Source organism: Camellia sinensis, chromosome 1 (genome assembly GCF_055761805.1).
Source record: "Camellia sinensis isolate YWXY chromosome 1, ASM5576180v1, whole genome shotgun sequence".
Classification (NCBI taxonomy): Eukaryota; Viridiplantae; Streptophyta; class Magnoliopsida; order Ericales; family Theaceae; genus Camellia; species Camellia sinensis.
In genome coordinates, this window is record NC_138961.1 from 73,979,519 (window position 1) to 74,051,607 (window position 72,089).

General features: G+C 35.9%; 2 protein-coding genes across 3 annotated transcripts; both read right to left on the minus strand.

The window, feature by feature from the left end:
- Window positions 1-23,160: 23,160 nt before the first annotated feature.
- Window positions 23,161-42,176, minus strand: NOA1 (P-loop containing nucleoside triphosphate hydrolases superfamily protein). 2 transcript variants are annotated; one of them, XM_082879736.1, is made up of 14 exons: window positions 41,688-42,176; window positions 40,817-41,002; window positions 40,562-40,648; window positions 40,391-40,470; window positions 40,206-40,287; window positions 40,103-40,123; window positions 38,437-38,482; window positions 33,035-33,060; window positions 29,535-29,657; window positions 28,979-29,092; window positions 28,787-28,894; window positions 28,587-28,676; window positions 23,792-23,901; window positions 23,161-23,655 (listed from the first exon to the last, which is right to left on the minus strand). In XM_082879736.1, the coding sequence occupies exons 1-14, from the start codon at window positions 42,132-42,134 to the stop codon at window positions 23,406-23,408; spliced, it is 1,770 nt and encodes a 589-aa protein (XP_082735862.1). In that variant the 5' UTR covers window positions 42,135-42,176; the 3' UTR covers window positions 23,161-23,405. The 2 variants fall into 2 exon arrangements, with proteins under 2 accessions (XP_082735862.1, XP_028102898.2); XM_028247097.2 differs by lacking the exon at window positions 33,035-33,060 and having other exon boundaries at window positions 29,535-29,653; window positions 41,688-42,175.
- A 7,926-nt stretch (window positions 42,177-50,102) lies between these two features.
- Window positions 50,103-51,054, minus strand: PEX11B (peroxin 11B). The gene has a single exon (XM_028247089.2). It carries the CDS (start codon window positions 50,954-50,956, stop codon window positions 50,288-50,290), a length of 669 nt encoding a protein of 222 aa, XP_028102890.2. The 5' UTR covers window positions 50,957-51,054; the 3' UTR covers window positions 50,103-50,287.
- Between the last annotated feature and the right edge of the window lie 21,035 nt (window positions 51,055-72,089).

Sequence of the window (72,089 nt, forward strand, 5' to 3'; positions counted from 1 at the left end):
TTAATTAAGAATTAATTAATTTATATAATTATATTAAAATATTGGGTCAAAAGGTAATTATCTTAAATATCTATTAAAGATAAGAATGAATTAATGATAAGCGATTGGGGGTGTGACACGTGGCAGCCCGTGGCTTGGTGCCCACGGCTGCCTCTGTATATAAGAGGGAGAAGTTGACTCAGTAAGAGAAAAGAAAGAAGGAAAAAGAAAAGAGAAAGAAAGAAAGAGAGAGGGAAAGAAAGAAAAGAAAGAAAAAGAGAGGAAAAATTAGTGAAAGTTAAGAAGATCTTTGATAGTGGAAAGGAAGAGTGAGGTATTAAAGTTAAGGTGAGTTATATTATACCTTGAGTCACCAAAATGTATTTTACTTATATTTTGACTTACCAAAACCTATTTTATACAAGTTATGTTTTTAATAAAAGTTATGTTTTATAAAGATTTCAGTTACGTGGTTTTATTTCTGAACCCTATTTACTTAAAAGGAAACCCATGGATATATCTGTTTTACTTTTAAAGAATATTTGGCTATGACCTTATATGAAAATATGTTTTGTAAATACCACCACGGGAGTCCCATGCCTTGGGGGACTTAAATAACCATTGGCTTAGTGATTGACCACTTTGTGGTCCAGTGTTTGTCGTGGATCCATTGACCAGTGTAGTGCTTGGCACTTAGTGATGTACCGTGGTTATGGTTGTATAGTAATTTTCATATTATATGTTAAATGATCGAATTATATATCAAATGATTTTCGTATTATATGTATCAAGCTCTTTTTGGCCTAACTAATTATCCATGGTGAATTTTATGCCTTATACTCTTAGTATAATATTTCTCACTCTACCATGAGCTTATAGTTTTTTACCACTTTCAGGTGGCATGTCGGAACCAGCGTCTGGGGTAGGCACAAAGCACTTTTATTGATGTATTTTTTTTATGTAAAATCGGCCTTTTTGGTCAATACCTTTTGTAATAAAAATAGGCGCTCCAATGATTATTTTAGTACCCTTATTTAATATTTCTTCCGCTTGCGTTTATTAATTTGTTTAAAGATTTGGCCGAAGGTAACCTCAGTTACTGGCCATCACGATGTTTAACCCTTGGATACGGGGAGCGGGTCGTGACAAATGGTATCAGAGCAATGGTTTATAAAAAAAAAAAAAAACATTATTGGAGCATAGGACACATGCACATTTAAGAAGTGAGATAGCGGGTAATTAGTACCTAAAATATTATATTTAGTTCGTCGATTTAATTATATTATAATTTTCTATGATTTTATATATATATATTAAAAATTTTTTTTGTGCATAATTTGTGAAGGATATTAGATATAATTTACGAATGAAAAAGAAACAAAAGATATCAAACACCCACAAAAAAAAAATTATAATATAATTAAATATACATAAATTCTAATTTAGTATTCAAAAAAAAAAATTTCGACTTTTTAAACGTGGGTTTCAATTTTAAAAATACTAATTTTGAAATTATTTCCAATCAATGAAAAGTTCATCTCAATTTTTTTTTTCAACTCTCACATATGATTATGTCATTGTGGTCTCATTTTATTTCCATTTATTTATTTTTATCGTGAACAATACGAGTAAAAAGTTTTTAAAGTCACCCATTATTTCTCATTTTGGCCCAAACTAATTTTTGACAAGTAAACAGTGAGTGGTTTTTGGTACAGTTTTTTTTTTTGAGGTACTATTTTCTATCAGATTAATCATCTAATATATATTTATCAGAGTGCGCAGCGGATAGCTTACATATAACAAATTTCGAGGACGAAATTTTAAAAGGAGGAAAGATTGTAACAACTCAGATTTTTAATTATTCTGTAGAATTTATACTAATATTATTTAATCTCAGTTAGGAAAATATATAATATATTATTATGCGTGATTTTATAAAATAATATAATTATTAAAAGTTTAGGGGTCAAAATATAAATAATAATAATAATGGATGTAATAATAAAATAAATAATTAATTTTCTGTTAGTATGTGATAATGTGTAATTTAATTGAGAATTAATTAATTTATATAATTATATTAAAATATTGAGTCAAAAGGTAATTATCTTAAATATCTATTAAAGATAAGAATGAATTAATGATAAGCGATTGGAGGTGTGACACGTGGCAGCCCGTGGCTTGGTGCCCACGACTGCCTCTGTATATAAGAGGGAGAAGTTGACTCAGTAAGAGAAAAGAAAGAAGGAAAAAGGAAAGAGAAAGAAAGAAAGAGGGAAGGAAAGGAAAGAAAGAAAAGAGAGGAAAAATTAGTGAAAGTTAAGAAGATCTTTGATAGTGGAAAGGAAGAGTGAGGTATTAAAGTTAAGGTGAGTTATATTATACCTTGAGTCACCAAAATGTATTTTACTTATATTTTGACTTACCAAAACCTATTTTATACAAGTTATGTTTTTAATAAAAGTTATGTTTTATAAAGATTTCAGTTATGTGGTTTTATTTCTGAACCCTATTTACTTAAAAGGAAACCCATGGATATATCTGTTTTACTTTTAAAGAATATTTGGCTATGACCTTATATGAAAATATGTTTTGTAAGTACCACAGGAGTCCCATGCCTTGGGGGACTTAAATAACCATTGGCTTAGTGATTGACCACTTTGTGGTCCAGTGTTTATCGTGGATCCATTGACCAGTGTAGTGCTTGGCACTTAGTGATGTACCGTGGTTATGGTTGTATAGTGATTTTCATATTGTATGTTAAATGATCTGAATTGTATATCAAATGATTTTCGTATTATATGTATCAAGCTCTTTTTGGCCTAACTAATTACCCATGGTGAATTTTATGCCTTATACTCTTAGTATAATATTTCTCACTCTGCCATGAGCTTATAGTTTTTTACCACTTTCAGGTGGCATGTCAGAACCAGTGTCTGGGGTAGGCACAAAGCACTTTTATTGATGTATTTTTTTATGTAAAATCGGCCTTTTTGGTCAATACCTTTTGTAATAAAAATAGGCGCTCCAATGATTATTTTAGTACCCTTATTTAATATTTCTTCCGCTTGCGTTTATTAATTTGTTTAAAGATTTGGTCGGAGGTAACCTCGGTTACTGGCCATCACGATACTTAACCCTTGGGTACGGGGAGCGGGTCGTGACAGTTTCGTAATTACCGGACACCTAGAAAAAATCATCGTCGTGCATGTCTTTGTCCGGGGTGCCGGTCACTATCTTCTCCTTGCCCGGTCTGATCTTTAAATAATAGGCAAGGCCGTCGCCCGTATGCCCAAGGGTATACTGGCGAAGTATTTCGGCTAATCCTAGGTTGGTTCCTAGCCGGTTGTTCAATTCGTGGATCCCGTTAATTATCCTGTAAGTATTAGTCGAGACTTGGGTTGGTGCTTGCCCGGTGCGCCATAAGAACTCGCACAATAGGGGGTTAACCGGGAAGTGGAGGCCACCTTCTATTATGGAGAGCACGGTGAAAGGGCACTGGTCTAGTCTGCCCCAAGGGTTTGTTTCCTCGGCACCGACCTCGAGATGTACGTCGGCTGGGATATCGTATTCTTCCCGGAACGCGGCTAGAGCGACCGGCGTGTCGACCAGGAAGCGGTAGCGCCCTATGTGTAGCCAGCTAGTTTTAGCACGGCTGTGTTGGTTTGGCATAAACTCTTGTTTGGTGGCTGCTCAGTCTTTGAGAGCCTCAATGTTGGTGCATGGTCCCCTTGGACTCTGTAGGAAAATGAAGGTAAGTGTAGGTGGGAGCGCGGTCGCGCAAAACGAGCTTAACTTTAGCTCGGTCAGATGGAGTGCAGAAGCTCGGTGACGAAGGTAAATCCAAAAGCTCGGCTGTTTAAGCGGACCAGATGTTAGCCCGGTCGAGCGGTCAAGCCCTTTGCCTACCTCGGTTCCTACAAAAGTTTTTGCAAACTCGCAATTTGCTCGGTTTGAATTTTTTTGGGATCGAAAGAAGACCTGGAGCCTGGTCCGCTCCAGATCTTCATGTGTTCATCATTGAGGCTGAAGAACAGTAAAGGGAACAGGGGTAGAGGTGGGTTTTGGGGAGCAATACCCTAAAATCTATGGTTTTGGTGCCTTAAAACGTGAAATACCAAAGGGAAAAGCTATAAAGAGATTCGAAGAGCTTACCAGTATAGAGGCAAGAGCTGGTTCCTCGAACACGAATGCAGAAGAGGGCAAGAATGGAGCTTGATGAGGGCACTGCAGCTTCAGGTCGTCTGGAGCGGAAGAGAGTCAGTAAGGAGGAAATGAAATGGGGGAGAGACGTATATGTAAGAGAAAAAGGCCGCCAAAATTCAAATATGAAAGGACGTCTGGGTTGGCTGCTCGAGGCCAATAAATGCACAGCGTGTGTTCATAATGGCGGCGGCGTCAGTACTGAAGAGACAAGATAGCAAGTTGAGGCGTCAACCGGGCATGGAGATTATCGCGGTTACTGTCTTGCAAACTGAGGACCGAGGAAGAGTCTACCCCGGACGGATCATGTAATCCCAGTCACGCTTGAGCGGATGGAATTAAGGAGTAATTGAGAGGGAGATTTATAATCTGACTTTGGACCGTGGAAGAGGTCGAACAGGTCAGAGCCGAGCATGTTTGGGCCGAGATCACTTGGGCCTGATTTGGAGTGGGATCTGCTCAGTCGAGGCCCAGCCCCTGTCTAGGCCGAGCTAACTGGGGCTTCCTTGGAGGTGATCTTGCTCGGTCGAGGCCCAGGCTTGAGGTCCGCGGCCATGTGATTGACCGAGCTCTCCCAGATTTGGACTTGCTGGGCCGAGATGAGCATCTGCTACACAGGTTTGTGGGAGCATGGTTAGCTTGGTGGTAAAGTCTTCTGTTCATCGGCTCGGCTTATCTTAAACTCAGTTATGCCAGAATGCTACCAAGCTTGGCTGTTATGGAACTCGGCTGTTATGGAGCTCGGCGAGTGGAGCACTTGGGCACGTCACGCAGCACAGATGTGGAAGGCCGAGGTGATTCCGCCGATCTGCCGAGATCCCGTTAATGTTGTCTGGCGGTTTGGTTAGGTGGTGATTGCGGGATTTGTGCTGACAGATGGGAGAGCAGCTCCACGTGTGAAGAGACTAATAGGAGCAGATATAAGCGCAGAAAGTATATAAGCTTGACTGCGCCCCTTGTGCTGTGGATGGATCATCTTCTGGTGAGAACAACCTAAACACAAAACTCTCTCATCTCTCTCTCTAGATCCCTGAGTGAGTGCTAACTTGACTGTCGGAGGGGTTTTTCGGCCACACACCGCCGGATAGCTCACCGCCGTTGTGTTCGCAGGTCGATCGGATAGACAAGGAGCTTGGACGAAAGGAGTACGGGCTCCGTGGAATATTTGCTCCCCGTACAACTAATATTATATTTTTCATCATGCAAGATATTCATAGCACATGAAATGAGACTCAACAACTCTTGATGTATAAAAATATATTACATATTGATATTAATGCATTCTTATACTAATAGTATGCAAATAATATGTAATAATGGATTCATTAAATTTGTAGTACAAGATGAACTATTAAACAAAATTGTATAATTGTGCAATTAATTTCATACCTTCAATTGTATTACACATGGATTATAGAAAATTGAAGTGGAAAGTTAATATGATTTGTGAAATACTATATATTTAAAGGATCTACTTATTGTTTATTGTTTAAAATAAGATTGTGATCTCAATAATCTAGTTATAAATTAATGTTTATGCTTATAAAATTTATCATTTATCATTTAAATTTTTCAGCTAAGTATGTATTTATTTCTTACCTAGTTGTATTTTAGATACAGATCAATTTATTTATACAAATCTCCATACTTTGTATACATATCACATTCTAATTCAAAAGGCACGTATAATTATAATATTAACAATTGATGAAAAATCACTTGTCACATGTCCAACCACTAGTAAAAATAAATGATAAAGAAAATAATATCATAATATATATACTACTCCAGTAGTAAAATCTTTTTCACCAAACTCAAAGTTTTGATTTTGAGTTTTTACTATTTAAATTTTTTTTTTTTGTTTGTTTTTATTAATTGATCACTCAAAGTGTGCTAGTTCAAATATGGGATAAAATGATATTCACTTAAAGTTAAAGAGTCTTAAAATTAACCCATGACTTCTTTTCTTAAAATAAGGATAATTTTGAGGATTGACTTTTTCAATAACTTTTTAATGTTTTAGAAAAATGCACTCAACTTTTTTGGTTAAGCACTCAAATTCCTTAGAGTCATTTTGAAAAATAAGAAAAAAGTTAATTTATTAGCTTATTAACTTGTTTAGGTCACACCATCTATCTATTCATTTATATTTAAAAAACAAATAAACAAAAAAAAAAAAAAAAAAAAAAAAAAGTCAAGAAAAGCTTTTTTTTTTTTTTTTTTCCACTTCCCAAAACAAGCCAACATCCCAGCCAAAAATTTGTATTTTTTTAAATATTTTTGTTGAACATCCCAGATCACTCCAATTTTATCCCTATTCACCCATTAATCGTCGAAGTTATCTTCACTACCAGAGCCACCTCGCCAAAGCCATCTCACCAGTCAGTCCCCTTGTTTGATGCCGACCCTCCATCCCTTCCTTTAAAACCCTAACCCCACCACCTACCATCATCGGCAGAGAGAGAGAGAGAGAGAGAGAGTCACGAAGGAGAAGAAAAGGATGAAGAAAAAGAAGAAATGAGAGGGTTGCAGTCGGATGGAGGGTAGGGATGCCAGATCTAGGAGGGCAGGTTGGTGATCGCAAGTCACAAGTGGCGTACGGAGGGTGAGTTGTAGATAGTAATGGGTGGGTGAGGTTTTGCGATCGGGAGTTGCAGTTGGTCGGAGCAAGTTTCTTGCGAGTTGTAGAAGGGAGAGTGAATGGTTCACATGTAGTAGAGAAGAGTGGGGTCTGCCGGCGATGATGACATGGTGGGGTAGTGAAAGTGGATGGACTGGGGCTAACAAATGAAGGTCGCAGCGACAGGTAGGCCGATGAGAGGTTAGAGGGTGACGACAACGACGGCGAAAAAGGGACTGAAAAATGCTTACCAAAGCTAAGAGGGTTGCTAGAGGTCTAATCGGAGCTGAGTAGGGGAAGCTGGAGTTAGGGGTAGGATTTTTATATTTTAGTAGTATAGTAGGTGTTTGATATGCGCAAAAAAAAAAATATTTTTTTACATACATACAATTATTTAGGTTACATTAATCAACATTTTTTCTTTATTTTTTCTATTCATTTTCTTTATTTTTTTATACATTTAAATTTTTTTTATAAGAAATTAAAAAATATACTTATTTAAAACATTTCAAACCAATCTATAGTTGAGGGATCATAGGGTATTAAAAAAAAAAAAAAAAAAAATTGGGGGTGTCCAACCAAAAAAACAAGGTGTATTTAGGGGTGGTTTGGAATAATTTAAATAAGTGTATTTTTTGACTTTTTATGAAATATGAATTGGGTTTGAAGTAATGTATTAGAGATGTGATATGATTTAAATAAGATGATAGAATAGTAATTTTTTGACTTTTTTAAATCATGCCAAACAAAGCCTTAGAGTCACCATTTACAAAAAGCACAAGAAAATAGAAAGAAAAATTAACCCTTTTTTTATTATTATTTATTTTTAAACTAAAACTTTATGTTAGCAAAATAGACTTCTACAAATAAGTTAATTTGTGTAACATATTTTTAATTTTTTTTTTTTTTTTTGGGGGGGGGGGTGGTTTTATTTTTTAGTTTTTTTTAAACAATAAATGGGCATGGCAAATTACCTAAATTTGTTTTAGTAAAGAAAAAGCTTATGTAGTTAATTTGTGTACCATATTTTTAACTTCTTTTGTGTGTGTGTGTGTGTGTGTGTGTTGGCCCGGGGGGGGGGGTGTTTTGGTTGCCGGGGTTTTGATTTTTTGGTTTTTTTAAACAATAAATGAGCATGGCCAATTACCTAAATTTGTTTTAGTAAAGAAAAAGCTTATACGCCTATCAAAATGAATTATAAAAAAAAGCTAACTTAGGATTTGCTTGGGATAAAGTTAAAAAGTCAAAAAATCTATACTATCTAGAGGAAGCTTGTGAGGGAAATTTAGAGGGCAAAATTATTATTTTGTCTTTTAAATTCAACTACTCAAAAGTAAAAAAGTTAAAAGTCAAAGAGTCAACAAGAGTGAATGGTCATTTTGATTTTACCACAATATTTTATTACACATCGTTTCCTAAAAAGTTAAGAAATTATCCAAAACATACATTTTTTTTGCTCTATTTTTTTAGTTAAAAATTCAAAAAATATACTTATATAGCACATTCCAAACAAGTACGAACTTTCCAAATATAATTTTTTAAATAGGCTAAAATAACCAAATGGTCACTTAAAATAGCCAACTTTCTAAATAAGACCTTAATCAAAGATATAGAAAAATGACGATGCCATCAATCTCAAACCACATGAAAATATTTTTTTGGAAAGTTGGTTTTTTAATTTTTTTTAAACAATAAATGGGCATGGCAAATTACCTAAATTTGTTTTAGTAAAGAAAAAGCTTATACGCCCATCAAAATGAACCATAAAAAAAAGCTAACTTAGGGTTTGCTTGGGATAAAGTTAAAAAGTCAAAAAATCTATACTATCTGAAGGAAGCTTGTGAGGGAAATTTAGAAGGCAATATTATTATTTTGTCTTTTAAATTCAACTACTTAAAAGTAAAAAAGTTAAAAGTCAAAGAGTCAACAAGAGTTAATGGCCATTTTGATTTTACCACAATATTTTATTACACATCTTTTCCTAAAAAGTTAAGAAATTATCCAAAACATACATTTTTTTTGCTCTACTTTTTTAGTTAAAAATTCAAAAAATATACTTATATAGCACATCCCAAACAAGTACGAACTTTCCAAATATAATTTTTTAAACAGGCTAAAATAACCAATTGGTCACTTAAAATAGCCAACTTTCTAAATAAGACCTTAATCAAAGATATAGAAAAATGACGATACCATCAATCTCAAGCCACATGAAAATATTTTTTTGGAAAGTTGATTTTTTAATTTTTTTTAAACAATAAATGGGCATGGCAAATTACCTAAATTTGTTTTAGTAAAGAAAAAGCTTATACGCCCCTCAAAATGAACTATAAAAAAAAGCTAACTTAGGGTTTGCTTGGGATAAAGTTAAAAAGTCAAAAAGTTTATACTATCTGGAGGAAGCTTGTGAGGGAAACTTAGAGGGCAAAATTATTATTTTGTCTTTTAAATTCAACTACTCAAAAGTAAAAAAATTAAAAGTCAAAGAGTCAACAAGAGCGAATGGTCATTTTGATTTTACCACAATATTTTATTACACATCTTTTCTTAAAAAGTTAAGAAATTATCCAAAACATACATTTTTTTTGCTCTACTTTTTTAGTTAAAAAGTCAAAAAATATACGTATATAGCACATTCCAAACAAGTACGAACTTGTTGGAAATGGTAGAAAAATTCTGGGTAAAACCAGAATTTTTTCTCAAGTTTGGTCTATTTTTTAGGTGGGCCCTGAGTATCGATTTACTCGGGTCAAAGTGGCAACGCGTTCTATGCCGCGTTGTGATTCACGTGGTATGTTTGGTTGCTCAAAACCATTACCGAGTGAATGGGAAATTGAAGCCAAAGTGTGCTCCATGGAAATGGAGTTTTGGTGGAAATTCCTTAAGGTTGTAAATTGGCTTATCCCACATTGATTTGGTGGGAAGTTTTGAAAGGGTTTATAAGGCATGGGTTTGGTACTTGGGGTGTGCTCCAAGGGGTACCCAAGTGTTTTAGAGGGAGAGGTTATGGGCAAAATGGGCTAGACCCATTGGACCTAAAAATCACCCTGCGCGCGCCGCCGTCCGTCTGGTTGGGCCAAAAACATTTGAATTTAATTTTATTTTTGGTAAAATAAAATCCAGAATTCAAATTAAACTGATTTGAATTTTCTGTACATCCAAACAGAGTCATTCCCGTTTTCAAATAGAAATAAACTAGTTTGGAATTAATGCACACCCAAACAGGGCCCTTCCCGTTTTTTGCCATCTGTTTGAATTATTAACAGATTCAAATCTGTTTGAATTCAAAACCAACAGGTTTCATACCTGTTCAATTTAAAACCAAGAGCCACCTTTACATCTATAAATAGGATCACCCTCATTTGATGTTATTAATTCAGAAATTTCGTATTTCACCTCTGCTTATTCTATTCTTCATTTTGTTGCATTTTATTTCTGAAAGAAAGAGTGTAAACACTTAGTGTGTTCGTAAGGCAAACAATTTGTAGTGCTGCTATTTTTTGTGGTAGATCATTTCATCCTGGGAGATAGACGTCCAAATTCTGAAAGTACCGTGGAGAGGACGAATCTGTCTTAAGGACACAGTGTTAAACACTGGACTTGATCAGAAAATAATTCGAACAAATTAAATCAAGTAAGTTATTTAATTTATTTTCAGTGTTGTTTTTACTTATTTAAATCATATGTTAATTTTGTTTTTGTAACAAAATAAAATCTGTTTTTATTTATTTATTTATTATTTCGAGTTTGATTTTTGTAATCAAACAAATTCTCTCATTTTCTTTATTTCTTTAAATTTTAGTTGTTGTTTTGTACACAATAGAATTAAATCTTTTAAATACAGTGAAGATTGTCCAACAATCTTAAGACAGATTCATTTTTGGTATCTTCATTGTATTTAATTTTCTGTGTTTTCAAACTAATATTCTAGTTGGAAAAACAAATAGTGATTTATGCTATTTGACAGATAGTAGTAATATACTGTCTCTTTTCTTTGACAACTAGTAGTAATATACTGGTGTCATTAACAATTGCAGAATATTATTTGGTGTTACAGAAAATTATTTTGGTATTTTATTTTTCTAGTTTTAGTAACAAGGAAAATAAAATTATATTATTTTCTAGTTTTAGTAACAAAGAAAATAAAATTATTTTGTGTTTTAATTTATTTTCTGATTTTGGTAACTAGAAAATTATTTTGTGTTTGTTCTGATTTTTGTAATCAGATAGTTTTGTGGTATTTTATTTTCTAGTTTCAGTAACAAGGAAAATAAAATTACAGTATTTTCTAGTTTTAGTAACAGGAAAAATAAAATGATTTTGTGTTATAATTTATTTTCTGGTTTAAGTAACTAGAAAATTAATTTATGGTTTGGTTTTCTGATTTTTGTAATCAGATATTATTTCGGTATTTTATTTTACTAGTTTTAGTAACAAGGAAAATAAAATTATTTTGTATTGTAATTTATTTTCTGGTTTTAGTAACCAGAAAATTAATTTTGTTAATCAATCACGTAACTTTGTGACTCGGTCACAATCTGTTAATTTTATAAGTGACTTATGGTTTCGTTTGGTAGACCACTTATTTTTTGAACCCTTTGTGAAAAGGTGTTAATTCTTTTGACTTTATCATAGTTCATCGTGAGTATATATGGAAGAATTTGTTTCTAGAGCAAAATATTAGTTTTACAAACTAATTTTATTTTTTAGTACAATATGGATTCATAGTCTTGAATTGTTTCTGCACTTGAGTCGGAAAATATATATATATATATATATATTCAGAAGAACATTTTAATGCATATTTAATTTGTTTATTTATGTACAAATCAAACTTTTTAAATGATGGTATGTTTTGTCATTTTGAAATTTAAAGTTTAAATGCGTTGGATTTTATTTATGAGTTGAGAATCCTTTTATTTCATGATGCAAGTGATGGGATCATGCATGATTTATTTATTTTGTTAATTCATTATTTTTAGTTGATGCGTTTGATATGCATGTATGATATCAACTCAAGTTATTTCTTAACAACAATTTCAAGTGATTTGGAATGATAAATTGTTATGTCGACTTTGGACATAAGCAGGTTAATTTGAATATTTCTAATCAATTTTGAATGGGTGATTAAACACCAGAGAAATTTAAACACGAAGATGTATGTAATTATATCGTTCCGTTTAATTGGGAAGTAATTTAAGAAATCTTTTATGTTGATTATTGAATTATGTGACATGAGATGTCATTAATAATTATTTTACTTGCGTAGTAGAATTTGTTAAACCATGAACCATCTTATTAATATGAGGGTGTATCTCTTGCATTAGTTGAGATAATTTAATTTTCTTTTGTCACAAATATTTTTATGATAGCGACATTTATTTATTATTGAGTTGCAAGAATGTATACAGTCAAATGGGTTTTTGAATTGTTTGATTCTTAGGCAAATTTTTTTTTTATGAGGATATGATTTTGTCAAAACATTAATTCTGACTTGAGTAGTCATAATTATTTTGGTTTTTTCTTGAATTTGTTTTAAAATTCATTGATTTATATTAGAAGTTGATAGGGGTGGTGAATATGATGCACCATTAAATGTATTTTGTGCACAACTTGGCATTATTCACCAAACTACAACACCCATGTTACTAAGTTCAGGCTTACCACAGAACTTGTGGGGGGGTAGCAATTTTTGTCTGCTAATTATGTTCTTAATAGAATACCCCACAAGAAAACTAACAGCACTCCTTATGAATTGTGGAAAGGTCGACCACCTTCCTACAAATACTTAAAAGTGTGGGGGTGTTTAGCAAAAGTTGAAGTTCCTGTTCTTTAAAAAAAAAAAAAACTAAGATTGGACCAAAAATAGTAGACTGTGTGTTTATTGGTTATGCTCAGAATAGTAGTGCATATCGGTTTCTGACTTATAAATCAGAAATACCTGATATAAATGTGAACACTATTATAGAGTCAAGGAATGCTGTGGTTTTTGAACATGTCTTTCCTTACAAGAAAGGACAGGAATAAAGTTCACGGAAAAAAACTTATGATTGTACACAAAATCAAGAGACTAATGACAATCAAGCACAAGAGACTAGTAATGGTCTCAACTAACAGGATTTAACTGATGAACCAAGACGACGTAAGAGAGCGAGAACATCAAAATCCTTTGGTCCAGATTTTCTGACATACTTGTTAGAAAATGAACCTCAAAGCTTTAAGGCAGCAATGACAGGTCCTGAAGCACCTTTGTGCAAAGAGGCTGTTAATAATGAAATTGAATCCATTATGCAAAATCATACTTGGGAATTGGTGGATCTTCCACCAGGTTCTAAACCTCTTGGATATAAATGGATATTCAAGAGAAAAATGAAAGTAGATGGTTCAATTGACAAGTATAAAGCAAGACTTGTTGTTAAAGGTTACAGACAAAAGGAAGGTCTGGACTATTTTGACACATATTCCTCTGTGACAAGAATAACATCCATTCGCATGCTTATTTCTATAGCAGCGTTGTTTAATTTAGAAATACATCAAATGGATGTTAAGACAGCTTTCTTAAATGGTGATCTAAATGAAGAGATCTATATGGAGCAACCCGAAGGGTTTGTAGTATCAGGACAAGAAGAGAAAGTTTTTCAACTTGTAAAATCCCTTTATGGATTAAAACAAGCACCTAAGCAATGGCATGAAAAATTTGATCATGCAATGCTTACTAATGGGTTTAAGATAAACGAATGTGACAAATGCGTCTATGTTAAAAACACTGACCAAGGATATGTCATAGTTTGTCTTTATGTGGATGACATGCTTATCATTGGAAGCAATCAAAACATGATCAAATCAACTAAGCAGATGCTTAACAAAAGATTTGATATGAAAGATATGGGGGTCGCAGATGTTATATTAGGAATGAAAATTACTAAAACATCTGACGGATATGCATTATCTCAATCTCATTATATTGAAAAAATTCTTGATAAATTTATCAAGGATGATTTGAATTTAGCTAGAACACCTGTAGACATCAGTCTTTATTTATCGAAAAATAAAGGTGATGCAGTGTCTCAATTAAAATACTCCCAAATCATTGGAAGCCTAATGTACCTAATGAATTGAACTCGTCCTGATATAGCTTATGCTATCAGTAAATTGAGTAGGTACACTACTAACCCTGGAGAAGACCATTGGAAAGCGATCATTCGAGTTCTTAGATGTCTAAGATTTACTCGTGATCATGGTTTGAACTTTACTCGATATCCAGCAGTACTCGAAGGTTATTGTGATGCCAATTGGATATCGGATACTAAAGATTCAAAATCCACTAGTGGATATGTCTTTACTCTAGGAGGCGCTGCTGTTTCTTGGAAGTCCACGAAACAAACTTGCATCGCACAATCCACAATGGGATCCGAGTTCATTGCTTTAGACAAAGCAGGTGAAGAAGCAGAATGGCTTCGTCACTTCTTAGAAGACATTCCAATGTGGCCAAAACCTGTGCCAGCTATTTGCATTCATTGTGATAGTCAATCTGCAATAGGCAGGGCACAGAATCACATTTATAACGGTAAGTCACGACATATTCGTCGTCGACATAATACCGTAAGGCAATTGTTGTCAAACGGAATAATCTCAATAGATTATATAAAATCTAAAAAGAATATTGCGGATCCGTTAACAAAAGGTTTGACAAAAGAGCTAGTGTATAGTTCATCGAAGGGGATGGGATTAAAGGCTATTACATAAGAGTCGTCATAATGGTAACCCTACTTATATGACTGGAGATCCCAAGAACTAAGTTCAAAGGGACAACTAAGTTATGTATGGCTCACCAGAAATCACCAAGGGATTAAAAATTCCCTACCCATTCCTATGGCGAGAGTGATATCTGCAACATATGTTGTATGCAGGGGTATAATGATAAGCTTTGCTTTTAATGATTACTTATATCTTGATTAAAGGCGTAAAATTAAGACGAGTATAAGGAGATACTCACAATAAGAATCACCTATATGAGTGTTGAACTGGGGCCGGTTCTATGAGAATGAAAAAGGCTAAATTCTCTAGAAACACTTATGAAAACCAGGCGCGTTCAAGGCAAAAAAGAAAACAACAGTGGGAACCACGATGTGTCAGAAGATATTTTGTGTGAAATCTATTGTTTTGGCTTACACAAACGGCTGAACAATTCAAGGCATCACGTCCATTGGTTAGCCAGTAAGTCCGATAGGTTATCACTAGGGAAGGTTCAAGGCCAAAAACTACCTATCCTGATGCAAGATATTTTCGACTTATACTCTTTCGTTAAAGTCTGCATATTGTTGCATTTCCGTTGTCATCAAATTCCATTCATGTGGGGGATTGTTGGAAATGGTAGAAAAATTCTGGGTAAAACCAGAATTTTTTCTCAAGTTTGGTCTATTTTTTAGGTGGGCCCCGAGCATCGATTTACTCGGGTCAAAGTGGTAACGCGTTCTATGCCGCGTTGTGATTCACGTGGTATATTTGGTTGCTCAAAACCATTACCGAGTGAATGGAAAATTGAAGCCAAAGTGTGCTCCATGGAAATGGAGTTTTGGTGGAAATTCCTTAAGGTTGTAAATTGGCTTATCCCACATTGATTTGGTGGGAAGTTTTGAAAAGGTTTATAAGGCATGGGTTTGGTACTTGGGGTGTGCCCCAAGGGGTACCCAAGTGTTTTAGAGGGAGAGGTTATGGGCAAAATGGGCTAGACCCATTGGACCCAAAAATCACCACACGCGCGCGCCGCCGCCGTCCGTCCGGTCGGGCGGGCTGGGCCTAGGCGCGGGTGCGTGGTATGTGGTTGGGTTGGGCTTGTTCAGCCCAATACTAATATTTTTGGGCAAAAAACGTTTGAATTTAATTTTATTTTTGGTAAAATAAAATCCAGAATTCAAATTAAACTGATTTGGATTTTCTGTACATCCAAACAGAGCCATTCCCGTTTTCAAACAGAAATAAACTAGTTTGGAATTAATGCACACCCAAACAGGGCCCTTCCCGTTTTTTGCCATCTGTTTGAATTATTAACAGATTCAAATCTGTTTGAATTCAAAACCAACAGGTTTCATACCTGTTCAATTTAAAACCAAGGGCCACCTTTACATCTATAAATAGGATCACCCTCATTTGATGTTATTAATTCAGAAATTTCGTATTTCACCTCTGCTTATTCTATTCTTCATTTTGTTGCATTTTATTTCTGAAAGAAAGAGTGTAAACACTTAGTGTGTTCGTAAGGCAAACAATTTGTAGTGCTGCTATTTTTTGTGGTAGATCATTTCATCCTGGGAGATAGACGTCCAAATTCTGAAAGCACCGTGGAGAGGACGAATCTGTCTTAAGGACACAGTGTTAAACACTGGACTTGATCAAAAAATAATTCGAACAAATTAAATCAAGTAAGTTATTTAATTTATTTTCAGTGTTGTTTTTACTTATTTAAATCATATGTTAATTTTGTTTTTGTAACAAAATAAAATCTGTTTTTATTTATTTATTTATTATTTCGAGTTTGATTTTTGTAATCAAACAAATTCTCTCATTTTCTTTATTTCTTTAAATTCTAGTTGTTGTTTTGTACACAATAGAATTAAATCTTTTAAATACAGTGAAGATTGTCCAACAGAACTTTTCAAATATAATTTTTTAAACAGGCTAAAATAACCAAATGGTCACTTAAAATAGCCAACTTTCTAAATAAGACCTTAATCAAAGGTACAGAAAAATGACGATACCATCAATCTCAAACCACATGAAAATATTTTTTTTTCGCTTGATCTAGTTGCTTATGAGTCAGGTGGAACTACATAAGTATTAATTTTGGTTCCCTTTTTGCAATAAATCTATCTGTTGTTGGAAATGGTTAATTTTTCCTCAAGTTTGGTCTATTTTTTAGGTGGGCCCCGAGTGTCGTTTTACTCGGGTCAAAGTGGTAACGCGTTCTATGCCGCGTTGTGATTCACGTGGTATATTTGGTTGCTCAAAACCATTACCGAGTGAATGGGAAATTGAAGCCAAAGTGTGCTCCATGGAAATGGAGTTTTGGTGGAAATTCCTTAAGGTTGTAAATTGGCTTGTCCCACATTGATTTGGTGGGAAGTTTTGAAAGGGTTTATAAGGCTTAGGGTGAGATACTTGGGGTGTGCCCCAAGGGGTACCCAAGTGTTTTAGAGGGAGAGGTTATGGGCAAAATGGGCTAGACCCATTGGACCCAAAAATCACCACACGCGCGCGCCGCTGCCGTCGGTCGGGCAGGCTGGGCTGGGCGCGGGTGCGTGGTTGGGTTGGGCTTCTAATCTTTTTGGGCAAAAAACATTTGAATTTAATTTTATTTTTTATTAAAATAAAATCCAGAATTCAAATTAAATTAGTTTGGATTTTTTGTTCATCCAAACAGGGCCCTTTCCGGTTTCAAACAGAAATAAACTGTTTTGGAATTAATGCACACCCAAACAGGGCCCTTCCCGTTTTACTATCTGTTTGAATTCAAAACCCAACAGGTATGATACCTGTTCAATTCAAAACCAAGAGCTACATACCTGTTTATTTCAAATCCAAGAGCCACCTTCACATCTATAAATAGGACCACCCTCATTTGATTTTTTGCATTCAGAAATTTCGTATTTCACTTCTGTTTTCTATTCTTCATCTTGCTGCATTTTATTTTTGAAAGAAAGAGTGTAAACACTTAGTGTGTTCGTAAGGCAAACAGTTAGTAGTGCTGCTATTGTTTGTGGTAGATCATTTCATCTTGGGAGATAGACGTCCGAATTCTGAAAGCACCGTGGAGAGGACGAATCTGTCTTAAGGACACAGTGTTAAACACTGGACTTGATCAGAAAAATAATTCCAAGAAATTAAATCAAGTAAGTTATTTAATTACTTTCAGTGTTGTTTTTATTTGTTTTTTTTTATTCAGATTTTAATTTTGTTTTTGTAACAAAATAAAATCTGTTTTGTTTTTTATTTATTTATTTTTATTTCGAATTTGATTTTTGTAATCAAACATATTCTCTCCTTTACTCTATTTCTTTTATTCTTGTTGTTGTTTTGTACACAACAGAATTAAATCGGTTTAAATACAGTGAAGATTGTCCTACATCTGTTGCCAAGGTGAATGAGAAGAATAAATAGTGGGGAGGAGGAAGATGACAGAGAGGTGGTCACACTGCTTTGTTTGATCGATATGTTGTTTGGCAGTGAAGAAAAGTAAAATAAAGGTGAAAATGACGACAGAGAAGGATGGGTTTAGTTATAGAATACAATTTTTTTTCCTGCTAGACACATGGCAAAGGAAGAGTTATAGGATAACAAAGAGACAGAGGTCCGGGACAGCTTCAATGATGGATCTGACTTTGGCAACAACTAACCTCCTCAATCGCCATGAAGATTATGAGCTGGAACTACAGAGGGATGGGTCACCCTCTACAATTCGAATAGCGCGAAATTTGACCCAGTCTCATAAGCCTAATCTTCCATTTCTTATGGAGACTAAAATGGAGGCTAAGAAGTTGGAATGGCTGGGCTTGACAATGGGTTTTCGGTTCTGGACAGGGGTAGATAATTCTAGGTATGAGGGAGGTTTATGGGCAGCATGGGATGACTTATGGCAGATTAGGAGGTTGAGAGGCTTATTGGCAGCATGGGATGACTTATGAGTTATTATGGGTTGGTGGATATTTTTGCTACGGGGAATTTTTTCACTTGGTCGAATAATCAGGTTGGTGCCAAGGCAACTTACGAATGTTTAGATAGAGCAATGGTTTCAATCGATTGGTTAATTCTTTTTTGGCAGGCAGTAGTACTGGCATTGCCTATATAGCAATCGGATCATGGACCAATTGTATTGGATACAAGTCCCATTAGCTCAAAAACAAAAGAATGGGGTCGTTTTGAAGCTGGTTGGTTGTTAAAAAGCAGCACGGGAGAGATTGTTGAGAAGGTTTGGAAGGTTTCAATGGCGGGATCAGATGCGTTTCAACTTATGCAACATCAAAGAATTGTGCTTAGACACCTAAGAAATTGGCATAACCAACCCACTCAGAGATTGGACATCCAAATCTCTCAACCTCGTAGAAAATTAGTAGTGCAGAAGATTTCGGATTTGGGAGTGAAGTCTTATCAAGATTATGGGCCAAGACGCAAGTTGCATGATCTGTTGTAACGACAAGGGGTATATTGGGTGCATCATGCAAGGCTAAACTGGTTACATCTTGGTGATCAAAACATGAAATACTTTCATATGGCAGCTACAATTCGGGCTAATCAGAATCGGATAACTTGTATTCGAATGGAAAATGGTGGGATCGTTATGGATTAAGAGGGGATTCAAGCAGCGTTTTTGCAGCATTTCAAGAGATTTATCATGTTCATAATTCCATATCTTAGACATCAGGTACATTGCCACATTTTACTTACCCTTCTCACTTTCAATTTTTATCTGCAATTAATTGTCGAATTTCAGAGGAACACGAGGTGTAGTTAGATCAACCTGTGTTGAAATATGAAATAAAATGGGTTGAAAGCCCCAGGACCAGATGGTATGATTGCAGCTTTTTATCAGAAATAGTAGGGAGTTGTTGGTAAATTCGTGGTTGCTTCGGTCCTTTGTTTCTTTGAATTTGGCCATATGCTTGAAGAACTGAACAAAACGCTGTTGGTTCTTATAGCTAAGGTTAAAAATCCCCAAACGGCAAATGATTTTCACCCCATCAGTTTATGTAATGTGGTGTATAAAATTATATCTAAGGTTATGGCCAATAGGCGTCGTTGTGTTCTTTCTTTTTTAATCTCTGCTCAGCAAAATGCGTTTATTGCTGGACGATTAATTTCAGATAATATTTTGTTAGCCCATGAGGTGTTGGAATTTTTTTGGAAAAGGAAGTCAGGTAATCAGTCTTTTTATGGGCTTAAGTTGGACACGAATAAGGCCTATGCCCGGGTTAATTGGGGTTCCTTGAAAATATTTTGGATGCTATGGGTTTTAGTCATTGGTGGATTCATTTGATTCATCAGTGTATATCTAATGTATCTTTTTCTGTGTTGATTAATGCTAGAAGAACAGAGTGGTTTTAGCCAAGATGTAGGCTAAGGCAAGGGGATCCATTGTCTCAATATCTCTTTTTATTGGTGATTCAAGCGTTATCTTTCAGTTTTGAGATAGGTATCTCATTAAGTATAAATGCTCCAGTAATGAATCACTTGTTGTTTGTGGATGACTGTTTTATTTGTATGAAGTTCAGCATGGAGGAAGTATGGATTCTTAAATGGTTTTTAGAGGCCTTTTGTCATCAATCCGGGCTCATTATTAATTTAAAAAAGTCACACTTGTTTTGTTAGCTCAAATATGTCGGCTTCTTGTAAGGAATTCTTGAGTAATTGCCTAGGGGTGACTTTAGTTGCTAAACCGGGAATATATTTAGGCGCTCATCTAGATCTAAGTGGAAGGAAAGCAGTGTTGTTCAGTCGTATTGTGTCTAAATTTCATTCGAAACTTCAAGGTTGGAAAAGAGGTTTCTTATCTTTTGCAAGTAAATGTGTGTTGGCCAAACATTTCCCTGCGTGCTATTCCTGTGTATCTTTTATCAGTTTTTAAGGCTCCCCTATATTTTGTTCAGCAAATTCCAAGTATAGTTAGTCGTTTTCTTTGGAAAATAAGGATGGGGGTGGTGTTGTCTATAGGAAATGAAGCATTTTGTGTCTACCTAAAGCTTTGGGTGGGCTGGGTTTCAGAGATCTGGGATGGTTAAACCAGTCTTTATTAGCTAAAATTGCATATTCTTCAAAATCCACAATCCCATCTTAGTAGTCCTATTGGCAAAATATTTTCGTCGTAAGGGGTTTCTAGAGGTTCAGCCAAGCAGTGGATCTTCTTAGGGATGGAGAAGCATTCTGTGGGGACGAGATTTGTTGAAAAAAGGTCTTTTTTGGATTGTAGGGGATGGGTCTAGAATCAACCCATTCGAGGATCAATGGATATCTACTACAAACAATGAAATGGTAGGTAGAAATGTCGGAAGCATGTTCTCTTCCTTTTCAATATCTCATTTAATTGATCATGGTACTAGGAGAGGGAATCGTTGATTCACACTCTTTTTCCGAGTAATATGGTAGAGCACATTCAGAGTATTCATTTGTCTAGGGAGGAGGAAGCAGATCGGGTGGTGTGGAAATATTGCAAAGATGGTAGTTAAATCTAGTTATTTCATGGCAATGGGTAGGGGTCAGTTGTTGGTGTTGGAAGAAGTTATGGAACCTTCATATTCCGGCAAAATGGGCTTTATTTCTATGGAAATTAATTCATAGAATTTTACTTGCTAATGCTGCTTTAATGAGTAGAGGAGTAGGGATTGATATTCGATGCCCAAGATGTTTGAAGGAAGAAGAATTTGTGGAACATCTTTGCTTTCAATGCCTTTTTGCCAAGCACATTTGGAGGGCTTCACAGTTGGGGCTGGATTTTGAATCTGAGCAAAGTTTATTAGTTCAGGAATGGATTGAGTGGTGGTTTCCAAATGCACCCGATGAGCTGACTATAGTGGATGCAATCAAGGTTTTTTGGGAATATGGATCCACAGGAACAAGGCTGTATTTCAAAAGGATATTGAGCATCCGATTCAGACTATTGAGTGGATTAATCACCTGGATTTACCTTCAAATAGACAACTTCATGCTAAATTGATGGGGATTAATTCTGTCCAAAATAAGGGGGATGTTCCTTTTATTATTACTAACAATCTAATTGGTGTCCAGATTCTATTGTGCACAGATTTTTGATCGATGGAACACGGAGGCAACATTCATCTCAAGCTGGGGCTACGTGGGTTTCGATGAACTGCAACGGAAATCTAATCATAAAGCAACAATTTTCTTTTACAACATCTTCAGCACTAGTGGCAGAGGCAAAGGCATGTTTGGAGATGCTCAAATGGTGTTCACAACACCAAATTATATAAGCCAATATTCTTAGAGATTGTCTAATGTTGGTAATGCGAATTAAATCAAAGATGGCTATAGAATGGTAGTTGTATTCTGTCTTGAAGGATATTAATTATTTTTGTAGTGTTTTGGATCATGTTTGTATTACTAAGGTAAATACAAAGGATGTTCAATTTGCCCATGAGGCAGCGAAGTTAGCCCTAGGTAAGGACTAATTTTATTTTGTGCGTGAATATGTGTGACTGTATCTATTCCATTTTGTAAGGACTAATTTTATTTTGTGCGTGAATATGTGTGACTGTATCTATTCCATTTTAATGAATGCCCTTATTTCCTTTCAAAATAACCCTAACCTCATTTATTAGGATTCTCACCTCTTTCATTTATTCTAAATTTACGACCCTCGCCTGATCATCCATGTATCATCGCTACCACCTGATCATCCATGTATCATCCCTACCACCGTTGTTCCTCTTGTAGCCTATGCAACCAATTCACCCTCTCTATTCTCCCATGCGGTGAAAACCCTAGACTCCTCGCCCTTCCCATCCTCCTTTGAAAACCCTAGCTACAATCTTTCTTTATGCGAAACCCTAGCTACATTATTTCTCTATTTCTACTAATCACTTTCTATCTTAGTCATTTAGGATTAAGGTGGTGCGCAAGTCACAAGAGGATTGTCAAAGGTGTGAAAGAGGTGGTTGAAAGGGGCTAGAGTGGCAAACGAGTAGAGAAAAAAGTCACCAGAGGTACGAAAGAGAGGATAAGATGGAAGACAAGTATGGACAAAGGTTGTTGGATGTACAAATAGGGTGGTAAGGAGGTGGTTGGTGTGGCAAAGGAAGGTAGGGAATACCTGAAGAGGGTTGCCAGAGGTGGTGGCAGTAATAACAGCCATAAGTGGAGATAGAGGAGGAGGATGCCGAAGGAAAACTTGTGGCAATGGCGGGGTCCAGAGAATGGGGGTATTCTTGATATTATGGTAAGAGTTCAAAGAAAAAGATGATGGGGAGCAATTTTGGTGGGGAAGGTTCAAAAAAGTAGAGAGTACTAAGAAATTAAGTTGAGACTATTAACCGCACTTTTTTTTTTTATATTTATTTTATTTTATTTTTTTATCTCACTAGGTACATAAGATCTAATTTACATAAATTGTTAATGATTATTTCCAAACAGGGAACTAATCACCAATGAATTGAGTAATGTTAAGGATCCTAAATATTTTACTAAATATTCTGTCAAATATCTCACATGGGTGTGAGACTCACATGGTGTGAATCTCACACTCATATCAGATATTTAGTAAAATATTTAAGATTCCTAACATTTTTTCCAATCAATATATGTACACAATGAAACAAAAAGGTGACAACATATAGTGGACATCACTAACGACAAAGATGGAATAAGGTATCTTTATTGCTACCCCATGCAAAATGTATAAATTAAGGTGGATGATTTACCTTGCTTTCCTACAGCAAATTAATCTCACAACCGGTGATATATATTACCATACCAACTTCATAGAAAACCCAAGTCAGCAAAAATGTTATGTAGCTCTCTCTCTCTCTCTCTCTCTCTCTCTCTCTCATGCTTCTCTACATACTTGGATTATTTACAAATGAATTTCGAATCATTTTTATCAAAAATACCATTTTGGTCTTACTTCGGCTTCCTTTTCTGTTAACTCCCTGTACTGGTACCGCTCTCCTCCATCCTTCCCCACCGGCATAGGTGGCCTAACGAAAATCTCAACTGGTTTAGGGACATGGACTCCCAGAAGCAACTCTTTTTCGGTTTCTTCCAAATTCGAGTCACAAACTCTAGGAGATTTACCTATTGGTTCAACAGCAATCCATCCAAGTCCGGATATAGCCATATCACAAGCTGGTCTGCTCAGGCAACATAACGAGAAATTTAAAATAAATCAATCTATGGAAAATTGGGGGGGGGGGGGGGAGAGGAAAGAATATGAAAATAGCAACTCCGGAGTATTAGTACTTCAAAAAAAAAAAAAACCAGTCACACCTCTGTGCATCTTCAAATTTTATTTGCAACTGGCGCTCTGTCTCGAGTCCTATCCACTTGTCGGCCTTCTGTTTGCCAGTTGGAGGTGTCAATAAAATTCCAAGTTCTCTCTGCAATGACAGAGAGAGGCCCATTATTCAAACAGAAAATACAAGATTATGGTGGTTAGAATTTTACGATTGACGATTCAATATGGGTTTCAACCAAAACGATTCAATTCATGCTGCAGAATCTTAAATTGAGTAAATTGTATGATTCAATTGTGATTCAGTGTGATTCAGTTCAGTTCTATTTGGCTAATGCATGAAACATCGTTTTTGCAAAATAAAAGAAGAAATCAATTAATTATATTGATATAAGTAATTTTATATGTATATTACATATATACAATTAAGTGATATGATATTTATTCCATTTTAAACCTTACATATATTTTTGTATGTACATATATATATATAATTATATATTATGCTAAATAAAATGAATCTTACGATTCTTGATTCACTATTTTAACAAAATGATTCACAATTTGATTCGTAATTTGACAACAATGGATAAGATATAAAAGAGAAGAAAGCCAGTTTAACAGTTGTAAAGGAGAGAAATTTCCTCTGGCTGGTGTTGTGTGTGCGCCTGCATTGGGCATTTTGTTAATGGCAAAAATTTCTACATCAATAACTTCAACTACCCAACACAATGGAAATAGCAAAATGATGGTTCATATTCTTAGAGATTTTTAGACTGCGTTTGGTTTTGTTTTGAAATTATAATTCCAATCAAAAAATTTTAAAACTCATAACCAAATACACAATTAAAAACTCAACTCAAAAATTATTTTCAAAACTCATAACCAAACACACAATTCAAAATTCTTTTCGAAACTCAAAACCAAACTCTTTAAAAAAAAAAAAAAAAAATTCAAAAAAATATTTTTTAATTTTATTTTTTAAAATTATTTTTAGAATCATGATTTGAGCGTGAAGTTTTATTTTGAGTTATGAGCTTTGAAAAGAAAAAATTTGTTTGATTATGAATTTTACAAAGAGTTTTGAATTGTATTTTGAAATTTTTTGAGTTTGTTTTTTAAAATATTTAAAAATTTTCTTAATTTTATTTTTTTAGGGTAAATATTTTATTTTATTTTAAAATATTTTAATTTTTTGCTATGTGTTTGATTACGATTTGAGTATGGAGTTTTGAAAGTAATGTGGAGTTTCGAGTTATGCGTTTGGTTATGAGTTTTGAAATAATTTTTGAATTGAGTTTTGATTTATGTGTTTGGTTACGATTTGAGTGTGAAATTATGTTTTGAGTTTAATATATTAAAATTAAAATATTTACAAAATAAAATAAAATAAAATAAAAATTATATATTTAAAATAAAAAATAAATTTTTAAAACATTTTTTAATATTGTAAAAAAATAAATCCAAAAAATTTCAAAATACAACTCAAAATTTAAAAACTGAAAATACAAATCAAAACTCTTTTTAAAATTCAAAATTCGAAACTCATAACCAGACAAATTTTTTCTTTCAAAACTCAACTCACAATTTCACACTTAAATCACAACTCCACACTTAAATCATAATTTCAAAACTAAACCAAACGGAGCTTTTTAAGTATTTAATAATCTGTGGTGCAATATGCATCAATTAATATACATACTAGTGTACCAACTAGTATTATATCATTATTACTGGCCCTACCTATTATACAAATTATAAATATTCAAAACTTCTAAAATTATCTCACATCATCTATTAATATATTAATTAATATATTAATTGATATATATAGTATTATTCATTCAATAATAGTTTCGTTTTCACTATTGAACACTCCTACGTCCAAAATGAATAATGTGATATATCAAAGACTTTGGGAGATTGAAATGAAAGTTGAAGTTATCTAATGGGGAAACAAAATAGTCTGACGGTCGGGCACCCATTGAGAAATTCTACACATTCCTAAGCTTTCGTTTGGTTGGACTTGTTTGGGAATAGATTTTTTTAGTAATTTTTTAATTTTTTGACTAAAATGTGATATAAAAAAACTAATATATTTGGCATAACTTTTTGACTTTTTACGAAAAGATGTGCAAAAAGTAGAGAGAGAATGAAATTTTTGACTTTTTGGTATGGGTTATTGGCTTTTTGATTTTTTTAGTAATTTTTTGATTTTTTAACTAAAAAATCACTTACCAAACGAAGCCTAAATAAGTACATAAAGACAAAAAAAAGTCACAAAATTACAAAATGACAAAACACTTAACTTTTGATACAAATTACCAACTTGACCTATATACAAACAAAAAGTCATAAAAACATCAATTTCAAGTGGACAGCAATTTTGAGCAATTTTGTCATTCCAATACAAAAAAAGTCAAAAAAGTCAAACAAGAAAACCAAACGAACAAAAAAATCCCAGACTAAAAAGTCAAAAAAATCAAAAAGTCAAATTTGCCAAACGACACCTAAATGAGTTACGTAACCCAGATCGGATTTGTACTATAAGATATAAGTTAAGTACTTCATTACAGGGAAATTGTAGGGGAAGTTTACATGATACAGTGTTTATTTTGTTTTATTTTTATAAATAAATATATCGGAATATATGATGAAGTTCATGTATATGTGTGTATACACTTAACTGAAGCTATCCATATAATCATAGTACATTTTAGGGTTTATTACACTTTCTATCCCTAAAGTATCACCAAATTATCTACTTAGTCGCAGAGGTATCTATTGAATCTATTATGTCCCTAACGTATATATAAATCAAAATCTATTAAGTCCCTAAACTATCGGTTGAATTTATTAAGTCCCCGAAATATTTAATTCAAATCTATTTCCCTAAAAAGATTACAAAAATAAAATATGAGGGTTGCTATTAACACCCCATCAATTACTTTAAAAATAAAAGGTTCAAAATAATTTATGGCATACCCATAATAAGGGGTTGTTTGGAGTGTCCTAAATAAGTGCACTTTTTGTCTTTTTAAACTAAAAAATTGAGGTTGAAAATATGAATATTTAGGTTAACTTTTTGACTTTTTATGAAAAAATGTATAATAAAAAATTGTAAAAATTGGTTTGTAGGGGAAAATTAGAATTGGGAGTTGTGCAGCCGTAATTGTTGAACTTTGATGCATAGTGATAACTTTTTAACTTTTTGAATAACTTTTTGACTTTTTAGCTTTTTTGAGACTTTCCAAACTTGGCCTAAGTATTATAAATTAATAAAAGACCTTACCTATTAAGAGTTACTACAAAAAAATCTTAGGTAGTGTTTGGTAGAGTATTCTAAATATGATTTGAGAATAGAAGTTGTATTTTAAGTTTGTGAGTTTTGAAATCATAATTTGAGTGTAAAAAATTTGTTCGGTGAATGAGTTTTGAAAAGAGTTTTGAATTGAGTGGGGAATTTTTGATGTGACATATGATATTTGATGCAAAAACTTACAACTCATAACCAAACACACAATTCAAAATTCTATTCAAAACTCATAAAAATTTTAAAAAATTCGGAAAATATTTTTTATTGAATATATAAAAATTAACATGTGTCAAAAAAAAAAAAATTACTGTTTCGAACGACCGGTTAGCCCAAATTTTCCCGCTTTGGACAGAATTTTCAAAATTGAATGTGGAATTAACTTTTGAAAACCGTAAACAAACGTCAAACGCAAATAAAGAGGTAGAAATATATTTAGAAAATACAACCAAACACAACCTTAATTTTTTTAAAAATTTTGTATTTAAAAAGTGTTTTATTTCATTATGTACCTAAATTAGTATTGTAGTCTAGTTTTGCAGTTTTTCTAATAAAATTATATGAGTATTAAATATACTGAAGAAATAAAATTAGATAATTTAAATAATAACACTTCGTAATGAAACAAAATAATACATTAATTAAGTTACAAAAAGAAGATAGCAAAAAACTTAAAAACCATCAATTAAAATTTATAAACAAAATCTGATATTTAATAAAAGCAAGCATGTAGCTACTACAGAAGTTAAGTAAGAAAATACTATAGATAATTACACTTACCATTAAAAAAAAAAAAAAAAACCCCATACGAATTGCCGCTCACTTTTCAAGGACAATAAAATTTTAAAATATTTTGAAATAAAATTTTAGTTAGATAGGGTATTTTAATAATTTATAATAGTTATGAACTTATATTTATTTTTATAATTTTTTTAGGGACTAAATAGGTTTGAATTAAACACTTAAGGACTTAATATATTCAATCGATAGTTTATGCACTAAATAGATCTTGATTTATCTATACTTTAGGAACTTAATAGACTCAATTAATAGTTTAGGGACTAAATAGATTTTGATTTATATATACTTTAGGGACTTAATAGACTCAATCGATAGTTTAGGGACTAAGTGGATAATTTAAAGATGTTTAGGAGTGTAAAGTGTAATAAACACTACATTTTATTATGTAATCAAAAGTTTTAGATAACGGCATTAATGTGCCATAATATTCAAATGTAATTTCATTCCCATTAATCCAATTAAATATATTTGCTGATCATGTAAATTGCACATGTATGATGAAGTCATCTAGAAACACATCTAGTTATGCCCTTAAAACTTTTTCCTTTTGGCAATTTGATGGCAGAACGTATATATAGCAAGACGAAAATTAGGGAAGGACTGGTGGAGCTAATGATTCTTTGGTCAAAAGGCAACATCAATAGTTGCTTCGAGGGAAGGCATGGTAAAAGAAGAAGCAGAAGTCATCAAACCATGTAAATGGAATTCGGAATTACCTGGTAAAATTCATCTGCTTTATCCGTGGGAACCAAATGAATCTGCAATGCCTTGGGTCCATAGAATGTTAAACATGTCTGAGGGAGAACCTGAAAAATCAAGGAGTGATTATAAGTCAAAACCAGATAATTTCCAAACTACCCATAGGGGCCATAATTGTTTTCCAGCATAGAAACTTAAGAATTATAAGTTTAAAAACCTTTAAGACATCAATTCTGACAAGACCTCCCCAAAATATTGAAAACCCATTCAAGCCATTGGATCCAATTTTCTCAGCCGTCCACTCGTCTAAGGCTACCTGAGAATTCTGGTTTTGTATGGTAAAGGACTTAGCATACCTGAAAACACTCAGCGTACAGAGATGCTAAATGAAGTATTGGAGAAAACATACTGGTAATGACTGACCCCTGAGCCGACTTTGGGGAGCAAGGGCAGGTAAGTCCTCCGAATGAACCACTGCAGCTTGCCTATGGTGGAGATGAACTCCGGGTGTGTCATATAATTTCTACATGATGGTTAAAATATATATGCATATTAGCTTTAAAAATTTTATTGCAGAACATTAAAAAAAATTGTGGGAGGACACAGAACATTAAAGTTGAATCAGTGAAGCACAAAGCCATTTAAGAAGAAGAAGAAGAAGAAGATAGCGTTGATCCTTTAAACAAAAGAAAACATCAAGTGTTACAGGTAAAATCCAAAAAATGTTTAGGTTTACAGCACTCAGCAAGCAGGCATATCATTGTTAAGCAGTAAAATGCAAAAACATAGCAGAACACATAACCCCTGAGCAAGTCAATACAGTTGGATGATTTTCAATTTTATTACAGTTGGATGATTTCACCGTTTGGCTTCCAGTAGTCAAAGGTAAACGGGGTGGTTTTAATTAGTCATTACTTGTGTTATTGGTCATCACTCCCCGCAGAACAGAGACAAAAATCACATACCCCTCCTCCCATGAAGGCATCAATCTGAATTGGACCTAAAGTAGTCCCAGGAACAGCAGATTGTATTGGTTTATATTTTCGTGCTGCTGCAGCAACTGGATCCTTATACGACATCATCTCTGGCTTTCAAAAATTACAAACAAGTCAAAATAGACAAACAACGAGTCACCTTCAGAGTATTAGAACACAGACAACAATGCAACGTAAAGGAAAGGAAATGAATTCATACATATTCTAAAGAACAAACATGTGCATAAAAACAATTCAAAATTAAGATCAAGGTGGGAAAATAATGATTCAAAATTCAAAAAACAAGTCTGATTAAGCAGTGCAGTTCTGTCTTCCCCACTGTCCCTAATTTTTTCATATATAAAAAATAATAATAATAATAAAAAACCCTCCTCTTAATATCAGTAAGTCTGCGCCATTTGAGACAGGGTCAATAGAATGTGGAACCCCCTGCTCCAAGCGGGCAATGTAGGGCTAGGAGGTCAGGTACTTGTTCAGGCACTGCCAAGAGGAAGACTATCAGTCTAGTCTTGTTGGCTCTCTCTCACCAACGGGGTGTGCTATATATACGGCTTCTCGGAAAAGTCCTCGGAAGGACAAGGATAGCGATATGGCAGTTATTGGATCGGTCAAGAACAAAAAAAAGGTCGTTAACCTTCTATAGCTCACAGAATCACCGTGTATCAGTACAAATTATAAAAATTTAAAAAATTGAACAAGATATGTAGGATGGTGGTAAAAAAAAATCCACAGATTTGAATTAGAAAAGGAAAGAGGGAACTTTCTGGAGAAATGAATTTTAAGATATGGAAATTAGTTGAACGAGAGCAAGAGATCTCAATAATCCACTTCTTTTAAAAGAAAGACATATCCCACCTTCCATTTAGCTGGTTCATGGGTTGAATGGTTCAAATTGTCACATATAAAATTATAAATTTAAAATCAAAACAGAAATAAGGGACAGAACAGCTACAAAATATAAAAGAGATAGTTTATGTTAGAAATAACCAGATAAGATATTATCCATGCGAAACTCTTATCACCAATATTTTCTTGCACAAAACTAAGAAAGTGCTTCAGTCATATTAAAAAAAAAGTTCAATTAGCAAGCCTGCCGAGGATACTAGTCAAACACAAGAGAACTGGCCTGCACCGGCTCCCAGCATGGTGTTTACAACAACTTGAAAATGCAACAATTCCAGCCTGTTAAAATAAGGTATCTAAAAACCTATTTTTCACATTTATCATCACATATGCTGCATAAATCATTAACTCTTACAATTGGAGGTTTACATCTGCAGTTACCTAAACCAAAATTCTAGGGTTTTCTAATTTCTCAGCATTCCACATCATTAAGAAGAAGAGTGAGTGATATATATCTGGTCCAAGGTTTAGCAACTTACAATCAGTTGTTTAAATCAATCAATCAAGAGCTGCCTATCACAATATGGTCAATTAATCAATAGCAGGGAAGACCACAACAGAGAATAATGACAATAATAAAAAAATAAATCAACTAAATAGACAAAAACATCAGTGTGCAAAATTTTTGCACACGTGTAATCTGAGCATAATGCTTATTTTAAATGATGAGCAATGAACAAATAATCTGACATTGACACTTCACTTAAAGCAAGAGTGTGATGACATGAAATTTCCTAATATTAATACAAGACGGCAGAGCTGCTGGTACAAAAATACAACAGATACATCTGTTAGGATTAGTCCACCCATGTGATAAAAGGTTTTTAGGATCACCCCCAACCCATGTGGGCTAAATGTTATATACATCCTCCAAATTGGATGTCCTGGTTTGTGTGATACACTTCACCCTCACCTAAAAGATGTTGCACCTCCCTTGAACCAAGTGCCACGTTATTTGCACCTTACCCCATAATGCTCAAACGTGTCTTTTGTGGCTTCCTTTGTCCTCATGGTTGAGCCGATGAGATCCACCGCACCTCCCTGAGGTGTCTCCGCTGCCCAAGGTTTTAAAAAGCGGCCGCAACCGTTACGTAACGGTTTTTGTGGTTACCGCCATCCGTTACGGCCGCTTTTGCAATGTGATTGAGATTCACAGGTGTGTCGGCTGTAGCGGCTGCCGTAGCGGTCGTAACGGTGCCATAACAATCGTAACGGCCTGTTACGCACCGTTACGTAACAGTTCCGAACTGTTTCTTTCGAAAAAACACACAAAAAAAAGCTGAAAATGGTGGAAGAGGGAAGATAAAGAGGGAAGATGGAGGAGCAAGAGATAGAGAGAGAAGAGGGAAGATGAAAAACATGTTATTGATTTGTTGAAACTGTAAGACCTATGCTATTCTATTGTTATTTTATATATAATAGTTAGTGATGGATTTTTATATAATATAAAGTCATTAATTATTAAAATAAAATGTAAAAAACTCAGTTTATAGTGATTTAAAAATATAAAATATATTAGATCATACTTAAAAATTTACAAAAATTGATCAATATTTATTTTAAACCCAATAAATATGATCATAGAAAAGAAATGCGTATCGGTAAATTTTTTTTAAATTATGCTAAAAATAAAAAAATTCACGGTTCCAGTTACCGCAACCGTTACGCTACAGCCTTTACACCCCGCAACCGCAACCGCGCCACCGTTACGGCGACCACAACCGCTTTTCAGAACCTTGCCGCTGCCACAAACCAAAACCTTCATAGATAAGAGACCCGTGTCTTTCCTTGGTGTACACCATCTTGTCACTGTAGCTCGACCTTTTTGCGCCCCCTTTCGGAAGAATGAATAGCCCTTATAGTTCGGACTCTACTTGTATTGGTTCTGAATCTGATTTCACAAGTGCAACGTGAAACAGTGGAAACACAAAAAGAGTCCAAATTCGGCAATCGTTTTTGGAAAATCGATGTTCTGAATCAAATGCCAAAAGTGGACTGCTTTGCCAGATTTCAGAATCGTCACCTAAATATTTATTTTGGAAAATTTTGAAAACCCGTGACTCGTGCCAAAGGTCATTAGTCCGTCATTATCAAAGTGTCTTGGTTCGGGAACTTAGGTATGAGAGGGGAAGGTCAATAATGAGCACCCCACTCACCCGATCAAAGATCGGCCTCTACTAATTATGATGTGATTCTTATGTACAATATATGTTCTTATTCTGATTATTTAATAAATCCTAAAATTTATTATGTGAAGCATACAGGTATAGACTAGTTTTCTCAAATTGGAACAATTCAATTTCATGTTTGTTTCTCGAAAAGGATTTGAATTTGCCATCTCATGTGGGCTTAATTTGCCACTTAACAAAGTGGGCTTAAAGTTTGTGAATTTGCCACTACAAAGTGGGCTTAAAACGTACATTCGTTGAATCATTCCAATCAAAATAACAAGCCTTCATACACAGGCATTCAAACAGTTTATCATTTAAGCAATTTGCCTCATGGTAGGATGCTAAAAATAATAAGAAAATCATGTACAAGCTGGATGCTAAAGCATAACAACTCACATATTTACCGACGTCCCGCGAACAAGCTACAAAACAAAGTTAAAAAATATGCATGATTCCTAACTATACAACACATGATATGCAATTACTAGGCTCGGCTACTAATATGGCATGTGAAATGATTTGATTGCATGCGATTTAAGCAGATATTCAAAGAAGTATTGATACGACAATGTGAATGAGAATGATGAACCGAGCCCCAGTGCATGCAATACAAGTGGATGAAAACATGAAGCATGCTAAATTAAACATGATGTCCCTAATCTAACCATCGTAAGCTGGTAAATAAAAGGGAGAAAGACGTGGAGTTGGAAGACATACACATTATTACAAGTTTGTTTGCCCTCACGCAGGAGGGTCCGAATGAACTAATGTGCCCTCACGCAGGAGGGTTTGAATGAACTAGCTAGCTAACTAAATTACTTAATTAATTATTACAAAACTTGAATAAATAAGTTAGTTATCTAAGCTAATTAATTATTACAACAACTAAATAATTAATTATGCTAAGCAAGTGAATTAAGTAATTATGATAATAAACTAATTTAAATAACTAGTTTAAGTTAATTAAATAAGTACAATGCAAAGCTAATTAGCTAACTACATTAATTAATTAATTACAGAGTAACTAATTTAAACTAGGTGACTAATTAATCACAATATGAATTAACTAATTAAATAGCTAATCTAATTAAATAACTTATCTAATGGAATAACTAATTAAATAATTACTCTAATTAAATCATCTAATTAAATAATTATGACTAACTAATTAATAATTAAACTAATAAATTATTCTAGCTAATTATTACAAATTGGAACTAACTAATTAATTACACTAATTAATTAATTATAAAATCCTAATTAAACTAACTAACTAATTAATTACATTAATTAATTAATTATAAAATTCTAATGAACTAACTAATTAACTACACTAATTAATTAATTATAAAATTGTAATGAATTAACTAATTAACTACACTAATTAATTAATTATAAAATTCTAATTAAGTAACTAATTAACTGCACTAATTAATTAATTAAATTCTAATTACCTAAACTAATTAATTCCAACATTCATATAACATAAAAAAAGGTGCGTGTTCCATTAGCAGGTATTCCTCCTGTATATGCAAAATCCTTGTACCAAAGTGTATTGGTTGGTGGAGTATGAACATTGTTCCGAGCTCCACAACTTATTCGCATAGCATAGGGTGCATGTCAAGGACGCAAAGGACGAAGGAGAGCATTCATTAGCCATGGCTGTTTGAGTGATGGTCTGAAGTGAAGCACCAAGATGAGGTGGAGGTGGTATCGGCGTGAACCGATGGTAGCCAAAGCTGTCGCGATGTCAATGGTAGCCGAAGCTGTGACCGCCGGCGGTGTGCAAGGTGGTGTGGGTCTTTGGTGACGACGACGGTGCCTGGAGGCCACGGGCTGTGAGCAAGCAGCGGTACAGTGGCGGAGCTTTGTTGGAGAAAAACAAGCTGGGTTTTGCCCCTGCTTCAGCACAAACTGCTCTCTTCTTCTTCTGTGTGTGTGTCAATGGATGGTTGTTATGGCGGTGCAGGTGGTTGAGTTTGCCGAACATAAAACCAGCAAGAGAGAGGGAGCTTGTGTGTTGATCATTACCATAAAACCAGCGAGAGAGAGAGAGAGAGTTTGTGCATGCGTGTATCTGTGTGTTGTTTTTGTTTTCAGCTCAGATGCTCTCTGTCTTCATGCTCCCCCGAGAGAGAGCTTCGTGAAGGTGCTGCTGCTGCTATTGATAACAGACCACGCTCATCATGCTTTAGCTTGGATGGCAGTTCATCTGGAAACTGAAAGAGAGAGATATAGTGCAGCTTTGAGCCCCAGAAAAGAGAGTTGCCGAGAGAGAGCAGACCGCCTTGAGAGAGCGAGCAGCTGCTGCCCTCACTTCATGGTTGTGAACTTCTCTCTACTAGTGTTGCCCCTCAACGGAAATGTAACCATGAGAGAGAGAGAGAGAGAGAGAGGTCAGCCAAGGAGGCTGACCCCCCTGTGTGTGTCTCTTTCTTCTCTATAAAAATATCTCTCAAAATATATTTTTCAACCCACCCTCATGAACACCCTCCCCAGCCCGCACACACAGAGAGAGAGAGAGGGATATCTCCTGTGTGTGTATATTTTTTTAGCCCCAATCAAAGATGCTTTGTGTGTCCCTCTTCTTCCATCCGAGAGAGAGATTTTGAGAGAGAGCAGCTCCTCCCTTTGTGTTTTATGTCTGTGTGTCTCTCTCCCTCTTTTTTGTTTCACTCTCTACAATCATCATTCTTCACCGCCCACAAACATAATCATCCCATTTTCTATTCCACCCCGAGAGATGTGATATCACTTTTTATTTTTAAAACAGTATTCACCTTTTGAAACCCACTCACCGACTCCCTCAAAACAAAATAGAATCATCATCTAACTTGGCCACCCCTCTGATAATTATCCAACTGACCCCCCCTCTATATCTTCTATCATCATGTCTCTCACCCTTTGACCCCTTTTTGTTTTATGATTGTAATCTCCCTTAAAATAAACCACCCACTCAATAAATTCCTCCACCAAACCTATCTGACCAAATATTTTAACCTGTATAATTTATATAAAAATATATATATATATATATATATATTGAATTCAATCTTTCTTTCTTTTTTTATTATTATTTTCTATTTTTTTTTTATATTTTGTTTTTATTATTTTCTATTTCTAAAATACACCACCTCAAAATATGTACACACACACATCAAATTATATAAAAATATATAAAATTATCAAAATACTACAAATTAATAAAATATTAGTGATATAAAATTATTTGACCAAAAAGGGTGAGATTTGGGATTAAATCTTCAATCTGATTTTTCTGCTGAGAAATGCATAAAACAGCATATTCTAATTTTCATCATGGGATGTTCAAAAGAAAGTGCCCAAGTCTTAGGATTGGTCAAAATTGGGGTGTCTACAATCACGAAGTTGTCTTAAGTTCTACACTCAAAGCTTCCTTCTGTGAACAATCTGCAACCTGTTGTCTTCCTCTTTGGCAAGTATCCTACAATTATTGCTCACATTGTTCACCCATGACTCGTACTGCTCGTCTGATGTTTGATAGTAGCTTCCCTCTTGTCATAACATACTCCACGAGCCAATACAAGTTGCCAATCATAATGTCTAATCAGAAAAAATACCAACTAATTGGCCCTACAAAGATTGGACTTCCTTATTGATTGAATCAGATTACTCTTAGATCACTTGCGGTCAAACCCGATCACTTAGATCACCGCCGAATATGTCCAATCCCTTTAAACTTATTCAAAATTTGAAAATTTTGACCATACCAATGAATCTGCAATGCCTGAAAACCTATAGGTAGCCCTTGCCATGAATTTTTCTATTATATATACACACCGATCTAACATAAAAATATGTCAACCGCTCAAGAATCAAGCCTATGCCACACTAGATCATAACCCCTTTGCAACTTGAAGCCACTAACCTGATGATGTGACTTTTCTTCCTTGCAAACAATACAACAATCTTCTATTAATTCCCGTACTGTGGTTGAATCTACCAATGCCGCTGTTGTATTATTGTTGAGACGATGACCACAAGCCCACTTTTTTTCTGTGTGAATATTAACCTCGCTTTGATACCACTTATTCCGCATCCCTCCAACACAAACGGAAGCACACCCACCCAAAACAAAGAGAAAATAATCACAGAGATTTATGTAGTACGGCCCAAATTGTCTACATCCACGGGAGAGGGTTTCCACTATGAATAAAATAGAGAATACATGCGAGATGACCAAAACACTCAAAACCCACACCACTATCCAAACTCCATGCCCAAGGGTAATTGAGCCATTGCTCACTCTGGTGCCCTCACAGTATTTTCTCTCACCCTTACAACATCCACTACCAAGTCATAATGTGAAGTTCGGCATGCAGCAAAGAATATTCTCACAGCCCATTTATTTAGCTTATGTCATCTGAATTCTCGAAAATTTGACAATCATATCAGTCCACATAATTTTAAGAAATAAATTGGACCAATTTATGACCTAACTGAACCACAGGCCTTGTTGCTCATGTTAGCTTGTGTGCTTCCAAAAGACCTCAAGTTCGACTTCAAATTCTAATGCATTGAGAATTTGAGAAGCATCACAACCTCCCTCTGTCTCACCATCTCTCTCTAGAATCTCTCCACACCTCTCTCTCTAGATCTGTTTCACTAGCATAACCTTCCCCTCTCTCTAGAGACTCGTTGCCCATCAGATCAATCACACTGCTTCAGTGCACAATGTCAGCCATAAACCAACTTGGGGAAATCAAATGGGAACCTCAAACCGTGAGCTATACAAGAAACAACATGGGTCTACATTGGAAGAGCTAAAGATTGAAGAGAAGAGAAGAGAAGAGAATGAAAGAAATGAGAAGGTAAAAACAAACAGGGTTTTTTGGTCTAAGATAAAATGATTCGGTATTTATATCAAACAATAATCCAAAAATTACAATAACATCCTCACCTCTAAAACAACAATAAAACTAGCAAGATAACAGGAAGTCTTATATGTGAAAGCCTAGATAATAGGCATCAAGGAGAAAAAGAGCTTCACACATATCTTGGGCGAACAAGGTGTCAACAAAGAGTTCTAATCTAGTTAGGATTCTATTTTCTCAATTTCTAGTTTAATTTTTTTTTTTAAAACTTATTTCCCTCTTGAGACCAGCCTATGCATATAGGGCATGGTATAATGAACTATGAGAACTAAGAACTGAGGTTTTTGCATGTCTCTCTCTCAGCAAAATCAATCACCCTCTTTAGTTCTTCTTCCCCTCTTCTCATTCCCTTCCCTCTTTTCTTCTTCTCCTCTTCTAAGCTTCTTTCCCCCGCCCGACTAGTTCTACACCACTACTGTGCGAGCCAAGGTTCAAGTGTGATGAGCTCGCAAGTGTGAGGCATCCATTGTGTGTCGCGTGTGCCACATGTGTATGACTTCTTATTTTTTTGATAAATAAAGGTATTCATATATAAAAGAGCATCAAAGGGGGTGCAACCCATATATGTGTATGGATTTTAAGAGCTTCCTCCTGTTATTTTATTTTGTGGGTGCCGCTGCTTCAGATTCAACATAGTGGTGACGGTAGTGGTTCCTCATGGTAGAATACTTGTACATGTGCTACAAGAGAGAGATAAGAGAGACCTCATCATGTTCTGCCAAGCAAATCTTGCTAGATGCAAGTCAGCTGTACTTTGGCATTTTGGGGAAGAATCGTTAGCTTTAAACAAATTCCCAGTTGTTGCTTGGCATAACTACTAAATCCACAAATAAACTATTTAACAGTCACCTCAAGCAAACACATAAATCTATGACATTGACTTACTCAATAGTGCATTGATAAATGCAGATTTTCCAACATTAGCTGAGCCCTGCATAAGGATGAAGCTTGAATTCACATTTGTCATAAAAATATAGTAATAAAAAATTAATGCAAATTTTTTTTAAAAATCGAAGCAGGATTAAAATTGACGCAAACAAAATTTACATACCAAAGAAGAGACTAGTAAACGAATGAAAACCAAAACAAAGATTACAAATCATATAAAACTCCCATTATACACTTTTTGCAAATAAATACGAGTATAAGTTTGACAAAATCAAACAGATTTAGAGGAGAAGCAATTTTAAAACTATAAAGGTGTGAAAGAAAACATACAAGCAAAATGTTTGAAGTATCACGAGTTACTGACTCGTACAATTAACCTTTTGAAGTTGGATTTCACAACCACGAGAAGAAAAACCTATAACACATATATGTAAACACAAAAAAAAAATATACAAAAAATTAAAGTGAAATTGATTAATTAAAATTTAACTAATAAAAAATGCCATGCCCATTGGCCATTGCACAAGGCCCCCGTCTATCAACCAAAGATCTAACCTACATACATCTTAGCCAATGATTGATCTTTGTTCACTTCACCAGTCATACTTCTGGCTCTTCATTCTTAATTGAATCAACCTCTAAACAAAAATGGAATATAATTAATTCATAGGTTCAAACATAGCACAATTACAAACATAAAATTCCCATTTTATCCTTATCCCTATCCTCAACCTTCCAAACCCTAACTCTACCCCCACCACTACCAGCTCCAGCTAGCACCTCCCTGCCCATCCGCCAGCTCCGGCGACCTTCCCCAACCCCTCACCTGTCCCTCCACATCCCATCCCCACCACCATTATCCCTCTCGTGGCCCCTCAAGCCCCTCTCTGCCACCTTCCCAACCCTCAAGATTGACTAATAGGCTCCCTACCCCGCCGTGAAAACCCTAGCCGCACCTCCTCCACCTCCTTCCTTCTATGAAAACCCTAGTTGCAATCTCTCTCTCTCTCTCTCTCTCTCTCTCTATATATATATATATATATATATAAGTCTCCAAAGCGTGGGGAGGGATAGGGTGGGGGTCACGGGGAAAGGGTACCAAAGAGGGTTGGACGATGATAGAAGTGCGAAGGGGGTGGTGGGCAATGATTGGGGTAGTGGGGGAGGTCGTCACAGTTGGCGGTGATGAAGAGGGAGGGTTGTTGAAGGAAAAGTTGTGGCAGGGACGGAGTTCCAAAGAAAGGGATATTTTTTGGATTACAGTGGGGGTCCAAGGAACAAGAAGGTGGGGAGTCTTAAGAAAACATGTGGGGGCTATTAGCATCACTCTTTTGGGCCTCATACTTTTGTACAAGTAAATGTTTCCTGACTAGGTTATGGCTTGTGCGCAAAACTGCCGCTCTTTTGAATATATGTCTTGTCATTTCCAACCTCCAAGTACCATGCCTAAAAGGGTATGGTTCCGTATCGCAAAAGATATGCTTTCATTATTTTTAACCTCGAGAGGGCAATCAAATAAAAGCAACAATGCCATGACAACACAATTGATATTTAAATAATAACATAATAATCCAACTAAATTATTACTTTATCAAATATAGACCTACAATGTGACAATCATGCTTTGCGCGTCTATTTAAGCTTTCAAAAGAAAGTTACTTACCAGAATGTACACATCCCGTCCCTGCATGAAAAATATCATGGTCAATAGCTTTTGTTAACCAGCTAATTTAAACTATATATTCAATAAATGAGACATGCCAAACCTTTTTCTCCTTTTGAATTTCAGACACAACTCCAACAATTCCAACCAAAGACTTTGAACTTGTTAGGTGCACGCTCAAAACACTGCAAAATTAAAGATTGATCAGCTATAGAAAACTTGCATTCATAACAAACCACTTTAACATCTAACCAGAATAGAAGAAAGAGCATAAAGTGCAATACTTACTTGAGCTTCTTCTTCGTGGTAGCTTCCACAACCCAGTCACCAACACAATTAAGGTCGGTCCCTTTAGGAAGGAGATCAACCTTGTCAAAAATGAAAATTGTGCATCTTAGTTGGAAAAAAACACACCATGAAACTATATAATTTTGAAAATTAATCAATACAAATTATTACCTTAGTCACAACCAATATTATTGGATTTGAACCAGCAAGATCACGTACATGAGCCAAAAAACTTCCATTGAAGTCCACTATGTCAACCTACATATGATTATGCACAAAATGATAAATAAATAAATAAATACATAAACAAGGAAATTAACATCCCATTCAGTTCTAGGGGGTTCATTTTTAAAATTTTGAAAGTAGCATGTTAAGGGCAAGTCATGAAAGTTTTTGCATAATGAAATTATGAATGGGTAGCCTTACTAATTTAACGATCAAAGCCTTCTCGTGGCGCAAGTGAAATAGCTTCTCGCGAAGCTCTTCAGCTGAAACAAACTGCTTCCCACCAGAATAACCTCCATTTCCACCAACAGCAGTAATCATGTGTCCATGAGACAATAGTCGGCACCTTCCACAAAGAACGGTTCTAAGTTGGTGGTGTTTCTTTTTCTGCATCCCAAGAAGAAAAAAAAAACAAAAACAATGGGAATCTTCCTCTACCTCAACCTCAATATAACTAAAGTTGTTTCACATACCATATCATACAATCAACCAAACCCAAGTTCTGAAATACACACCATCATATCACAGATGTTACCTTGTAATTGGTATTATCATATCACTTTACCTATCTCTAATGTTTTGCATAGTATGACCTATTAAACAAAATGCCAAATCATTTGACTTAAATTGTGAGATAAATTATGAAATAATATCAAAAGTGCAGTCATCACTAATCCAAACTGTAAATTTTAACATTGGAATTCATATGACAAAAACCAAGTCCCATTACCAATGGTTTCATTCTTCATTAAACTCAGTAGCCAAAAGTAACTGCAAACATCTAATATGCGTTGTCATTTCACTCCATCTAACTCAAATTTAGTAAATACACCGCATAAAATTCCAGTTTCTGATTTGCCCACAAAGTAACTTATCGCAAACAATTCGTGGGCATAGTTTCAAAGACATTGCCATTTCACTTCATCTAACTCAAATTTAGCAAATACACTGTACAAAAACCCAGTTTCTGACTTATCACAAACACTTGGTGGGCATTGTTCCAAACACATAGAATTCAATTTCTGAATGACCCAAAACAACCAAATCACAATCATCCAGAAGGAGTGCATACCAATTCATACGTATCTGGATCCACATACCCGGGAGCATCCGTTTCAACAGTCTGTAAAGGAGCTCCACAACCATAGCAGCTCTGAATAATTGTAGAGGGTCTCAAAGACCCACTAATTTTCTCTCTCTTCTTCTTCTTCTTCTTGCTCGCCGCGGGCACCTGAGCTGAATCTGCCAATGATTTTTGGTGTTCGAGGAAGACCTCCCCTCGGGTTGGCTTGGCCGCTCCGATTCCTTCAAGTTCAGGTGTGGAAACTGAAAGATGGGTGTCAAATGTTGATGAAGTTTGTTTATGGGTTTGAGATGATTGTAGGGATTTGCAGAAAATGAGGGTTGGTTTCGAAGGGTAGAGTCTGAGAGTAGGGGTGGGAATCATGAGATGGTGAGGGAGTGAGAGTGGAGAGAGAGAGGGAAGAAGATAAAAAGGAGAAAGGGTCTTGGGCGCCATTGATGAAAGTGTAATGCTTTGGCCAACTAAGTTCACATATCTTATTACAAGTTATTTGGGAGCATCCGATCATTAATCAATTTTTGTAAGATTGTTTGGTTTTAATTTTTTGGATTAAGTTTTTTATAAATTGTGTTTTTTGATTTTTTTTTTTTTTTGTTTTTAGTGAATATTTTAAAATTTAAAATTATTTTAAACTTTTTTAGATAAATTTACTCAGACATATTTAAAAAATAAAAAAATTGTGAAAAATATTTTAAAAAATTAATAAATACATAAAAATATTAAAATATGTATATATTGAATTCTCGTATTTTTTTTTTTATTTTCCGTATTTAGTGAATTTTTAAAAGATTTTTTTCATAATTTTTTTACTTTTTAGGTATATTTATGTTAGGTATGTCTAAAAAGTAAAAAAAAAAATTGCTTAAAATATTAAAAAAATTTAGTAAAAACAAAAAAATACGGAAAACAAAAAAGTAGAATTTTCTGAAAAGTATTTTTGAAAAAGAGGAACCAAGCAAAGTGAAATATTATTAAAAAAATGTCATTAATTGTTAATTTTTAATAACAGTTTAAAAATCTTGTTACAAAAAATATTACTAATTATAAGTTTTAGCGACGGTTTAAAAAAATCATTACAAAAAAAGTTACTAGGTTTATAAAAGTTTGAAAATTTTGACACAGAAAAACATCACTAACCCTAAATTTTAGCGACAATTTATAAAAACTATTGACAAAAAATTCACTAATTGTTAATTTTTAGCGATATGCAAAAAATTATTTTTAGTGACAACTTTACTAGGATTTATTTTCAATAGGACTTAATGAGAATTAAGTCTAACTATTAGGACCCATTAATAGTCTACCCAAGTTTTTGGGTGCTTCTATTTAAACACCACATTTCATCTCAAGGTACATCATTTTCTATAAAAATTTATAATTACAATTACATCTCCCAATGAAATATCCAAATTACCCTCATCTTCTTTCCTAAAACCCTAACAGCCACCGCTCACCTTAACGAAAATGTGTCGCTATCGCCATCACTCCCACATTGCCAGTCATCTCTCTCTCTCTCTCTCTCTCTCTCCCTCTCTCGTGTTTTTAGCCCCAATATTGCCTAAAAATTGAACCAAATCTCTTCTCACTGCCACCATTTTCTTCTTTCTCATTCTTTTCCGTATCAAAAAACCAGACCTCGCCGCCGATAGAACGGCGCTTGTTGGCCGCCACTCCGCCATGGGCGATTGATCCTTTCTTTAGAACCTCTCTAAGCCCAGAAAGATCTGTTCTAGATTTTTCATGATCCATGGATGAAACACCATGATCGAGCTTCAGATCTCCATGATCAAATCTTTGAGAAGTCGGTGGAGGCGCAGTTGAAGAGAGGCATAGATAGCATCGATGGAGTGGAGGCGGATCGTCACACTCTAAGAAGTTGATGGAGCTCCAGATCGCCTCTCTCTACCGCCATCATCGTTACCTCCCGTCGTCATTGCTGCCTCTCACTCCACCTTTCACGCCCACAGGGAACCACCGATAATGAACCACACCGGCGCGGGCAACGGAGTTGGATTACAAGTGGTGGCGGTGGTGGGGTATGTGACTAAGGGTAAAAATGAAACATTGTGATGTGTATTGAACAAATTTATTATTTATTAAATTACTAAAAGTGTGCCTTGAATAGTGGTGTGTCTTGAGATGAAAAGTGGTGTGTAAATAGAGGCACCCCAAGTTTTTATTTAACTCTTCCTTAATTTGATGAACTATTATAGTATTGTTTTAATTAATTTTTTATAAAATTTAAATTTGATGAAACATTACCAACAAAGGTTTGCCTGAGTGGAAATAGCCTGGTCGCTTAAGCAAGTAACCCTTCTGGATGTAGCAAACCTTTTTGGAGAGATCCTTGCCTTGGTGCTTGACTGTACCTTGGAGGATTAGTCCTGGATTAGTCCTGGACGAAGCTTGGAATACCTTAGGAAACAAAAAAAAAAAAAAATTGATGAAACATTGAAGATGATCTAAGTTCAATCTTTTTAACTATCCTTGCGCCTTTAGACTTCAATTTGATATGTGGTGTTATAGCCACACCTGTGGGAAGATTTGGGTTTCCTTGTAAGGCTTTTTCTACATTAAAACTTTAAGTGAGCTTTTGTGAGTATATAAGCTCTAGGTGTACAACCTTGGGTTGGACTCCAAGAGGCACCCCAAGTTTGTAGAAGTGAGGGGTTATGGATAAAGTGAACCTTGGCTCAAACCACCACACACGCGCACGCCGTCGCCGTCCGAGCCGGGCACAGGTATGGGTTGTAGGTCGGGTCGGTTCTAATATTAATTTTTTTTGAGAAAATTTATTTGATTTTTTTCCAAAATTCTCAACAAAATTAATTCAAACTTGAATTTTATTTCCTGTCAATCGTTACCTTTTCCGGTCCAATTGTTCAAAACAGATTAAACTGTCCAAACAATTTTTCAGATCTATTGGAACCCGGACAGATTCAAAAATTGCCAGACAGATTCAAATCTGCCAGCAGTTTTCCAATAGATATAAACTGCCCAGCAATTATCTGTTTGTACTTGTCTAATTTGAATTTGCATCTATTCATTCAAATTTCAGACCTGTTCGGGTCTGTCATGAAGCCTATAAATTCATATTCATTTCCAGCAGATTGGGATCCTGAAAAAATCCAAAAAACTTTGAAATTCTCTTGGTTCCTTATGGTTTTGCTATTTGGTTGTATTGTTCTTCATATTTAATTTTTAGGAAAAAATTCAGAAAGTGTAGAACACAGGTTTTGTTCGCCGTACAAACTGTTTGGAGTTCTACTACAATTTGTGAAGATCATTGTATCCTGGAAGATAGACACTATTTATCCGTAAGCACCGTAGCAGCGCGAATCTGTCTTAAGGACAGAGTGTCACACACTCGACTTGATCTCTTAAATATTTATTCGGTTAGGTAAAATAAATTCTGCAAATAATTTATTTTTATTTGTTTGATTTAGTTTCAATTTATTTTGTACACAGAAGATTGCTCAAACACTAATTGTAGGAAAATATTTAAAAAAAAATTAATTTAATGCAAATAAATAATAAACACAAAATACAAGAAAGTTAGAATAGTTTGTGATCGAGACCAATGTTTGAACACTGTATCTTTAAGAAAGAAATTCGCCTTCGCTTTCACCTCTGATGTTTGCGATTGATGAACGTCCTATCTCTAAAATACAACGATCATCACACCAAAATTACACAACTTTCTATGAATACATCGAACTAATTTGTTCTATGCACTCTCTTTTTTATACTTGACTAGACATAATGTATGAATCTTAAAACTCAATGACATGGATATAGAAGTTATATAATTGGTTAAAATCATTCTAAAAGGTCATAACTCTTAAGTTGAACATTTTCATCTGAAGAGGCACCACAAAGAGTGTCTATCCTTCTTTTTTGAGTTTTTTATTTTCTATATTTTTGGTTTTCAGTGATTTTTTTAATATTTTAAGTAATTTTTTAAAATCTTTTTATTTATTTATATAGATATATTTTAAAAGCAAAACATTTGTAATTTTTTTAAAAAAATCACTAAATACAAAAAATATATAATTCAGTACATTTTTATTTTTTTGTTTTTATTGTTTTTTTTTTTTTAAGATTTTCCACAAATAGGTGCATCTAATAAAAATGAACTAAACTATGAAATTTTTTTCCTAAAACTTAAAAAAATACAAGAACAAAAAAATTTAAACTGTTTTTATAAATTTAAAATCAAACAAAATGTTCTTTAGTTTAAAGGGTTTTTTTTTTTTCCCATAGAATTTGTTAAATTTATACATATAGTGACTTATCTATAAAAATTGCAAAATTTATTTACTTGATGAACCCTTAATCTTTAACATAACGTTTTAATTAATGGATAATGTTTGAAACTCCAAAATGGGTGACTCTCATGAACCCCAATTGAGGTAGACAAGGTATGTATGTATTTTTTTTCTCCTCTCTCTCATAGGTACGTAAGGATTGTAAAAATTATGTTGTGTGAGGGTCTATATCAAAACCCTTAATAAGTAATCTAGAGGGTTGTAACCTTGATGGTGCTTTGTGGCTACCAAATCTCTCTTAAGAGGAGATTTGGATTTTACTCTTAAAAATGAAAAGAAAGACAAGACACAAGTTCTTATAAAGAGAGAGTATAAAATCAACCCCCTTATATATTACATTCGTAATTAATTACCGACTTTCGCTGGTTAAAATAAATATATTAACACGTGGTTGGTTCTTTCTCACCAGCCCCATTCCAGTTCTGAGACTCATTGGGGAACAGATTAATTTAGTAATTTTTTAATTATTTGACTAAAATATAAGTTAAAAAAAATTGTTTGGTATGACTTTTTAACTTTTTATGAAAAGATGTGTAAAAAGTAGAGAGAAAAGACAATCTTTGACTTTTTGGTATGAGTTGTTGGCTTTTTAACTAATTTAGTAACTTTTTGATTTTTTAGCTAAAAAGAAGGGTTCCCAAACGAGGCCTTAGGTTTGACAAATGTTTGAAAACTGATTTTGTTTAGTGGAAAATATGTGGTTAAAAATTTGAACGTTTGACATTTAACAAACTGTGTGGGAAGTGAAATTTTAACTTAATTTAGGTTAAAATTAATAAAAAGATAAAATATGTTAAAATAGTTAATAAGACAAAATATTATATTAAATTTATAATTATTTCACTTTTTCTCTTATAAACATTATATCTAACTATAAAAAAAATCCAATCATCTTTTCAAATACAAAAATTTAGCCTTTTAAAATAGCTAAAAACTAAAATAGCCCACTAAATTAACAACTTTCCAAACACCCACTAAATAAAAAGAAGGTTTGCTATTTAGATCTAAAAACTAGATTTATTTTTTAAATTTAATGATGTACTATAGTCTATTAGAATATTTATGACAACTCTTTCTCACATATTTTTTAATTATTAACTAATTATTATATATTATTGAGTCTAAAAAGTTAAAAAAATAATTTTTTTTGTCCTTTTTTATTTATTTTAAATAATGTTTTATAATGACTTTTTATGTAAACATATTTCACAATTTTTCAAAATCCAAAATTTGTCTGGTTTACGTTTTTTGAAAACTCACTTAAAAACTCAAAACTTGTTTGGTTTAGAATTTTTGAAAACTCATTCTAAAACCCAAAATCTGTTTGGTTTAGGGTTTTTACAAAATCAATTTTGTTGGGTTTTCATAAATTGATGAAATAATTTTTAATGCTATGATCTAGATAGACTTAAACAATAAATAAAATATAAAGAACGCAAAAATAAATTTAATAAATACATAAAACTTTAAAATTGTATTAATTTTTAGGTCTTTTTTTTTGTATTTTTCATTATACAGTAATTTTATAAAAAGTAACATTTAAATATGAAACGTTTTAAATGTATGTAGATTGAGTGGATATAAAATCAGAAAAGAAGTGTTAAATTTTTTAAATCGTTCATAAAAAATAAAAAATATGAAGTGAAACTTTGCCCTATAAATTTGATTAGATACATCTAAAAAGTAAATTTAAATTAGATATATAAAAGAAGTAAACAAATTTGACTGTAATATTGCAAAAAAGTTTCGATTACATGACCAAAAAAAACTCAATAACTAGTTTTAAAAACTCATAACCTAACAAGTTTTGAATTCAATTTTTTAAAAATTATTTTCAAAACTCATAACTAAATAAATTTTTAATTTTTCAAACCCAAAACTCAAAATTGATTTTAAAACTAAACCAACGTAGCGCATTTTTTTTTTTAATACTTTGCCAGATGTAACCAAACACCCTACACTTTTTTGTGATGTGAAAATTAAAAATTAGGCTTAAAAGCCTTTTCCAAACGAGTCCAAATCCTTTGTCGTGCTTCTCTGTAGTGCTGTCTACAGTGCCCCATCCAAATACGATGTCGTTTTGGGCCCAAACACAACAAGAAAACCGAGAAGCTAAGAGAGAAGGAAGGGAGGAATAGAGTCACCTCCGGCCCCATTATTCCTTCGGCGACTTTCGTTTTTGGAAGGACTCATCATCTTCCCCTTCCTCTCCCTCGTCACCCCAGTTGTCACTAACACCACCTCTGATAACTTTGATCACCATGGGAAGCGAAACAACACAACTCCAACAATATCCTCTCTTCTCTTTCTACTACGCATTTCTCTCTCCGCCCATTTCACAATCTCCTTGCATTCCTATATGTTTCTAAAACTTAGCTGATTCAGATTAGAATACCTATTTTCTCAAATTTGGCAAAGAAAATTGTAGAAGAGTCAAAGGAGATTTGGCAAAGAAAAAGAGAAAAGGAACCCATTATTGATCGGAACCCATTAGCCATTTCACAAAGTGCGTACAAAAAGGAAAAATTGGTGTATTGCCAAGTGAAATTGATGGGTTGAGTTTAATTTGTATTGAGAAGGAAATTCATGAGTTTTTTGCTAAAGCTGGGGCAAGATTTAAATAAGTGTTTGATTCAATGGAACATAATTCTCTTTGTTCCTTTCTTCTTCTTCTCGATTCCTTCCTTCTTCTCTCCTAGCTTCTGTTTTTTGTTTTTTTTTTTGGCAGGGGGAGGGGGGAGTTTGGCTCCAAAACGACGTCAATTTGGGGCACTACAGATAGCACTACAGAGACGCACAACAGAGGATCCAGTCTCTTTCCAAACCCTATTGGTAGTTTAAAAAAAAAAAGTTATGGACACAAAACTTCTATTTGGTGAAGTATCACAATGCCTATGAGTTGAGAAATGATACGGTACACACCTTGTGTATTTTTGTAGTATGTAATTTTTTAGTATATGAGTTGGTTGTGTGGTAAAAACTTACAAATAAGATTCAAATTCATCAGTTCGAGTCATTCCAACTAGAGGTTGCCTAACGTCTCATCAACTTCATTTTTAAGCCTGATAACAATAAACTTTTTGAATTTTGCTCATTAATAAGGGTCTTTCTAAATAGAACATATATATCAATATGGTATGTAACCTTACGCTGCTACGCAGCCGTCTAACTCCCACATTTGGAAATTTAATTATTTTAATTAATTTTTTTGGACTATTTTACGAGATAAATAAAATTGTGTTTGAGATGATTTGTTGATTTTTTTTTAATTGAATAAATAATTGTGAGAGAAAAAATAATTAATTATTGTGTAAAATATAGCATTTTAATATTAATTATTTTAATATTTTTTAATCTTTATCAACTATTTTAGCTAAACTTTACATTCCAAACACCCTGCTTTGTTACGATGAAACGTGATCCAAATTAAACAATCACATGGGCTTGTAATTTGGAATTATGATTCAATAAATTATTAAATTATAATATCAATATTATGGTGATGTCGTTGAAATTACAGTAAGTTCGAATGACAATTAACTAAATTATTAAAGGGGGAGGCCGTGGCATGGCATGCGGGCCGAGGCCGTGGCATGGCAAGTTGGGCGACGTCGTGGCAAGGCATGCGGGCCGAGGCCGTGGCATGGCATGCGGGCAGAGGCCGTGGCATGGCATGTTGGGCGACTATTGTGTTCGAAAATTTTTTACAAAAAAGCGATAAATTTAATAAATACTAATAATTATAATTATAATTTTTTCACTTGTAATAATTTTTCAAAGCTCCTCCAATATTTTTCCCATTATTAAAATTACAATATAATATGATTGTGTTAAAACTTCAGAAAATTTGCATCAAGTCAAGGGAGTGCACCAAAGATTTTGCCTAAAAACACAAGTCATTTATTTTTAAAATTTTTCATCAAATCACCCCAATCTAAACGGAAACGGCAACGGCAACGGCAACGGCAACGGAAGTCAGGTTTTAAGCTGATGGAGCAGCAACGACTTTTTTAATTGTAATGTAATTTTACTTACAAACTAACATTCTACAATTTTGGCGCACAAAAAAAACCTGGAGTGCAAGTTATTTTTCCGGCAGATTTGATTAAAAAAGTGTCTATAGTCTATACATACATGCATTAGTAATAAAAGCAAAACCCATCAACTTCTTATTTTGGTAGACACAGCAACATCATTAATTTTCTTGTGAATTTTCGTATATAGCTTTACGCATACTCATCTGAAAATACTCTTCCTTCTTCATGAAGGCCAATTCCTATACCAACCAGCCCAAGCAGACACCAAACCACTTATCCCAAGTGTGACTGCATGGCTACAAAATGGGTTTGGTTCAACCTCTGCAATTGCAATAACCAAATCTGCAACATTAGCAGCCACAGCCATCAACCTCATCACTCTCTCACCTCTGATTTTCCCAACACTTTCCTTCGATTTTTCCTTCTCGCCAATCAACTTTCTCTCTGCCTCCAACCCTTCTCTTATGGCAATAAAATCAGACACAATAAAGAAAATGTACCCAAAAGCCTCACCAAATGCCGAAATGAAGCTCATTTTTATAGCCAGCTTTGCATCAAGGACTCCAATTCTTGAGAGCCAAAGAAAGTGGTCAAAGAAGAAGTAAACCATCTCACCTGCATTGGAAAGGATGGCTAGGAGCTGGAAAGCGGGAGTCGAGCCGGGGCTACGCCGGAGGGAGTTGAAGCCAGTGAGGAAGCGGCCTGTACGGAAGGCTTTGCGGCTGAGCCCGGAAGCCACTTCCCATTGCTTGGCTCGGGTAGCGATGTCGCGGTGAGTGGATTGGAGGCGAAAGTGGAGGAGCTTGGAGATGTATTGAAAAGTCTTGACAAGCTTGTCAATGCCATCTCTCTTGGCTAGGAAGATGACTAGCTTGTCTACTGTATCATTCATGGTTGAGTTGGGGATAAAGGTGTGTTTGGTTGTTGTTGGTGAAGAGAGTACAAGATTGGGCTTGTTTGGGAGGTTTTGTGTGTGAGAAGATTGAAGGAGAGCCACAAAATTATAGGGTTTTTGGATAATAGAGAGTGCGAGATATATATGGTTGGACCTTGTTTATCTTTTGTTTTCTATCAATAGTTCTTATTTTGTCATGAGCAAAGACTCTTCATTGCCACCAATCTTGTGAAATGCATTTTCAAGCAAATTTCAACTTGGTTTAAATCATGAATTTTGACTAAAATTTAAAAAAAAAAAATTTTAAAAAAGCTTATATTTTATTTACATTTTTTTTAATTATTTTCCTTTCTAAGTCTATTGAAATTGATGATGCAAGCACCATCTTAAATTACTAATTAATGATTGTCATGATAGTGATCTTTGAAACCTTTTCCCGTTACACAAGAACACAATCAATCCACAATTAGTTAGAAGTTTCACTATTAAAATTATTTGATAATTTTGTTACGATGTTAATAGTAATATCCACCTAAACTATGTTTTCTTGAGTTCTTTTACTATTAGTGTATTTTATTTTGCTCATCCTTGATTTACATGCACTAATCTACTTTTGTTGCCTGTAAGAGCCCTTGTTGAGTATTCGTTTCATGCAATAACCTATCTTTGTTGCTTATCGCAACTACAAGAAAAAATATCTTTGGCGATCACTTTTTTTGAGATGGTCGCAAAAAGTACACTAAACTGTGACCAACATTTATTTTGGTCACGGATGATTGTGTTTTCGCGACCAACATTTTTTTGGTGGCTAATAGGTAAGTATTTGCAACCAAATACAAAATGTGGTCGCAGAAAGTAATGGCGGGAGAGCAAAAAAAAAAAAAGGGCGGAACGTCAAACCTTTTGGTGACCAGTAGATTGTGGTCACAAAAAGAAAAAAGGATATACTGTGTAACAAAACTACGTAGTTTTGAAATTCCTAAATCAAAAGCACGTTTCCTTAGTCTTGAGCTTCATTGTTGACCTATTTCCTTAATCAAAAACACATTTCCTCTTTTATCACTCTCCACACTTCCAATTGTTTCATCAAAACCCTAGCTACTATCTCCTCACTTTGTCCCCTATTTTTGCTGCTCTTCATCTTCGCGTCCACCATTGTACTTACTAGGTCAGTGTGTGTGTGTGTGTGTGTGTGTGTCTCTCTCTCTCTCTCTCTACCTCTCTTTGTTCGTGTATATATATAGATATAATCGATTGACCTTCATTTTTCATCGTTGCCCTCTTTGAACTCCCCATGTCATATTGGTTACTATCCTGCAACTCTTCACTTTCTACATTTCCAATCGGTTCATCGAAACCCTAGCCACCATCTCCATTCAATTCATCCCCTATTTTGCTACCTTTTCATCTTCGGCTCCATCATTGTGCTTACTAGGTCTCTCTCTCTCTCACTCAATATACAATGTTTTTTTTTTAGATCCCTCTAATCAGTCCTGTTTCATCGAATTCTCTCTCTAATTTGTTAACTGTACTCTAGTTTCTTTCATCACCCACTATCTGTCAGATTTCTTTTTCCCATCTATGATACGACCATTTACTCACTGCCCTAATTTCTATTTCTAGTGAAGAATCCATATCTATGTCTATATCTATATCTCTATACATATAGATGTTATATCATCAAATTCAAATCCATATCTATGTCTATATCTATATCTCTAAAGTTTTTTCGTTGATTAAAAAAAATAATTTAAATCTTTAGGACATGATTTGCCTTGACAAATCAACATCAATGGTTTTGGTTTCTATTCATTTATAAGTCTTTAGGTTTTGTTTGGACATTAGACTTGGGGAAGGATATGTAGAGAATGGAAATATGAATAAAATATCTATTCAATTTTTTTGTTTTATTCCGCTTTTTGTTTGTCCATAAGTCTCTTTTCGAATTCTAAATCCAAATGTAGCCTTAGCATTACTCAAACCATAATTTGCTCCAATGTGATTAACAAAATTATTGTTATGATGCTCCACACATTAATCTTTTTTGGTATATCTCAATATTTTATTTACATTGTATTTTCATCAATAAAATTTTCATTTTGCTGATAAAAAAAATAAAATTATGATTGTATATTGACTTTGTACAAGATACAGTCCAAGTTGAATTAATTTCTTTTCAATTTTATTGTTTACCTAAGCTGAATTGGTTTTAGATTTTGGAAATAATAAATTTTAGAAAACTGCAAATGTTACGTTTGCTTTGCAAATAAGAGGTAGATTACAATTATTTTAATTTGGCATAAAAACTATTCTCATTTATTATACCTTGTAAAAATTCAACTGTAATGGATGCTACTAAGAAATATAGTTCAGTGATAAGATACATTAGGTTTTGGAAGATTACTGTGTGCTCCAAGCAATTGTAAAGCTGCCATGTATTGATGAACAAAGTTGTTACTATTGCATAGAAATGTATCAGTTGTTGCTTTGAATTGGATGAACAAAGAGCCCGAGGTGTGCTATAGAGTAAGAAAATACAATTATATATGCATGTATATATATATAAGGAATGAATGTGTGTGCTACAGAGTAAGGAAATTGCAGAGAGAGAGGGAAAGAGAGGGGAAACTGAATGTGTGTGCTATAGAGTAAGGAAATCATGATTCTGTCTCATCTCTTTCTGTACCTATATATCTCTGTTCGTATTCTTTTGCTGTCTCTGTCTTAGTTTCAGCTCCTTTACCTGCTACCACTTACTCTGCATTGTAGAGTAAATACAATAATATTTGTATTGCATTGTAGGAACGGTCAAAAAGAAAATAGACAACAGAAAAAATTTACCCTATAATTATGCTATGGGTTCAAGATCATTTTTAACAGCAATCTCAATTGAGGTAAACTGTAGACCGCCCGAACTCGCTTCACTCGCGAGGGCGCAAATTGGGTTCTAGCTACTACAGTTCGGACTCCTGTCACGGTTCTGAATCTAATATCACAAAGTGCAATGTAAGACTGATAAATCATCAAAGAGTCCAAATCCAGCAATTGGTTTTGAAAAATCAATTTTGAATCAAAAGTGCCAAATATGGACTACTTTGCCAGATTTCAGAGTCGCCACCTAAATATTTTATTTTGAAAAATTTAGGAAACCCTGACTCGTGCCTAAGGCCACCTGTCCGCCATCACCAAAGTTGCCTCGGCTCGGGAACTTGGGTACGAAGGGGGAAGGTCATGAAATGAGCACCCCCGCTCGCCCGATCAAAGAATCGACCTCTACTAAACATGATATGTTATTTTGAAAACACATTTGTTTTTATTCCGGTTTATTAATCTAAAATTACTATGTGATGTGCACAGCACACAAGTATAGACTAAATCACTCAATTTGGAACAAAACATCTCATGCTTGTTTTTCGAAAATGGTTTGGAAGTGCTACTCGCAAGTAGGCTAAGGCGTGGATTTACCACCAAACAAGGTGGGCTTAAAACATGATGATTTGCCACGTCAAGTGGGTTTAAAACTCACATTTTGATGAATTGTTCCAATTCAAGCAATGAAGCCTTCATCCACATGCATTCATGCAATTATATCATTTAAGCAAATAGCCTTATAGAAACCATGCTGACATGGCAACACTTGCACACATGCAAAGATGCTAAAGTATAAACACTTACAGTGTACTCCGAGTCAAAACAGAAAAACTAGTTAGAAATCATGCATGATCCTAACTATGTCAAGATGCCTAATGCAACACATGCAAAATGCAACTAAATAGGCTCGGCTATGTAAGATGGCATATGAATGCAACACTTGATAACATGTATTCAAATAGGTATTAAAATACAATATAGTTTGAATGATGCGCCGAGCCCAGTGCATGTAAGACAAATGAATAATGCACGCATGCAAGCATAAGGTATGCTAATTGAAACATGCCCTAAACTAACTATCAAAAGCTGATAAGTAAAAGGGAGAAAGAAGTGGGAATTAGAAGACATGCACACACACACGCACCCTTATTACAACAATACGCCATCTCGCAGGAGGGTCCGAATAAATCAACTAACTAGCTACGCTAAGCTAATTAATTACAAATCGAATTGAAACTAGCTATACTAAGCTAATTAGAATGTTACAAAGATGAAACAAATTAGCTAAATACATTAACTAATTAATTACAAAACGACAAATTAATTATCTAAACAAAACAGTCAAAATGGCCTCAAGGGGAGGGAGATATATATGCTCGGTTTGCCTCGCCTAGAAATGCATTGCCATGCCATAAGTTGTCTCTGTTTGCACTCGCGGTGACCTCAGAACATTGAACACATTTTCAGGTTGCATTTGCCCCAAAACAGGAGCATTCTGGACAAATTTGCTGCAAGTGGTTGGCAGGCCATTTTAACTGGTCGGCAGACTACTTTAACTGGCCGACTGGCCACTTTAAGTGGTCGGCAGGCTAGTGCAAGTGGCCGGCCGGCCACTTTCCTTTCTAAAATCTCAACTTTGTTGCAACAGAGATCAACAAAGGCACAACAATGCATTTACAAGGAAATGTGTGTGCAACTACTCTCCTTATCATTTCTCAAGCTCAAAGGAGCGTAGTACTCGACTCTCAAGCCACCAATCACGCATCTCAACGCATGATGGCCAAAGAGCCAAGCTCGCACAATATTAGTGAATGCACAAACAACACATAAGAGCCTCCGCCTCTATCATGCATGATCAAGAGGGTTGGCGACCAAGAAACGCAACACGTTTCATCACTTTGAGTATGAAACGTGCCACATTCCTTGTGTTTGGATTAACGTTCGATCCAAACACAATGCAATGCAAACAAGATGCTTATCTTTCAATGCTAAAGTGGCATGCACAAGACTCTATCAGTTAAACAATGCATGCACGACATGTTTAGAAGCTAAGGCATCAAAGCTAATGAAGTGTATTACACACGAGGCATGCACTACAATGCTCAAATGGTCAAACCAACTATGGATAGACCTACACCATGCCAAAACAGTGGCAAAATCATGATGGAAATGAAGTACCAAAAGCTACAACAACATGCTCATGCATTGGCTCGCAAGCTAAGCATTTAAACATAACTCTCAAACACAATAGAAGAGTGATAAATAAGAGAGTATGGCAGAGATATAGGCACTGAAATCACATGCCCAATGATGACATATCACGCAAACAACACAAGTATGGCATGCTAGAAGACTTAAGCATGAAAGCTAGTGAAGTACACAACACTAGGACTAGACAACACAATGTTCAATGGACTAAACCAGCCCTAGCCAGACCTAAGGCATGTCAAAACAGTACCAAAAACATGTTAGGCTCGCATCATAGATGGTAAGAAAGATATGCTCATGTATTAGCTCACAAACAAGGCATAAAGGCACAACTCTTAAACATCATGAAAGAGTGATAAACATGAGAGTATGACAAGACTATATGCTCTGAAATTATGTGTTTAATGATGCCATATCACATAAACATCACAAATAAGGCATGGTAAAAGGCCCAAAGCATAAGGCTAGCAAGGGACACTATACAAGAGGCATGTAATACGTGGCACAAATGACTAAACCAGCTTTGGATAGAGCTCAATTAGACCAAAACAAAGACCAAAAAATGCTGAAATGGTATCCCAAAAGCCTAGACAAGCGTGCATACGTGTTGGCTCATAAACGAGGCACAAGGGGCAACTCACAAAAGCTATGAAAGAATGGAATATGTGGGAGTGTGACTATGCTATACACACTGAAATCACGTAAGAAATGAGGCTAAGGCATGCAATCACCACATACACAACATGTTAGAGACTTTGAAACTCAAAACTAGTCAAAGCCACTTACACTTCAACCCTACAAGGCAAGCCTCACATGGCCAAGACCATTCAAAACAGAGCTAAGGCATGCTAAAATCATGGTGAAAACATGCTGAAATGGAGCCAACACAAGCTAGGATGAGAGGCATAAGGCATGAAGCATGTTAGGCCAACAAGGAGGATTACACTACAAGTACAAAAACCAAGCAAGAGGTGACCCCACCGACTAAAATCAGAGTTAAATCATGTCATAATAATACCAAAAACATGCTGGAGTGAAGCCAATACATGCTAGAATAACAAGCTAACTCATTGTGACAACCCTTATCTCTGATTAATGCTAAACTGTGACCGAGAATGATAAGTAACTGATTTGACTAAAATGTGAATTGATTACAACAGTATATTGCTTTACTTGCATTTCTATCTGTTTGTCATTTGATTAATCTGTTCATGTTTTAAGTTTCAAACTGTAAATTGAAGGCCTTATCGGCGGCCGAATCTGAAATTGATTGATATTTTATGCTAATTAGAATTTATATGATTTTATGGTAGATTTAATTGAAATGCGATGTGGTATGATTAAATTAGATTAAATAAAGTTAAATTACATTAGTTCAAGTTTATTACAATTTTGCCATTGAGTGGCCATTTCCTACAAAACTTGTTTGAGACTTAATTTATGTAATTGAGGCAACATTCCTTCAGCCATTCCCTTAGACCAACCGAGTGAGAAAGGGAGAGTGAGAGAAATTGAGTTCTTCAACAAGAATTGACTTGAATTTTAGAAGAATTGAAGGGATTTTGCAAAATTAAACTAGCACACTTGAGATTCAAGACCTAGGTAAGGAATTCATCCTCTCAATTGTGAGTTTAAGTTGTATCTTGCATGGTTCATCGTAAATTGGTGATCTAATGTCAAGAATTAATTTAAGAGTTGAATTTGAGAGTGAATTCATGCATGCATGTGCACATTCTTGAGTTTTGAGGTCTTTTCCATGAAATTTGCTACATGCATGTTCATATTTTGATTATAGTTCAAGAATTCATCATGTTTTTGGAAGGATTGATTTATTTGGCCATGTATTTGAAGCTTTGAATTCAATTGAATACATGCATGTTAAATGTACATCTTGATCTTGAAGTTTATTTGAAAATGGTGTTCAATTGACTCACCTTTTGGCTTTGATTGCACAAATTAATTTACAAAACATGTTGTATTGTTGGTTTTCAAGTGTTTCTAGAAAATGGGCCCAAGAGGTTGAGTTTTGAGGTGTTGAATGCTTAGTTTGAGCTTTGAAGGCAAATATGAAAATTCTAGAATTTGGCTTCCTCGCTCAAGCAACCATCCCTTGTTCAGAGCTCTGCTCGAGCGGCGAAATGCTGGCTCGAGCGTAGATTGCAAGCTTTCAGGTTTTTGGTGCACGCAGACGCACGCTCGCACGAGAGAACCTACGCTCGAGCGAGGACTGTGTCTCATGCTTGAGCGAGCGTCGAGCGAGGATTTTCAACATCCAGCACTTTTTGCATTTTTACAAACCGCTCGAGCGAGGAAGTCTACGCTCGAGCGACCCCACTGTTTTGACAAGCTCGCTCGAGCGAAGAAAGCCACGCTCGAGCGAGACCCCTATATCCTGAAAATTCTGAAAAGTATTTTAAAGTGCATCTTTGCATCCTCATTCCATCTTAGGCATTCCTAGGCCTAGTTTAAGGCATCTTAATGAGGATATTGATATAGAACCACACCGAGTCAAGATAGGGACTAAATTGTTGATTTCCAAGTGTGTAACTTAGTGTGTGTTCGTTCTGTAACTGTGTAGGGTTGGCATCCGAGGACGCTCATTAGCTGCTTATAGCCCAGTGCTCTGTGAGTAACAATGTTGTAAAGATATGTTCAATGATGATTATTTTCTGAACAATTAACTGTACTGTTTTCTGAAGTGATACTGTTTACTGAATGAATGATGTCCTATTTATGAACTGTACTCGTGGCATCCATAGCAACTTACCGTTACTGTACTGTTACTGTTACTATCACAGAGATCTCTGTCAGTTTCGATAGTTGGAACCAATACTGTATACTATTATGATGGCCATTAACTGACTGCTCGGTCTGTTAAGACTTACTGTACTGTTTGCTATTGGATGTACCACATATAACTGCTATAGCTTCTAAAGGACTGATATGACTACTTAATGACTGAAAGGACATTTATTCTTAACCTCTTTACGCATTTGTTATTCACTAGGCTTTAGCTCACTGTTTATATTTATATGTAGGTGTCTAGCCACTGGATCGGAGTTAAGAGCGTTGGGTTAGCTCCCTTTTTGTCAAGCCAACCATCGTGCCTCACTTCGAGGTTCCATGTCAGTCCAAGCCAGGGCTTTTTGGGGTGTCTCAGTTCACCCTTTTGCTTCTGTTCTGTAATACTGTTTTAAACTTGTACTGTACAGTTTGAAGAAGGGACTTGGTCCCTAACCTGGATGTTATGTGCACCTGTTATGTATATACTGTTTTGGTTTTGAATGTGATTATGTTACAGAAAAGTCTTTTTGCATACAGACTGTCACAACTCATTGGACATCTTTTATTTACTGTTTTGGCTTCTGTCAGCCCCTTACTCTGTATTTCTGTCATTACTGTTAAGCAGGCCTTTGGTAATCACGGATTACTGGCTGGTTGCGATGCTTAAACCGATAGGGACGGGTTTGAGTCGTGACACTCATGAAGCATGTTAGGCTAGTGACCAAGTTTATACTACAAGTGCAAAAAGAAAACAACAAGAGGCCAAACCAACCCAAAACAGAGCTATGGCAAATCCAAAAAGTCACAAAAACATGTTTGGACTAAGCTTCAAAAAGGGAGAAGTACATGCTCACTTGGTAGGCCCTCTATGCATACAAACAAGACATAAAGAGAGGGGACCACCCCCTCTCATTTTGAGCCTCAAAACCAACTTTCTACCACTGAAATTCCTTTGATTTTTAGTGGTAGAAAGGCCAAACAAAGGTCACAACAAAGGCTAAGAATGGTGGCTCAAGAGGCTTTACAAGCCATAGAGCAAAAGAGGGGAAACATCCCTAACCAAACAAGACTCAAACCCATATTTTAAAGCCTTAAAATCAGAGTTTTTAAGAGGCTAAAACTAGCCTTAAAGTAGCATGCAAAGGTGGTTAAGCTATTAATCAAAACAAAGATTAAAAGGGGTATATGCTTACCCTTGAAGACCCTTGAAGAACAACAGCAAGAACAACAACTTCTCTGAGCTAAAACCAGTCCTAAGACTTCAAAAGGGACCTCAGCTCTAAAATGAAGGTGTTTGACTAGGTGTTTGTGTGCAAAAGTATGAAGAAAACAAACTTCAAGGCTCAATATAGCACAATATAGAGAGAGAGTGAGAATTCTAGAGAGAGAGGGAGATTTTTTAGCTCTGAGATTTTTTGAACCCTTCTCAAGGGGGAGGAAGCTCCCCTTTTATAGAGCAAGCAAGCCAAAAAGCTTGCTCAATCCCTTCATACATGGAGGATCAGTTCAGTGAGCCACAGTTGGCTGAAAATATCTGAAAATATCTAAAAAGGCAAAAAAGTGGCTGCCGGCCAATTTACTAGCCGGCCGGCCACTTTACTAGCCGGCCGGCCACTTAAAGTGGCTTACAAGGGAGAAAAGTGGTCGGCAAGGCCCTCTCCCCCCCTAGGCAAGAGGCAACAAGGTTGGGCCCAAAAACTAAGGCCCAAACACAAAGGGTTAAGAGGCTCAAAGACAAGGCACCCAGCCGAGACCTTCGGGCGCTTGAAACAAGCACAGACATGCGCAATCATCGCGTGCACAAACGATGACGTCTGAGTCTTAAGGTTGGTCAAAAATGGAGTGTCTACAGTAACATATTTTTTTGTTTTAAAACTATTAGCTAATGCTGCATTTTTTTTTATTAATAATATTGCTAAGCTTGCATTTTATAATTTTAATGAAGGGAATTGAAAAAAGCAAAGAGCCTCACTTTGTAGATTTTTACAAGACCTCACATTGGAGTAAGAAAAAGAATGATTGAATTGAACCAGTTCGTGGGGTGTTTATATGTAAGTATACATTCACTATATTTGTTATTCATATTCCTATATAATGTTTAACTAGTTAGTGTACTTGTAAAATATAGTAACTACTTGATTTTTATTTTTATTTTTGGATAAATTACACGTTAACTCCTCCTAGTTTTACTCAAAAGCACTTTACCCACATGAAGTATAAAAATATATACATAACGTCCTTGTGATTTGGAGTAAGACCTGCCAAACCAAAATTACAAAAATACATCAATAAGCTTAACACTGCCAAACACAAGTAATGGAGGACATTTGGACATCTTTATTGTTCAGAAACCATGTCCCAAGGGCTAGGGAACCTGGGAAGTGATATACAAACTGAACCTGAACAACCATTAGGCTTCTAACTATACATGACTTGAGTCTGCAACATATATCCATAGAAAAAGTATGACAACAGTAGTAACATATGTCCATTGCAGCAGCACAACAATAACTATTACAATCATTAAGCACACTTATATGAGCACAAGAAGTATTGCAGCAATAGTTGCAGTCTTTAAGCACTCGTAGGAGTAGGTATTAATACTAGAGACCAAATTAATCACCAAACCAGTCCCAATGAATTTAGATGAACCTGCCTAGAAAATAGGTTCAGTGATGAATTGCCAATAGATGGAATTGTGTGCCTTAGAATAGACCATCCAATTTATGATACAAGTTGGAATTTTTTTATATAAAGAACAAATAATATTATATATGATTATAAAAAAGACATGTACTTTGTGTATCAAGACAATGTAATTAACCCTTTTTAAAATAAAATAAAAAAATTGACAGGAGAAGAAGAACCAACTTCGTGAGGAAGCTTCACAGCTTGGAGCAACCCCGATGACACAGGAGCAAATTTCTGTTCAAGTCCTTGGGAAGAGGTCAGGGTATTTGAAAGGTTTCGGGGTTGGTCCAAAGCCGTCATCCGCTTTCAAGTCTACGGCTAGGTCACAAGCACATGATAAAGAGGTTAAGGGCCTTAAAGAAAAGGTAGCATCACTGAAAAGGATAATGCAATCATATGAAGAACGCTTTGAACAGTTCGAACACTTTATGAGACAAATGCAGGGCGATCATACTGGATACGACTCTTTTGATGAGTAAGTACTTTAAATGTTATTACATATATTCGTGCTTTTAAAATAGTAATATTTTATAATTAACCAATTTCACTTGTTCCCTTTATGCATGCTGTTGAAGTGACTGTTAGTATTTGTTCCACTAAAGATATCTTTAATTTTCTAATCAGGATCTAAATCCTTAAATTTTTAATGAGTTTGTATCATGGGGAGGAGACTTTAATATATGTTAAGTGAAATCGAATTTGTTAAAATCATCGTCTTAACACAATATGTTAAGATGTGATCATGACGATCAAAAGGTTCTATGTGATTGCTAATAAGGCTCTGTGTGATTGCTAGTTTGAGAGTGGAATTAGATCCACAAAATTTTACAAAATTAAATATAAGTAGGAATGACATAATTTTTAAATAGAAATGACATAATTTTCAACGGTGCTCACTTGGATAATCTTATCAAGACAAGGGTAGCAATATGGACAAAGAACCACTCTTTGGGCAAGTTTTATTCTATTCATCAAGACAAGGGTAGCAATATGGATGAAGAACCACTCTTTGGGCAAGTTTTATTCTATTCATGATTTTGTGGCTAATCTACAGTAGGTGAGAAATTCTATTGGGTCTTAGTGTGGTTTAAATCATTTTTTTATTTGGATTATTGGCTGGTGTGAATTTATTAAGCTTAAGAGAGTTTGAGCATCTTGCCCTTTTTGTTTTTGGCTGTTGTTCGTGTGATAACCCAACTCATAATATACTTAATTATGCATGCGGTTATGTGTTTGATATGAATTTGTATGTTTAATTATGTGAGTTATTATGTAATTATGAATTTATATTTGTTGAGTGTAGAAAAAATCTATTTCAATTGGAGCTTTGAACTGAGAATTTATAATTTTTAGAGAATGCAATAAAATTTGGCAAAATTTAGATTCGTAATGAATTAATCGAGTTTAATTAGCATAAGCCTTAGATTAAGCCAACCACATCATGTATAAGATTTTATGTTTAATTGATTAAGGAGATTTGGATTCTAATTGGTTGTCACTCTAACGTAATTTGTGATTTATGAGAATTTTAGAGTCTGATTTGTATTTAATTTTAATAATGATTTATTTTGGAATTAAAATTTAGTCCAAATGGCTTAAGGAAGTGAAATTAATAAGTTGAATCAATTTAATTTTAAATACGGACTCATTTGAGAGTTTAATTAAATATTCGATTTAATTTAGTAAAATTTAGATTTGATTAATTAGGTCGGGATTGAAGTTAATTAAGTTAATTAAGTTATAAGGATTGAGAATTGTGATTATTATGAATTAAATTTATTTATGAGGTGTTCAATTTGAATGTGTAATTTATTGACGAAAATTTTGAGTTTGATCAGAAATTGAAGGCCTAAACGATTTAGGAAATTAAAATTGATGATGACAATAAATTTAATTTAATATTTAGAACCTTTCGGGAGTTTGATTAAAAATCTGATTCAAATTGATAAAAATTAAATATAATTAATTGGGCCTTAATTGAAATCAGTTAGACTAATTAAATTAAAGACTAGACATCATTAATTAAGATTAACAATTGATTAATTATGTTAATATGTGATTAGTGAAATAATCTAATCAAGTCCATTAAATAAGATGAGAGAGAGAGAGCTTCATTACTTATATATACATTGTAGTCTTTCTGTTGGAGCAAACCGTGGCAGAGAGAGAGAGAGAGAGCGCTACGGAGAGAGAGAAAAGGGGGCTGAAATCAATATTTTTGTGCTGGAGAAGTCTTAAAGATGTAAACCTAAGACACCTAAGTGAGGAAAAGTGAGGAGGCTCAAGAATTTGTGAAGGGATTCATCAAATTGAAGATTTAAGGTAAGAAATTGAAATTTAGATTTTATAAATAATTTAGCTAAAAGTTAAAATTAAGAAGTAATTTGAAGACTAATTATATAAATTGATAGAAATTAAGTTTTGCATGTAAAATCAAGTTAGGTTGAAGAATATGAGTTACAATTTTTTAAATTTGTTAAGTTTGTTGGAAAAATGGTTTACTATAGATATATTTTTTAGTCAATTTTGAACCCAAAATTGAGTGGGCCCCAATCATCTTTTGGGGTGGGTCCGAAGAGGTGAAGTGTTCCTTGCCGTGTGGCAAGTCACACGGTGAAAACGGAACGTCAAAACCATTTACAAGTGAATGGGAAGTTGACATCGTTTTTGGGTCTAACATTAATTTTTTAGACAAAATTCATTTGAATTATTTCAATAAAAAATTATTGTGGGAATTTAATTTAAATCTAAATTCAAATTTTGGGTTCCTAAGTAGTTTTCTAAAGATTGTACCTCTTCCTTTATTGATTAAACTATTCAAATAGTTTAATAATAATATTCCAAACAGTTTAAAAACTGTTCCACCAACGGCTTTATTGATTAAACTATTCAAATAGTTTAATAAAAAATATTCCAACAATTTAAAACATTGTCCACCAACGGATATTTTTTCAAATTGTTTGAATAAAATTGTTCCAAGTGCAACGGACAAAATCTGTTTGAATCCAAAACATGTTGCATCTGTTCACTTTCAAAACTGAATCTGTTGGACAGATTCACACCTGTTCGGACAGGGCTTTTTGTGCCTATAAATACCAACATTCCAGCAGTGTTAGAGGATCCAAAAATTAGTCTGCAAATCCCATCTTTTGCTGTCCAATTTTGCTTCATTGCATATATTCTTCATATATAATTTTATGAAAAAATAAAGAGAGTATAGAACACAAGGTTCTAGTTCGCCGTACAAATTTGTGTGAAGTGCTACTACAAGTTTGAGAGGGTAATTTATGTGAAAATTGGGCCGAGCTAGGTAATGGGCCGTTATGAGCCGCAATACAAAGGGTCGAGTAAAATGGCCATGTAAGTTACTCCGATCGTGTGAATATTCTGAAGTTAGTCCGGTCCTAAGGCTGTGAAACTAGTCCGGTCCAACGTAAGATCGAAGTTAGATCGGTCTAACGGTTCCTTTAAGTTAGGCCAGTCTTGGAGTTACACCGGTCACGACTTGTTAGTTCGGTCTAACCATGCCATGGGTTGTGCATGAGAAGCCGACGTAAGAGCAGTAAAAGGAAGAGCTAGTTCGGCTTATTCTACGGCTATGCATAGTCATGTTTACTTCGGTCATATTGGAGTTCGGCCATGATAAAACCATCTCACTTGGTTTAAGCAGTGAGGGAGTGTTGAAGGATAAGCATTATCTTTCAGGAATATGAATCCTAGGAGGACTCTGCATGGAGGAGTAGAAGTCCTACTAGAATTGTGCCACATGAAACCTATAAAAGCTCACAAACATCACCTTTGGAGAGGTAACACACAACTTTGCTTTTTGAATACACAGAGCTTTTGTCTATTTGTCAAGCTTACTGACTTAGGCATCGGAGAGGTTTCCGGCACACACCTGCCAGCTAGCTCACGTTTGTGTTTTCAGGTGATAAAGTGACAACATACAAAGGAGCGCAGACTTGATCAACAGGATAATACGAGAGGTTTATTTCTTTCCCGTACAATTGGCGCCGTATGTGGGAATTGAGACAAGAACAAAACCTCTTGATTAAGCTTCTCCTCTTTAAAAACAATGGCGCACAATGAAGATTTACCGCAGTCTACCATCGACGGGTAAACACCAGATGGGGGTGCAAGGCGTGAAAGACTACCTTCTATCCCTCCCATGGCAGATTTGGAGCCCCAACGACATAACACCAGGAGGGATACTAGGGGGAGGCGGACTAACAGCCCCCGTCACTCTCGTTCGCAAAGTCCTGACAGGCAAAGGCGGAGGATTGATCCTCAAGCTCTGGAAGACCGCGTGAAGGAGCAAGATGAATTAATAAGGAAGATGACAGCGGACATGGAGGCCTTGAAGTGCCAGATGAAGAGAAAAGAAGTGGCGACAGGAGAGGGACACAAAAACAAGACGCCCCCTCGCCACTCAGAAAATCGTAGTAGGAATACCACACCCTCGCAAGGAGAGAGCAGAAGCCTCAGGATAGGCGATACTCAATCCAGGTCTTCCAGAACTCGTCACTCCAGGTCTGAGAGGACGAGATCTGAAAGATTATACACTGAAGGAAGCACGTATTGGCCCTCATATACGCACCAAACCAGATCTAGACAGATGGAGTTACCTAGATCATCTGACTTATGAACCGTGCTCGAAGAAAAGGCACGATGCAAGGAGGATGCCAGGGCACGGGATCCACACAGAGTTTCTGCCTTACAGCGGTTGGCTCCTCGGACGCATGGAAGCGTCGAGGTTGGAATGCCAATACCGCGCCTTGCCTACAAACCAACGGACAAAGCATTAGCAAGGCTGCAGACTTCGCCGTTTGTTCCGGCGATTGAAAACGCGCCCCTACCATCAGGCTTCCTTCAGCCCAAATTCACTACATATGAAGGGAAGACGGATCCCTACTCACACTTGAGCCACTTTCGCCAGGTCATGGCTGTATACAGGCGAAACGAGGCCTTAATGTGCATACTCTTCTCATCTAGCCTTGGCGACCTAGGCTTGACTTGGTTCGAGAAACTTCCAGAGGGCAGCATAGCCTCTTGGGCGCAATTGGCAGAGGCGTTCGTAATAAGGTTCCGAACAAACACTAAAATCCCGGTGGAAATCGACCAGCTACTCTCCATCGACATGGGCGATAAAGAGACCCTAAGATCCTACAATAGTCGCTACTGGGAGACATTCAATCAGATTGGGGACTGCCCCACCAATCTCGCTATTGCACAGTATAAAAGAGGCTTTCCAGTCGGGAACAGACTAAGGGACTCGATACCTCAGCGAAGGTTAATACGGTAGATCGACCGAACAGAAACGGACGTGGGAGACGAAATAACGGAGAAGACCCGGATAAAAGATGGTTGAGAATCCGCACTGCCATAACCACGGTGTTCAAGAAACCGATATATCGGATTCTGAGCGAAATAAGAGATGAGCCTTTCGTCAAGTGGCCAGCCAAGCTGGGAGAAGCACAGAAAAACTACGACGAAAGATCGCGGTGCACCTTCCATAAAGAAAAGGGGCACCGCACTGAGAATTGCACACCATTGAGACAGCACCTGGAGGAGTTGGTGACGGCAGGTCACTTGGATAAATACATTAAAGGAGAGACGCAGCCAGCCCCCCAGGACCATAATAACCCCAATGGGATGTCAATCGACGCCCCGCCTCAAGTCATTATCAATGTGATACATGGAGTTTTTGAACCTGAGCGTGTATGCAAGCTCAGGGGATCAATCAAAAAGGCTGAGCACTTTAAAGAGGTGCTAAGTGCCCAACCTGCCATCAAGAAGGGGAAGACAGAGGCAACAAATGTCATGTCTTTTTCGGATAAAGACTTGGAACGAATATACTGCCCTCATAATGATGCCCTGGTCGTCACTCTCCGAGTCAAGGATTTTGACGTCAAGCGGATTCTGATTGACCAGGGAAGTTCATGTGAAATTATGTACTACGAAACATTTAAACAATTGAAGCTGCAAGACAAAGACTTGGCGCCTGCCGTATCCCCCCTAATTGGATTCAACTCCATGCCAGAATGGCCCGTCGGTAAAATAATTCTTCCAGTCAGAGCAGGAAGCGTGACGAAACAAGTGGAGTTCTGGGTATTGAAGGTCCCCTCCACTTACAACAGCATCTTGGGCAGAACATGGCTGCATGCCATGCGATCAGTGGCGTCATCCTACCACCAAGTAATGCGGTTCCCCAACAATACCGGGATAATTGAAGAAGTCTATGGAGATCAGATCATGTCAAAGCAATGCTTCGTCACGGTGAACAGCAGCCGCGCTGCCAAAGGATACGTTCATTCGGTGGAGGAACCTGAGAGTAATGAGCTATTCGCAGATGTCGGCAAAGCGGCTGATCAGAAAGCAGTGGAGGACTTGGTAGAGGTAAGAATAGATGAAAGAACCCGGATAAGTTCTTTTTGCTCGGTTCGTCGTTGTCCAGTACTGAGAGATTAGAGGTCTTAAAATTCTTAACCTCTAACATCGAAGTGTTCGCCTGGACGCCCTACGACATGCCAGGCATTGATCCAAACTTCATCAGTCACCAACTTAATGTCCACCCATTTGCCAGACCAATCATCACAACAAACACGCAGATCGGCACTCCACCACGCCGAGATAGTGGCGGAAGAAGTAGGTAACCTGCTGGAGGCAGGAGCAATTAGAGAAGTGCACTACCCAAGATGGATCTCCAACACAGTCGTAGTACCAAAGAAGAATGGCAAGTGGCGTGTATGCGTCGACTATAAAACAGTCAACAAGGCATGCCCAAAAGACAGTTTTCCTCTACCACGGATAGATCAACTGGTAGACCTAACGGCGGGGCACAACCGACTTAGCTTTCTGGATGCATACAGCGGCTACCACCAAATCGCCATGCATGAACCAGACCAGGAGGTCACATCCTTTACAACTCCAAGAGGACTATACTATTATAAGGTCATGCCCTTTGGCCTAAAGAACGCTGGGGCAACATTCCAACGGATGGTCACCAAGATGTTTGAACCATTGTTAGACAGAACAATGGAGGCTTACATCGATGACATGGTGGTCAAGAGCAAGGATGAGAATGACCATCTCAAGGACCTAGGCGAGATGTTTGAGATCTTGAAGAAGCACAAGCTGCGCCTCAATGCATCCAAATGTGCATTCGGAGTAGGGTCTGGCAAATTCCTGGGCTTCCTTGTGACCAACCGGGGAATAGAAGCAGACCCCTCCCTGATCAAAGCAATTTAGGATTTGTAGAGACCAAACTCAATGAAAGAAGTGCAGCATCTCACCGGCATGGCAGCTGCGCTCAATCGGTTCATAAGCCGGTCATCAGACAGACTACGACCATTCTTCCATGCACTAAAAGCCAAGTTCGAATGGGACGAAGAATGCAACCAAGCTCTAGAAAGCCTGAAAGAATACATGTCTTCTCCACTATTGCTGGTCACCCCAGTACCTGGAGAAGAACTCTTCCTGTACCTGACAGTCTTTCAATACGGAATTAGCGCAGTGTTGGTCCGTGCGGAAGGAATTCAACATCTGCCCATCTATTATGTCAGCAAGACATTGCTAGGAGCCGAAACAAGGTATTTGCCACTAGAAAAGTTAGCATTGGCCTTGATGATGGACTCCAGGAAACTGGCACACTACTTTCACGCCCACACCATAGTTGTCCTCACAGCTTTTCCACTAAAAGCTTTGTTTGAGAGGGCGAACTTTTCTGAGCGAATCTTGAAATGGGTAGGTGAGTTGGGACAATTCGATATCAAGTTCTAACCCAGAACCGCAGTAAAAGCCCAATCTTTGGCAGACTTCGTCACAGAGTTTACTCCTGGAAGTCATCATATCTGCCCAGTCGACCTAACTGACACAACCAAACTAGGGATGGAAGTTGACGCCGGAATAGCACAACAAAGCACTCGGTCAGACTCCAAGGCAGACCAGACTAAAGACAGCAAGGAAGAAGCAAACCAAGACTCACCAACAAATAAAGACTTGGTACAATCAGATAGCGAGGGGCAGACAGCAAGCATGGACCTTGAAGAAAACACCAGCAACATTCTTGACCCCACGACATCATCCGACCCCTCCACTTGCTGGAAGTTGTTCGTTGGTGAGATGTGGAAGCTCTTTATGGATGGAGCATCCAACCGGCATGGTGCAGGACTTGGCATAGTCCTCATCTCACCAGACGGCCTGGTTGTAGAGCAAGCAATCAACCTGGGCTTCCCAACATCAAACAACGAAGCGGAGTATGAAGCGCTTCTCGCAGGACTCAAATTAGCATACTACATGAAGGCCATCGAACTAATGGTCTACAGCGACTCACAGCTAGTGGTAAACCAAATTTCTGGCGACTATGAAGCAAAGGATGATAGGATGGCCAAGTACCAAGAATTGGTCAGAACAGAGATCAAGAAATTTGAAGTAGTAAGGATAGAACAGATAGGCAGGGAAGAGAACGGCAGAGCAGACGAACTAGCAGGCTTTGCTTCAATGGCAGATACATCCATCCCTCATCCATTGCTCATCGACTACTTACCAAGACCAAGCATCGAAGACCTAGAAGCAGAAGAAGTATGCTGCACAGATCTAGGCCCCTCATGGATGGATCTCATCATACTATTTCTGAAAGATGGCGTCCTACTGGAAGAAAAGAAAGAAGCCAACAACATTAGAGCAAAGTCACAGCGATTTTGGCTCTCTCCATCCATGGCATTGTACAAAAAATTGTTCTCAGGACCCTATCTAAAGTGTGTCCACCCCAGCAAAGTGGAAGCATTCTTGTACGAGATACACGAAGGGGTGTGCGGAAGCCATCAAGGAGGAAGATCGCTAGCTTACAGGGCCATTTCGCAAGGATACTGGTGGCCATACATGAAGGCAGACTCAGAGAAATATGTGAAGAAGTGCGAGAAATGCCAAAAATTCGCACACCAAATACATCAACCAGCTAGAGAACTCCTACCATTGACTAGCCCATGGCCCTTTGCAATGTGGGGCTTGGACATCGTAGGACCACTTCCAACAGCACCCGGAAACAGGAAGTTCTTTCTCGCAGCAACAGACTACTTCACAAAGTGGGTGGAAGCAGAAGCATTGACATCAATCAAGGAAAAAGATGTGAAGAAGTTCGTCTGGCAAAACATCATCACTCGGTTTGGCATACCAAAAGTCCTAATCTCAGACAATGGCACTCAGTTCGACGACAGAATCTTCAGAGGCTTTTGTGAAGAATACAAGATAGAGTTCTATAATTCTACACCGGCATATCCCCAAGCAAATGGACAGGCAGAAGCTTCAAGCAAGGTAGTCTTGGATGGGCTGAAGAAAAGGTTGGAGAAAGTCAAAGGCAAATGGGCGGAAGAGCTTCCTCATGTTTTATGGGCTTACCGCACCACACCTCGGCGGTCAATAGGAGAAACACCATTCTCGTTAGCCTACGGCATGGAAGCAGTAATCCCACTAGAAGTTGGCCTCCCCACAACTCGAAGCGAAAATTTTGATCCAGACTTAAACGGCGAAGCCATAACATTGGAACTCGACCTTGCAGAAGAAAGAAGAGAAAGAGCACTAGTTCACATTGTCTCATATCAACAAGAGTTATCCAGGAAATATAACAAGACAGTGCATCCAAGACAATTTAAGATCGGCGATTGGGTACTACGCAAAGTGATGGGAAACACCCTGGTGCTAGGAGATGGCAAGCTAGGGCCTAATTGGGAAAGTCCTTACAAAGTGGTTGGGTTAGCAGGCAAAGGGGCATACCACTTAGAAGACAAGGACGGCAAAGTAATCCCTAGGCCATGGAATACCGCCAATCTCAAGTTATTTTATTTTTAGCTTTTCTCTTTCAAACATGTGTAATTTTTTCTTTCCTCAATAAAAAACAATCGATTCTTTTTAGCATGAGTTGTTCTCTGTAAAAGTTAGCTTTAGTGAAGTTTAGGTACATTGCAAACATTCTATTCTAAGTTGGCTGGAAAAACTAACTTAGAGGTTGGCTGGAATAAACCAATATCCCTCCTAAGCCCAGAATAAGGATCTAGGCTGCAGAACGTTTGGTTGGAACAACCAAACAATTTATTCTAGGTTGGCTGGAAAAAACTAACTTAGAGGTTTGCTGGACTAAACCAACACCCCTCCTAAGCCCAAGATAAGGATCCAGGCTGCAGGACGTTTGGTCGGAATAACCAAACATTTTATTCTAAGTTGGCTGGAAAAACTAACTTAGAGGTTGGCTGGAATAAACCAACATCTCTCCTAAGCCCAGGATAAGGATCCAGGCTGCAGGACGTTTGGTCGGAATAACCAAACATTTTATTCTAAGTTGGCTGGAAAAACCAACTTAGAGGTTGGCTGGATTAAACCAATACCCCTCCTAAGCCCAGGATAAGGATCCAGGCTGCAGGACGTTTGGTCGGAATAACTAAACATTTTATTCTAAGTTGGCTGGAAAAACTAACTTAGAGGTTGGCTGGATTAAACCAACACCCCTCCTAAGCCCAGGATAAGGATCCAGGCTGCTGGACGTTTGGTCGGAATAACCAAGCATTTTATTCTAAGTTGGCTA

Coding starts and splice junctions, on each gene's coding strand:
- PEX11B (XM_028247089.2), bottom strand. CDS start 50,956: ATGAATGATACAGTAGACAAGCTAGTCATCTTCCTAGCCAAGAGAGAT.
- NOA1 (XM_082879736.1), bottom strand. CDS start 42,134: ATGGCGCCCAAGACCCTTTCTCCTTTTTATCTTCTTCCCTCTCTCTCT. Junction 28,677..28,786: donor TCAGAATTGATGTCTTAAAG/GTTTTTAAACTT, acceptor TTGATTTTTCAG/GTTCTCCCTCAGACATGTTT. Junction 23,902..28,586: donor AAGCAGATGAATTTTACCAG/GTAATTCCGAAT, acceptor CTGTCATTGCAG/AGAGAACTTGGAATTTTATT.